Here is a 72,089-nt window from a genome sequence, read left to right on the forward strand (position 1 = left end):
AATCGGCGAGTATATATGAGAAGATGCAAAAGAGGCTAAGATTGTTTGAAAAAACAGTGGTATGGCATCCTATTCTCTATGTCTACCCTTACGAAAAAGTGGCGTGAGAATTGTTACTTGATTATTTTTTATATAAATAATCATAAATAATATTATATATACATATATCGTAGTCGTACAGGAGAAAGTGACCAACTGACAAAACGTAAAATGTTCAGGAGGGCCATTTAAACGTTTTTACACTTTTGTTATCAATTAAAAACAAACAAATAATGTATTCACGATTGTGATTATTTTTGTGTGAAAAGAAATGTTTACCAATATTGAAATGAGTAAAAAATATTTTTGAAAAATTACATCCTAAAGTTTTTAAAATTACTTAAAACAGTTGGTCACTTTTTCCTGGCAAAAATTTAGGAATAAATGCAGATAGTCACATTTGATTCTTAGAATGAGAACGGAAACGTTAGTTACAGATACAAAAGTTTAATTCAAAGCATTTTATTTTATTAATTTAAATTAAGAAAGAAACTTTTTTTTGGAAAATAAACTAGCTGGTAACATAACATATTTTTTTAAATAACATAACTTTTTTTTAATAAATATACAAAAAGTAAAGAAGTATTAATCTGACTCAGATTCAGAATCTAAGTTTGGTTCTGGTGCTCTGTCCTCCAGCCCGGGTTCGATTCCCAGGGGGGGTTGAAAATAAATATTAGTGATTTTACACTATAATATTTATTTCATATTACCCTGGACTGGTCCCTGAAGCGCAGGAGTGATCATCCTGCCTTCATATAGGTAACGATCAAGATAACACTGCATCAATACGATGCAGTGCCCTATGCACCTTTAGTTGCGGATAAGGGTTAGAAGAAGATTTGAGATCTAACATATTTATCAAATCTTAATTCATGTACATTATATGGATCACTCTTTCTTGATTTTTACATATTTTCATCAATAATTTACCTCTACTGGCCATTTGACTTTGAATTTAGTCACTTTGTTTCTCTAGAAACATTTAAATGTCAAATGTTTCATACAGAACTATACATAACTTCATGGCGTTGAAAATTGTTACAACAGGCAATATTGTCCAACTGTCACTTGGTCACTTTTGCTTGTAAAGAAAATGAACATCAATGCAGTTAGTCATTTTTAACAAGTCAAAATATTATACTTCCAAGTTAAAAATCGCTCTGAGATTTTTTTCAGGGCAGTATTAAGCTAGTAAGATGTCAAATAGTTAATAATCACGTTTTTGTAAAAACTGCAGTTGGTCACTTTCTCCTGTATGACTACGATATCATCCGTATGGTGTATAATCAAATACCTGATAAAATGAATAACGTTAATAAAAAAATTGTTTATAAAATCAACATTAATCTGTTTTTTTTTCTAGCATTGTCGTTTTCTTTCTTATGTCTGGCTTATGATATGTTTAATTTATAAGTTTTAATATGATTTCAATAGTATGATTTATAATTTTTAGACCTGAAAAATTAATTAGGATTTTCTGGCTGATAATAACAATATTTTATGTATAACTACATGAAGGTTTACTCCGTACGAGTGGCACAAACCAAATCCTTGTAACCCCTCTGATCCTGATCGTCTGGAGAACATCTTCTCTATGGTGAACTGTCTGTGGTTTGCCATTGGATCCCTAATGCAGCAGAGTTGTGACTTCCTCCCAAAGTAAGGAATAATGTTCAATCCATCAATATGCAAAATCGCTCAAAAACGGATTTTTTCAATTCATGGTAATGAAATATATTTACAACGGTTATTTAAACCGTTATTTTTAACAGTCATTTTTAACAGTTAATTTTTAAAACTATAAGCTGTGAACAGTTATTTTTAAAGATCATCAGACTGAACCACGCGTTGCTGGGGATGGTCAAATGTCTGGTTAAATGGAATAGAAAGAAAAGTAGAAGTACAAATTTCTAAAATGTTAAAAATTCACCATATGAATATATAATACTTTATAACCTGGAAAAAAGATGCTGTCTGCCTTGAACAAAGTTTAACATTGCTTGTGTCACTCTTACTTTTAACAGATGGTGCTGCCATTTTAGTAAAGAAATATTTTTTAAAATCTTTCACGGGTAAAAAACGCCTGTAACAGGTGTATAAGAACACGAGTGTATTTGAATGTAACGATGTGTTAAAATTTCAAGGCAATCTGTGAATACCTTTTTTTGAATAATTGAGTTTGAAAAAAGTAGTTTAAATAGCCAAATAAAATTAAAAGATTTTAATAGAATAAACAACTACACAAAGTGTTTTCTATGTAGATAGCACTATTAAACAACAACAAAATTGAGAAAATCCTTTTTTGAACAATTTTCGCTCCAAGAAGGTCTGACAACGTAAAAGCGGGTAAGATTATATTTTTAAAAAAATGTCTTATAATTTTGTTTGTCACATTTATTTTTATATTTTATTTCCACCTGCCATCTTACTTCTCTCACGTTCTCTGTTGGACCTTCCCAGGTTCAGCCCCTACGAATGGGACAACCCCCACCCCTGCCTAGACGAGCCCCAAGTATTGGAAAATCAGTTTTCGCTACTGAACTCACTTTGGTTTACCATCGGCTCCCTAATGCAGCAAGGTTCAGACATAGCTCCGAAGTAAGTGCTCAGCAACCAGGATTGAATTAAAAATATCATAATATTTATTAATAAAACGCACACACTTTACAGACAACCAATTCATACAATTGTTTCCGGGGCTACATTATTTAAACGTTTCGAATCATTCAATTATTTGAGAATAAAATACATGACGATGACCACTTTTAAGATATTAATATAAACACGACTTATTTTGAGAACTATGAATATTCTCTAAACTAGTCGTGTTAACATTAATACATTCAAAAATGGTATATTTAACCATTTCATATAATTATTTCCGGGGCTGTATAATTCAAATATTTCAAATCATTAAATTATCATTAAAAATACTTTATTATGACCACATATGAATGATAATATTAATGTAAACATAACTTATTTTGAGAATTATGAATGTTCTCAAAATTAGTCGTGTTAACAATAAAAATGTGAACAATGGTCTAGTTAACCATTGCACATAATTATTTCCGGGGCTACATAATTAAAGCATTGCAAATCCAGTAATCATATCAAATAAAACAGTTGTTTAAGATCACTTTTGAGTTTATTAATATAAATATAACTCGTTTTGAGAACATCTTAAGTAGCAAGACTAGTCAAGTTTACATTACTGTCCTCAAAATGGGTATTATTTAAGTGATTTATTTGTTATTATTGAATAAAAATAATAAGCTTGAATAAGACCAATTTTGATAGTATTTGATTTTAAATGAGACAAGTTTTGAGAACCATGGATGTTCTCGAAACATCGTGTTTACGTTAATTAATTCACAAGTGATATTTAACAACTGTTTTGTTAATAATAATTTAATTATCATGTTATTCACAAAGTTGTACCAAATCAACAAATAATTCTAAGTCATGATGTCTAAATTTTGCTGCATTTCTTAATTTTTTCCCTTTATTTTATTTTTTTCACACAAAATTTCATTTTGATTTTGATAAAATAAAAATAAATATTTACCCGCTTTTCTTTGTAGTCCCGGAATAATTATAAATAAAATATTCTAGTTTTATTTACATTATTTACAACACAAATATATATAGATGTCAATATATTTAATAAAATCGCTACTTTTTAAATTTATTTGACAGTTTTGCTATAAATACTTAATGTAAAACTGTTACACTTTATCCGAAGACTCGTTGCTGTGGCTTAGTCTACTCAAATGAATAATAAATTAAATAGAAAACACACATTTCCAATATGTTTAATTTAACAATTCATGAAACAATGAAAATGTTGTAAACAATGAAAATATTAATAATGTTTGAAACAGCAACGCAATCGAAAACTTTGAATATGCTAAGTGACAACATTTGTCAAGAAGCACACTGTCATTGCCATTAGCAATATTACGTTTTAATTATTTTGCTGTTAAGTTCGATAGATGTCACTACCATAGCAGTGAAAAAAAATGTTAATGACTACCTAATAAATACAATCATCTGAGTTTTTGTATGAAAAATTTAATACTAAAAAAAAATTGTGTCTTACTAGTTTGTTCGCACATTTCAGGGCTGTATCGACCAGAATGGTAGCAGGAATGTGGTGGTTCTTCACCTTGATCATGATATCTTCCTACACTGCCAATCTCGCTGCTTTTTTGACCGTGGAACGGATGGACTCTCCCATTGAAAGCGCTGAAGACTTAGCCAAGCAGACGAAGATCAAGTATGGCGCTCTGAGGGGCGGTTCAACTGCAGCTTTCTTCAGGGTAAATTTTATATTCTTGAATGTTTTTTGCAGATACTTTGTGGCACATTTTATTAACTTTATGAAATGAAACAACTTTGTTTCAACCACTTTTTTATTATTAGTACACTTTAACCTATCAGTTTCGACAAGAACATTGTAATTATCAGGGTTTATTAAATTCTTAACATTAAAATACTCATAGTTAATTACATTCCCTTACCAAAAACTTCCACACACTCCGTATACCAAATGAAAATATTAGTAAAAAATATGATTTAAAAACTCCTTAATGTTATTTTTAGTGTGCATAAATTTTCAATCCTAGAAAAAATAAACATAAACTAAAATATGTCATATTTAAAAGCATTATTTACTTTTTGGTATGGTAAAAAAGCACTCTTTTTATCATTCATCGTTCACATTGTATATAAAACTAGTTAAAAATTCTACCTCATGACTACTGGTTTGAGAATATGTATATAAAAAATATAAATTCTTTCATACTCATAAAAACAAGTATATTAAAACAACAACAATGTCGCTTATTCCATTTTAATTCCATATGAAATCATCATTATCAGATTGATGAAGTTGGTAACGACAAAACCTAGTCACTAGTTGAAAAAAATGGAAAAGATAAATGGTTTTTACTTTATTATACATATTATTGCAATTCCAATAACAATTGTCAGTACATAATTTAAATCTTATAAATAAAAGTGATTTTTCAGTCTTATATTTCCAATATTTAATTTAATTCTAAATTGGTTCCAATTTATGATTTTAATTTATCGTTTTGCTTTCATAATAATTAACGTTCATCTTTACAATGCATCAAATGAATGCTTTGCCCTTTGCACCATTGAGTACAGATAAGGGTCAACAGTAGTAGTAAAAGTCAGCAAATCGAGGGTCTATTAAAGTTATTATTCAGGTATACCATACATCGGGGACTGTATCCATTTTAATGCGGCTGATTTGTTGAGATTTACATTTTATTTGTTGATTTTTCCTTCGTTGTTTTTCTAGGATTCAAACTTTTCGACTTATCAACGAATGTGGAGTTTTATGGAGTCGGCCAGGCCGTCCGTGTTCACTTCGAGCAACGTGGAGGGGGTGGAAAGGGTCGTGAAGGGAAAGGGTAGCTACGCCTTCTTGATGGAGTCTACCTCTATAGAATACGTCATAGAACGCAACTGCGAGCTAACACAGGTGGGAGGGATGCTGGACTCAAAAGGATATGGAATCGCAATGCCACCTAGTAAGTATTTTGTGCGAATTGTTAACTATTACAATACGAATGATAAACTTTTCTTTTACGGGCCACAAAATGTGGTAATAATTAGTTTGTTTCTTTCGTAGTCAGTCTTTAGCCGTTGGGGCGCTTGTGCACTGCACGGAATTTTACCGTCCGGCAGTCCGGTTTTTTTTCAAATAAAAGCGACTATACTAGTTCAGCGTGATCGATTTCACGCGCACCGTGATCGCCCACCGATCGAGCGCACCGATCCGGAGTAAGATAGACAAATGCACAAGCCAATCATCAATTTTTTCATGCTAACAGAAATAATGCTAATAGTAAAATTCCGTATGGTGCACAAGCGCTCTATCTATCCTTTGTACGTCTCTTAAATTTAACGTACCGGCTACAATACGGTTTTTTGGTGGAAGTTTCATTTATTATTTACCATGTTCACACTTTATTTACTTAAGAGCTTTTTAAGGACTTTCTGTACTAATGTAGGTACTATCAAAAAATGTACATTTTAACAAAACATTAATTATTTCTGTACCAATCGTTTGATTATTATGAATTTTTCAACGAATACACACGAATACAACGAATATACTATTATAAGAGTTTCTGCTTACTAAAAAGCTTCTTTACATCTCACCAATAGATGTCTCTAGTGAAGTTCTAGTGATTCATGAACAAGGTTTCTAAATTGGTTCATATATATAGAACTTCCAAGAATTTGAGTAGTGTGGTTGTCAATAATGGGTAGAATTGGTGAATGTTACACGTGTGTAAAGTGATCACTTAAACCAGCCTATGACGGTCGTTAGCCCCGTAAATGCCCAGACTTCCATATTCTTCTTCATCTTTGATGAGATATCAAAAAATAATATGAATACACACGACGTTAAATAACTTTTAGTCGTAAAATATTATTTATAATTTAACAAGTGGCAGTTGAGATTATGAGCAAGAAGTGTCGTATTGTGAAGCATTTTAGAAGCATTTCGTATTTATTAAAAATATTCTCTTCAAAATTTTACATTATCACTAATAATAAAACTTATTTATTTGATTTTATTTTTAGTTTGTAGAAACTATCATTTTTAAATGGAAAGTTCAACTTTGAAATCGATATAGTGATTTGCGTGATTGTGTGAATTATTTCCAGTACGTAAGCAGAAAAACCGACTAATCGGTTTTTGGTCGTTTACGTTTGGCAGCAAAAAGCCGGTCGGCTAAAATTATTAATATTTTTTTTATAAAACCCTTATCCGCACCCCAATGGTGCATAGGGCACTGCGTCATTTAAACGCAGTGTTATCTTGATCGTTTACACATGAAGAAAAGGTGATCAGCCCTCCGCTTCAGGTACCAGTCCAGGGTAATATTGAAAAAATATGACTTTTTTGACATCTCATCAAAGATGAAGAATTTCTTCATCTTTGATGAGATGTCAAAAAATAATATGAAAATAACTCCTGTAATTGGAGATAATCCAGATTTTGTGAACAAGTATTTGGACACACTCAAAATGTTGTGAAAAAATCTCTTATATTTATTTTACCCCTCTTGGGAATCGAACCCGGGACCTCTAGAACGGTAGCCAAGCGTGCTGACCATTACACTACGGAGGCGGACCATTATTATTTAGTAATTGCTTATTAACACATCAACTACCAAAAGTCGACTTGTCGGCTTTTGGTAGTTAGTACATGGTTATAAAACATTTTATGGTTTTTTGTTTCTTCTTACTTTAAATTTTTTTTATTTGAATCTGTGTTGGGAAAAGGAGGAATTTGTAGTGTGGGCCAATCAGGAATTTCTTTGCATTTGCTTATTGCTATGAAAAAAAACACATAAAACTCCTCAGGAGAAGGCGGACTGTTGACTATCCTCAGTTAAACTTCCATTCTACTAGAAGACGGTTAAGTATTTTGTGTCCTGCCTTGGTTAATGGTACCAATGTTCTTGCATTTCGGAGTTAATTTGGTCCATGTAGTGTAAGCGGGTCGTCCTCTGTAGTTTGTGCCCTCGAAGTGCTCTCCGCAATAGTAAGAAGCAGGCTAGGATGAATAAATAATACAAATATACGTATTTTAACACAAAAAAAAACCTCTTAGCTTGTGAAAAATATAATCCTTTATTTTTACAGATTCTCCATACAGAACCGCAATCAGTGGAGCAGTACTAAAGTTGCAGGAAGAAGGGAAACTGCATATTCTTAAAACGCGCTGGTGGAAAGAAAAAAGAGGCGGAGGATCTTGTAGAGTAAGTTCTTAGCTAGTATTTTATATCGAAATTAAACTTTAACCGTATTTTTATAACCCAAAAGCTCGTGAGGCTTTTTATTGCGATTTAACGTGCTTTTGAGTGGTCGAAACATTCACAAAAACATACCATGGATTCATAAAACACTGAAAATGATGTAGTTAAACAAACAAAAATGCATAAAATAGTTATTTTATCAATCACTTAAACAGATCGTAACAGATCTATGCTGAGTTATCACAAAATAATATAGAAAAAGATGTATTATTTTAATCTGTGTTGGGAACAAGAGGGATAATCTAGTGTGGGCGAATCTGGAACATCTCAGCATTTGCTTATTGCTGGGAGAAAACCACGTTAATCTCCTCACGAGAAGCCGGACTGTTGACTGTCGTCAGCAGACCTTACGTTCCACTAGAAGAGGGTTCGGCATTTTGTGTCTTAGCTTGGTTTACTGTACCAATATCCTTCACTATTTTTGGCATTTATAATACTATCTTTCATGAGTGGAATGATGAATGTCGGACGTGTATAAAGTGATCACATGAACCAGCATATTACGGGTAGTAAACCCTGTAAAAATACACAAACTCCCATATTATTTTTCATCTTTGTTTAGATTTCAAAATGTGAAAGAATAGATGATTTTTTTACTGTCAACAGACCTTCCGTTCCGCTATGTAGATGAGCTTTCGGCATTTTGTAGCTTAGCTTGGTTTATGCTACCAAAATCATTCAATATTTTTATCATGTGGTATCATACATGACAGTGACATACCTCTTGTGACAGTTCCTTATGAGTAGTGTGGTCGTAATCATGCGTAGAATGATGAATATGGCATGTTTATAATGTGGTAACTTGAACAAGCCTATGACGTGTCATGAACCTTGCAAAAAATGACATACTTTCATATTATTCATCATCTTTGAGGTGTCCAAATGTGAAAGCGTAATCGACTTGTTTTTTTTTTCAGGACGAGACTTCCAAGTCCTCTTCAGCCGCCAATGAGCTAGGGCTGGCCAACGTGGGCGGCGTGTTCGTGGTCCTGATGGGCGGGATGGGCGTCGCGTGCGTCATAGCCGTCTGCGAGTTTGTGTGGAAGTCGCGGAAGGTGGCCGTGGAAGAGCGGGTAGGAACCACTGTTCTAATGGATACCTAGCCCGAAATCACGGTTCTGGCCGACCATGAAGATATCCTCTACCATCTCTGATTTACCAGAACTTCTTCGAGTGAAGACTAGTGTACATAACAAAATAAAAGCATTTTATTATAATAGTAAATAAAAAAATGATGAAAAGATTGCTGAAGATAAAAGAAGGGTAGTGAACGCTCAGTACAGAGTAAATCTTATTATTCTTCTTGGCTCCATCGAAACTTATCGTCTTTGTAGACTGTTGGGATAAGCTCTCCTCATCTTCAGGTCAGGTTCTTCTATCATAGACAACGTCATTGTAGAAGATTCATGAGAAAGCTAAGTTGGCAGTGTACAATGCAGACCTGGTTCCAACCTGGTTCAGAGTTGGCAGAAGAAGGATAAAAAGAGACTGAACGCAGTCGAAATGTAATCATTCAGACGAATGCGTGGCAAAATGATGTGTGATCGAGTTTCGAATGGTGAAATAAAGAAAGAATGCAAGGCTGAGACAAACATTATCGATACAACTTAGAAAGGTGCGTTTAAATAGTCTATATATGTGAACGGAATGAGTGAGGAAAACAAATTTATGAGGCGAATGTAGTTGTAAATAGAAGCAGAAAATAATCAAGAAAAACTTGACATGAAGAAGTCTTTGACATACAAGTCAGAAGTTGGAATAACTGGCGGGTGTGTATGAGGAGATGCTTGAATGTGGAGAAGGCGAAACGGCCGAAGGGTAAATTATTTTACCAAAGATCTAACTGAAGATTTGTTGTGAATATATTATAAAAATTTAAAAGTTCGATTATATTGGTGTACATATTGAAATAAACGTTTAAAAATATGATCAGAAACGTTTGTTGATGTAAGAGATATCTAAAATTATGAATGTTGATGAATGGTAACTATTATATTGTGTTAAGAGTCAAATGTTTCTGACGATTTTGGCCATCTGAAAAGCTCACCTTAAAAAGTTTATGACAAATAATCAAGCAGTTTGCAATAAAAACATTAAAGATGAATGAAGTTTTGTCACTACAAAAAAATTATCTGCTGAGATGAGCTTATTTTTAAAGTATATGCAGAAGAAAAATGCATGAAATGCATATATTAATGCGTTGAGGTTGTAAAAAATTATCAAAAATAGGAAAAAATAAATATTGTAATTAATATTAGGTTCAAATTGAAGATAATTTTATGATTGAATGACTTAATAATAGAAGAAGGAAAATATTATAACATAAAACTCAATCTTATATTTTTTGTACTTTTATCAAACCAGCTTTCACAAGCACCGTGGCATGTTTGGGGATATATATGTATTGCGAATGACAAGGTGCTTGTTGAAACCGATTGAAAAAAGTATTAAAAATAAAACAGTTTTAAAACAAAGTTTGAGTTCTATTTTATAAAGTTTGTTAAATGTTTATTCACAAAGAATCAGAAAAAAACATTCAAGAAAAGGTTTTTTTCTAATTTTTGTCGATCTATCATGAAATTTCATAAATTCAAAATATTTTTGTTATTATTAATCATAATGATTTAAAGAAAAAGGTCAAACAAAAACAATATTGCTAAATAATGCATTGATTTAAAAAAAAAATTCACTTCAGGTAATTTAAAAATATCAATTTAAATAGATTTTTTTGCGGTGTGAATATCAAAAATAGTTTTTAACTTTAAGTGAAATTATTTTTTTTTTATTCACTCTATCATGATATGAATGATATTATTTCACGAATGATATATCTTCATATATACCCTCAGCTCGAATTCAAAATAAGTAAATTAAGAAGTAAAGAATCAAGTAACAGTCCATATATACATCGTCCAAAAATTAATATAATATGGATGTTCAATAATGGATAGAATAGTGGACGTTACACAAGTGTGTAAGGTGATTACTTAAGCCAGCCAAATGCCAGGTCGTAATTCCTTAGACTTCCATCTTACTTCGTAAAAAAATCGATAGATGTCTCACCTCAAGTTCTGTTCTTCCTGTGATCTTCTTTCTCGAACGATAAATGAACGACACCTATAAAATTAAAATTTTAATGATAGACTGATTGCTGTATTTATAAAATTACATTTTTTAATGATGATCACTATTTCTTGTCTTGATACATTTTATTTTTAGTTTTAAATGTTGTTCGTTTTATTATTTCACTTATTTTTTATATCTTCTTCTTCTTATTCTTCTTGGTGTAGGCCTTGTAGCCTGTTTTTAAAAGGGATTAGCGTCCTGTGATGTCGATTCCCAGATATCGATCCATCTCTTTGATGGTCTGCCCAGGAGTCGTCTACAATGGGGTTAGCCATACAGGGCGATGTGGGGGAGTCTGGGTGGTTCCATTCTCCTCACATAATTTATATGTTGTATTTTTATATGTTGTATTTCGTTTATTTTATTTATTATTTTAATTTTTTTCAGAATAAATGAAAACACTTCAACAAAATCGTTCAATTACTTCTTATTTTGGTAATTATTTGATTATTTTATTATTATTTCAATTTCATTTTTGTTTATTACATCATTCATTTTAATTCCATGACTTAAATAATGTACTTTAATTACAAAATTACAATCTTAGTTGTCTGGGTATCTTTTCTTGCTTTCCATCCGGGTTTTTGTGGGCCATTTCTTAGGAGGTAAGTGATAACATTTTATAACATTAATTGATTCGGCAGTCACATTATGGTAAAAGCGATCCATTTTTCATTTAAGTTTTACCCGGCAAATATCACTATTTCGCTATCCGTTTAAAATATAATGATCTCGAATATAACTAAAACATGGTAGAAATCCTTAAAAAAAATTATTATGAAAAGTAATATCAGTAAAAGATTAGTAATGCATTAATTCGGTAGTGTAAAAGCAAAGGGGTATATCTGTCTCAGACAAAATTTTACAGGAGAGCAAAAACAAACTTGTGAAAATCAATAACTCATTTGTTTTATGTATTTTTTATGTACATATCATTAATAAAAACTAAATTAGTATTGCAACTACAGCTATATCCTTTCGCCAGATTATGGAATACAGTATTTTAGACATTTTGTGGAACAAACTTAGAAAATGAAAAATTTGACATTACACTACCGAACTGCAAAGATTTTAAACAATAGAAATTCATAAATATATAAATAATAATAAACCCATAAATAACAACATGACAAAGAATTTAAACCTACCTCCTATTATCTATCTTCCCTCCTAGTAAAAAAAAAGAAAAAGCTCTTACCCCTTCTTCAAAGTCTCAAGGATACAACTCTCAAATTTAGACTTTAGGGATCAAATTCTGCCATTATCTTGATAGTTACTTCAGAAATAATTGCACGTACGTGACAAGAAATCGACTACAGACTAGACGTCTGTAGAGCGATGAACCGTGCATACATAAAAATATACTAAGATGCAATTTTAATTATCTCTTTTAGCACATTTAAGATCAAAACCATAGTTTTGATAGTTTAACCTGTAATAGTTTTTTTTTAAACAGTTATTTAAAATGTGTGAATTTTTGTTTGGATGACTCTGTATTTATTTTATTAAAATATAACACTTGAATATACCACTTTAATGAGTTTTATTTATTTTTACGACTAGTTTCGAAAACGACAAATGTTTTCATCTTCTGGTACAAATTAAATCTATTAATCAATTAGTTTTAATTTCTACTAGAAGATGAAAACATCTGTCGTTTTCGAAACTAGTCGTAAATATAAATAAAACTCATTAAAGTGGTATATTCAAGTGTTTAATTTTAATAAAATAATCATGCCATTCCACAAAGTTAATGCCGAATCAATAAATAATACTGTTTATTTAAATATAAATAACAAAGTCTTACAAATTAAACGCACGTGAATGCAATACATAAAACAAATGAAACCGACTACAGACTACATCTGCAGAGCGATGTAGTCTGTAAAAAAAATATACTAAGATACAATTTTGACACATTTAAAAACCAAAGAGTAACCTTTAAAAGTTTTTTTTTTAAAACAGTATTTTAAAATGTTGGCATTATTTTTCGATGACCCTGTATTTAAATGTAAATAACAAAGTCTTACAAATTAAACGCCAAATAACTAATAACAGCTTTCCAACTAATTGATATGATTACGATATTTTTCAGGCTTCTCTTTGCTCCGAGATGGCCTCCGAACTGCGGCAGGCCCTGCGCTGCCAAGGCGGCGGCAGCGGCCAGGGCAGCCTGAAGGGCGGCGCCCGCAAGAGGGCGCCCGCCCAGGGCCAGACGGACATCTCGGGCCAGCCCGCCGGGCTCGGCTCGCCCTACATGCACTACGGCTTCGGCGGCAAGGACTCGCTCAATTGACAGCAGTGATCTGTCACCTTCTCCGCCGACTTTGAGGGCGGAGGAGGGTGAGAGAGTAGCCCGAATCATAAGATATACTTAACTAACAAACTGAACGTCTTAATCGCGTAATAATTTTTAATTTGTGAAATCTAAACTGACAGTACACAACGAAGTCCAACCTTGTTCCAACCCATACATTATATACATTAGTATAAAAGTATGAAAGTCAAAAGGGTGAAAGACTAGGTCGAATCTTAAGATATACTTAACAAAATAAACTGAACATTATGACGTCACGATCGCGTAATGATTACTAAGAAAATACCCGTAAATGGTGCATTGAAACAAATTTAATCTAAATTGATAGTACACAACGTCCAACCTTGTTTCAATCCTAATGTATGAATGTCAAACCAGAAGAAGGTGAATATACTCATTAAACAAACTAAACATCATGATGTCACGATTATTTAATAATTAATTAGAAAATACTCGTTTTAAATGGATATAAGTGCACTGAAATCAATTATAGAAAATGAAAACCTATCAGTGACAGTACACAATGCAATTTTACTCGGTTTCAACATATTTGTATGAAAGCAAAAGCAAAAGAAGGTGAAAGAGAAGATCTAACTTTCAAATATACATAACTAACAAACTCCACCTAATCACGTCCCGATCGCGTAATAACTGTTAGGAAAATACCCGTTTATAATGTATAGAAGTGCACTGAATTCACTTATAGGAAATAAAAAACCTATCAGAGAAAACAATATTAAAAGTACACAATTAAGTCGAACCTTGTTTCAACCCTAATGCATAAAAAACAAAGCGGAAGAGGCGAAATAAATATTGTACCTTAAAATATACTAAACTAATAAACTGAACGACATGATTGCGTAGTAATTGTTAAGATAATACACGTTTATTATGTATGGGAGTGCACTGAAATTGAAGTCTAAATTGAAAGTACACAACGAAGTCCAACCTTGACCCAACCGTATAGTATGAAAGTCAAAGTCGAAAGAGGGTAGAAGAAAAAATCGAACCTTAAATATACTGATCTAACAAACTTAACATTATGACGTCACGATCGAATAGAAGTGCACTGAAATCTATTAAAGCAATTTAAAACCGACAGTTCACATCGAAGTACAATCTTATTCCGACCCTTATATATGAAAGTAAAACGTGGGGTTGGTAAAAAAAGGGTGAAAGTAGATTGAATGCAGTCGAAATGCTAACTGTCAATACGGTAAAAAGATAAATGATGGATTTTCAAATTGTCAAATAGGAAGCAATGCAAAGTTTGTTAAGACGGTTTGGGCAAGTATTCACAATCGAATGAATGAAAAAATCACATTAAAATAAATTTATGATGCGAATTTGCTTGGTAATAAGAAGCTGAGGAAAACCAATGAAAACTTGGTATGATCAAGCATTTTAAATACATGAAAATAGTAAAGTCAGGAATCTGAATAATCGGCGAGTATGGATGAGGAGATACATGAACATGGAAGAGGCGAAGATTGTTTGCTAAACAGATCGGTATGGCGTTCTTTTCTCTCTGAAAACCCCTGAAAACTGGAAAGAGGCGTGATGGTTAGTTAGTTAGTTTTAAAATACTCGTTTTACAAATCCCAGATAAATTTACCCCACAGACATTGATCAATTAAAAAATACATGTAAATACGAAAAATAACAATCAAAACATTTATAAAAATAATTACTAATGTATGATTAATAATTCAGTGACCTAATAATTTCTAGAAGTCTCGAATCGTGACCAACGGAGTACTTTTAGTGTAAATATAGATAATATAGAAGTGAATCACATTTTTTTTCAACACTCATTTAGATTTTTTAAAACATTACTATTGAAATAATTAAAACGGTGATTTAGGAGCAAAAGACATAAAATGAGAAGATAATTGTAAAGATATTGTGGTGAAAAGAGGTTTTGAGGTTAAATACAATAATGCATGCTTATTGGTTATTCGTACTTTGATAGATGTTAAAATGGATCGGATAAACTATGATTAATATTTTTTTCAATAGCTTTTTATATTTTAAGACAAAATATACAAAAAAAAATGTTTAGGTGTAATCATTGATGCAATCATCTTTCTTATATTTACTATAAATAAAACATTTTTTGTTAAACTAATTTTATGTTAAAGTGTGTCATTAATTGAATGACACGTCTTAACATGGCTTTGGTAAAAAAAATATTTTGAATATTTTATTACACAAAATAATTCTTTTTATTTTTTCAGCGATTTTTTTTACTTTAATATATATCTCTTATATTCAATAAAAAAATGTGTGTCATTCTAGTTGATATCACACCTTAACATCACACGGCTAATACTTTTTCATTCTTTTAATTTAATAATTAGTAATTTTAAGCCGAAAACATGAAGACATCTTTGTAATTTTTTTGTCTCAATCTGTTGTATGTTTTTCTTACATTCAATGTAAAAAAATGTGTTTAAAATTATTTAATGTTGATGTATGTCACCCAATTAAATAATAAACCATAACATGATAATGGATAATAAAACAAAAACAACAATATAATAAAATAAAACGAAGGTTTTGGTTATTTCAATTCTTCAATGAAAAAGCAAAAACATTGTATTTTTCAGTCACAAACTTTACTGAAATACATTTCATTTGTAATTTAAGTTATACTTAGTAAATAAATCTTTGTCTTAAAACCTTTTGTGACACGTGTTTCGATGAATTCCGCATCGTTTTCAAACACCGTACGGTAATGCATCAAAACAGGAATGACAAAAGATTATAAGAAATAGTGGTATTTACCGAGCAAAACTTAAATTAATAAAAATTGAAACATATTAACGCGAAGTGACTTGAGATTACATCAATAAATATAATCTCTCATATTCATCAAAAATATATATATATATATATATATATATATATATATATATTATTATACTATAATATTTTGTTTAGGTGTGTCGATCAGTTGAATTTTTGAATCGCTGACGTTAAGATTGTGAAGCTCAATACAAAGAAATACAAATACAAAATATTTGATAACGAGAATAGTTTTAAAAACGTGTATAAAGTTATGAAATAGTACAGTAAATGTTCTTAATTTTTTTTCGTTTAATCTAGTTATAGGATTTGAAGTTTAAACAAATATAGAATAGCATTTTTTGTATAAAAATAAAGATCATCCTAATAATTGTGTGATCTGATATTTTTAAAATAATTAAAATCGTAAAATAAATATTCTCCACATTATTTTCCCTACAGCGATTTTTATTGTAATTTTTCTAATGATCACATTTGTATAAAAAATTCAATGAAATTATTCGGATTAATGTAACAAAGAAATAATGATTCTGTTTTTTAAACAATTTCATTGTATTTTACTTAAAATAATTTTCCAGAAAAAAACTGATTAAGCATGACAAAATATCCTATCGACACAAAAGCAGGTAGAAGATATTTTTTTTGTAAATGTACATAAAATTTAATATTAAAAACATAATAATAGTATAAGAACCTTCATAGGGTAATGGAATAATGTATAACAAAAGAATATAATAAAAGTTTTTTTCTATTTCATCTGTATCATATAAAATACTATGTGTATGTGTTGGTATGCCAAATAAAATTTAACGACATATTTCTTTGTTCATACTTGGAGAAGAATTATATTTTGTTTTTAAAATTGTAGATTTTTTTTTAACAATAATTTTATCAGCGAATGATTTAATATGAATAATAATGATAACAATATTTCATTGTTGATTTTTATGTCGATGATTATTTGTGTTTATTCCTATTATGCGAACACTTCAAATAAATATAAATGTTTCGTAAAAAAATGCGTTTTTTTAATCAAGTATCCGATAATGGGAGCTGATTTATATTAGGGGTTGACCGTTACAATGAGACTACACTCTACTTTTTTAGAAGATTAGAATTTTTCAATTTTATTGACGTTTGCAGCTAAATGTTTTTATTGTCTTATTAATAATAAATAATAATAAAACCCTTATCCGCACCCCAATGGTGCATAGGGCACTGCGTCATATAAACGCAGTGTTATCTTGATCGTTTACGCATAAAGGAAAGGTGATCAGCCCTCCGCTTCAGGTATTAGTCCAGGGTAATATTAAATAAATATAACAGTGAAAAAATCACTTATATATATTTTACCCCCCTTGGGAATCGAACCCGGGACCTACAGAACGGTAGCAGAGCGTGCTGACCATTACACTACGGAGGCGGACGAACTTATTAATAAAAAAACATAAATAACTTTTCATCAACATGTATAAAAATACAAATTTACTTGATTTATATCTCCACATAGATGAAGAATAAAATAGATGTCTGGGTATTTACAGGGATTGTCATAGTCTGGTTAAGTGGTCACTTTACATACGCGCAATATCCTAACAATGACAGGATCTGTCATTACCCCTGTAAAATACCCAGACTCTTATACAGATCCAGATCTTCAGTGTATATTGCGATGTCAACATTTAAAAATGACTCCTGAGTGGAGAAATATGCACATTGGTAAACAAGGTGATAGGTACACCAAACTAATGTAAAAAAATGCATTTAACTATCGATTCCTTTTGTCGATATATCAATATCGCTCACTCCTTTCAATGTCATATATCAAAAACTAGATTTTTCTGGAGATCATTTTTAAAGTTTTAAAATAAAATGAAATGTATTAAAAATAAATATCAAGCCACTCATTTTTTCTGTGCAAAACATCTTTTTAGGTTAAAACCTAAATGTTTTTTCTCCATTTGAAAAATATTAAGTATATTTATAAAAAATATTGAGTATTTTTTTTTTCAAAATGTAAAAACAATACTTTCTACCCTGCGGCGGGAAAATATTAAGTTAAAAATATGCTGCTTTTGCTGGGACATAGTACATTTTCTGGGCATTCCGAAAACACGCACAACTGAAAATTGACTGAATTTGATATATGACGTTGTTGAAAGGAGTGATCGATATCCTTTCGTGTCCTTTTTTATCAGCCTCGTGAACCTTCTCCTTCTAATTCGGACACTTCACTCCACACTGGAGGTAAGTATTTACCATGCTAATTTATGCTTTGAAATTATTTAAAAAAACACCCAGACGTACTTTTTTTTCGTTTGTTTTTTTTTGTGTTTTTTTTTCTTTCGATTTTCGGGATGTTTATAATTTTTTGGATATCTAATAAGTCATTGCACAGTTTTATACAAGACATGTGTTGAATATTATAACATTTGTGCGTTATGTTACAAATCGTTTGAATGAATTTCTGGAATGGTGTGTTTTGGGTACAATCACTTTTACTGTGAAAGGTGACTCAAAGAAAAATAATTTGGCAAAGAGTTGGGAATACTTTATATGTATACATTTATAAAAATATATATAAATATATATATATATATATATATATATATATATATATATATATATATATATATTTGTACATATATATATATATATATATATATATTTATATATATATATATATATATATATATATATATATATAAATATATAAATATATATATATATATAAATATATATATATATATATATATATATATATATATATATATATATATATATATATATATATATATATATATATATATATATATATATATATATAAATATATATATATATATATATATATATATATAAATATATATATATATATATATATATATATATATATAAATATATATATATATATATATATATATATATATATATATATATATATATATATATATATATATATATATATATATATGTACATATATATATATATATATTTATATATATATATATATATATATATATATATATATATATATATATATATATATATATATATATATATATATATATATATATATATATATAAATATATAAATATATATATATATAAATATATATATATATATATATATATATATATATATATATATATATATATATATATATATATATATATATATATATATATATATATATAAATATATATATATATATATATATATATATATATATATATATATATATATATATATATATATATGTATATATATATATATATATATATATATATATATATATATATATATATATATATATATATATATATATATATATGTGTAAATATATGTAAACATATATATAAATACACTTGTTTTATTTATTTATGTTTAACATTATTTTTATAACATGATACCACGTTAAATTCATCGCAATAAATCTCATTCCTTTTAGTATTTTTTTTAAGAAATGTGTGAGTATAGGAGTAGAGGAAGACCGAAGAAATTTCATGAACTTCAAATACTCAAAAGTTATTAGGTCAGGAGTTGGAATAACCAGCAAGTATATACGAGGATATTATGAATGTGAAAGAGGCTAATAATGTTTGCAAATACAGGCGTTTTATTCACTCAATCTACCCCTGCGGGGAAACGGCATGATAGCAAATTTATAAAAATCATTTTATGTACTTTTTATTTTATTTATTTAAGCTTGTTTAATTTCGTGCGTTATTTAATATATTGTATTTGTATATAAATAACGATATGTGATAATATTAGCGGACGCACCCATGTGTCAGTGGCGTGTCGCGGTAAGTCTAAAATTAGACAAATTCGTCTCATGCCAAGTATAGGATGAACGCAAAATATCGCATCAAAGATGAAGAAGAATATGGAAGTCTGGGCATTTACGGGGCTTACAACGTTTGTGATGACTATTTATGTGTGTGATTTTAATCCAGAATTGGACCTTACCTACTAATAAAAGAGTTTCTGCTCTATAAAACGCTTCTTTTCGTCTCACCAAAAGATTTTTCTAGTGAAGTTCTAGTGATTCAAGAATAATGTTTCATAATTGGTTCATATATATGTAGAACTTCCTAGAATTTAAGTGGTGTGGTTGTCAATAATGGGTAGAATTGGTAAATGTTACACGTGTGTAAAGCGATCACTTAAACCAGCCTATGACGGTCGTCAGCCCCGTAAATGCCCAGACTTCCATATTCTTTTTCACCTTTCATGAGATGTCAAAAAATAATATGAAAATAACTCCTGTAATTGGAGATAATCCAGATTTTGTGGACAAGTATTTGAACACCCTCAAAAAGTTGTAAGTAAAATATCTTACATGAATGCGTATCTATCTTACTACCATCGTCAGTTTATTGATATAAACACCACTAGTTTTGAGAACAACAAATGTACTAAAAGTTAAAAATATCAACTTTTGAGAACATTTGCAGTTCTCGAAACTAGTCGGGTTTACTTTATTATTAATCGAATGTGGTCTTGCAAACATAACATTTTTTGATCATTCACGTTCATATCACACTGTGGCAAATTCTTTGGTTCTAATATTCGGTCTAATTTCCCTCAACCCAGAAGAAAACTAATAAGATTTTCCGCTTTAAAATTATTTTAAGGCGAAAAATACATTAAAATAAAAAGTAAACATAATTTTTTAATATTAATTCTCTTTCATGTTTATTTTTATCTTTTTATTTTTATTTTTGTCTTATTGCCATATTGTTATCTTGATGATAGCTTCTAGCTGCCTATCATTTACATGATAGGCGGCTAGACGCTCGACTGTTAAACTGGCGTTGCTGGCTCGATTCCCTCCAATTGCAAAATAAATTAATGAGAGATTTATTTTTATTGGACTGGATATTTTAGATGTATTGTTTTTTTTTCACATTTACCTTCTCCATCTATACTATCCTACCTACAAACAAGCTTTTTGAGAGAATGTAAAGGCTTTGCGGATTTTTCGTTAACAATACATGAAGGCAAGGTTCAGTTCTGTACAGACATCAGTCCAGGCTTATATTAAATAAATAAATAGATCACCTTTATTTATTTTGACCCTCTGGGTATGAGTATGGAACTTGGCATCTTCAGTACGGTCAACAAACACCTCACCCATTACACTACTCGAATCTAAGAACATACCCAAATCGTGTTCAAATATGAGAACAAAATGTATAATAATAATAATAATAAAACCCTTATCCGCACCCCAATGGTGCATAGGGCACTGTGTCATATAAACGCAGTGTTATCATGATCGTTTAACTTATGAAGGAAAGGTGATCAGCCCTCCGCTTCAGGTACCAGTCCATGGTAATATTGAATAAATATTATAGTGAAAAAATCACTTATATTTATTTTTACCCCCCTTGGGAATCGAACCCGGGACCTCCAAAACGGTAGCCGAGCGTGCTGACCGGTAGCTGAGCGTGAAATGTATACCTAAAATATATAAATTCATGGTCACTTTGTGGCAATATATCCTTCCTTTCTTTAATTTTAATTTTACCTTAAATATAACACTTCTTCTTAAAATATTTTGTGACTTTAAATACTTTGATGCATTCCATATTGCAGAATGCATTGAAATCCGCGTTTCTGTGTCACGATAGATTTCAAGAAATAATAGAGTTTACCAAGAAAAAATTGAAATTATACAATTTTGTTTACTAAAAATTTCGGAAATTCAGTCAGATAATTATATATTCATTTAAACATATTTCAAACATAAGTCACAAATAAAATATTCTAGAAGAGTTATTTCCACTACTCATTTTGGGATATGGGATAAAGACTGGAAAACAAAAAACTAATAAAAAGCTTTGAAAATAGGCATATAAAAAAACATAAGGTATGAAGCATGTTTTAAGCATGCATTCATATACGTTATATTGCGTATAGGTTTTTCTTAATACTAAGAAAATCAAGATTTTCTTCTTTGTTGAATGAATGTCCCTTGGTGTAATATAAAAATATCCGGAGTTTTCTACTGCGTGCCATCAGCTATAATTATCATTTAGCTCCGGTACTAGCCGGAAGACCCTACCACTGCTTACGAAAGCTCGGTAAGTTTGTAAATAAGGCCATTCAGTTAACGAGCGACTTTGCAAACAAACGGAGCTTCCGAGAAGTCGCAAACACTTTGATATTATTTTAAACAACCGGCCGTAACATCCACATGCTGTTTTGCAAACATGAAACAAATTCATTGTAAACTCGACCTGTGCCAATTTTTGAAACTTTGAAACAATTAATATTGCTACTAAATATTTTCACATGGATTTGTGCAATTTTGTATTTTAAAGTGGGTGTTTTGACATTTTTATATTGAAACTTTATATTTTACAAAGTTAGTGCTGAAATTCAAATATCCAAGTGTTATTTTAATAATTGAAAAAGTTATTTTGAAATATGAAGTGACAAAACAATTTCTAGTTTGAGGTTGTCAAGCTTTACACCGATGTGTGGCATCAAAATGAAGGGAAAATTATTTTTCATTTGTGAATCCATCTTTGTTATAGTTTTATTGATTTTAATGAAGAATGCATCTGCTGCTAGACACATTAAAATAGGTAAGTAATTCTTTTGATATTTTAATGGAAAATTCATGAAGAATTTTGATTTTTCGGTTTGTTTATTTTTTTTTGGTAATTTTCCCTTAAATTATCAACGTCCCTCCCAACACGAGATTAGTAAAATTTATTTATAATTTTGTTTCAAAATATCAATTTAATTTATATTTCTTTGATTTTCGAACGTCATATTTAAGATTCTCATAAGGTTGCATTGCGGTAACTTTAAAGAAATATGCGTTAGAAATAAAACATTTCTAAGGTTCTAGAAAAGATGGATTTAATATGCATTGCTCTCTTTGTATCTCTTGACGATTACCTATTTTTATTATTTCAGGATAATAAAATGATTATATGGAAATCGATTCAAATAATTATTTATTTTATTTATCAATTCCATAATTTCAAATTCATAGAAAGAAATAAATGGTTCATGATACAAAAAAAATACTTAAAATTTTCTATTAAGTAATAAAATAATTGTGATACGTCGATGGTTGTGACTAATATAGCTGTTGACTGAACTTTGTCAGTGTTCAATATTAACTTTAGTTTTTTATCCATAAATCTTATTAATGATTGAGCTTTGTCTGAGTTGAAGTCGTTGTTAAAATCACCGCTGAAAATCATCGGTATTTTATGCAGTTCTCTTCCCAACAATTCTGCATCTTCGATAATGTAGGCCAATTAGACTTCATGAATGAGTTTGATGATCATCAACTTCTGTTTTATTTGATATTTGATATTATATATAAATATGCCAACTATGGAATGAACATTTTTTATTCCTATCTAAAGGTGGCCTTTTCGACTCTGAGGATGAAACTCAAGAACTTGCGTTTAAATATGTAGTAGAAGCAATCAACGAAGAAAGAGAACTACTACCGAGACATATTCTCAATGCAAAAACTGAGAAAGTACCCCTCCATGACAGCTTTGCCGTATCACAGGCAGTTTGTAACATGCTTAAGGTAACAAATACATAAGTTCATACTGAAATCCAGGTAAGTACTCCCATTTGCACTTTAATTTTATTAGGAAATTTTACAGTTACAAAAATACATTAACTTTAATGAGTAACATAAAATAGGTATTTGAAATATTCCAGTAAAAAAAAAATTAAATTTAATTTTAATATTTATACCTGGAAGAGGGACGGGAGGGAGGGGAAAAGGGAAAGATCGAAACTCAAGTCCAAGATAAATTATGTGAAATTTGGGACACACACGATATGAATATCGACTTACATATTATACGTGAATGTCCGGCTGACTCTCGTTTAATAAATACACTTTATGATAATGAACTCAGGAATACAAGATCCATTACATAGAAACCCATCCCACAATTTAACACATTCCTCTTTTGGTCAAAACAACTTTTATTATAATACAAAAAATGCACATTCTGCTTCTATTATCTATAAAGTCATTAAAAATATAAACTCAGTAAAAAATACTATTTATAAGTGGTAAATGGAAGTGAGCAGATATATATCGCAGTATGCAGCCACGTTGTTTTTTATTGCAAAAACAATTTTCTGACATTATAATTTTATTATTAACATTTGTAAAATGTGCCCTCGGCACAGGAAAACACAGAGAGGGCACATTATTGCATTTTTTTATTAATTGTAATAATATAAATTATGAAATAAACAACTTTTTATTACCTCAAAGCGACTGCCAAATCAGTAAATGCAATGAAATAATTATTTTTAAAAAATAGAAAGAGTATTGGGATTTTCCTTATTATCAACACTAGTTCATATATACTCGGATGTAGCACAATGGCGTCACTTGTTTTAAATAGCCAATCACTAAAATCGACAAATGTTTACTTAAAAAGATCAATTAGTTAACGGATACAAAGGACTTTTTCAGGATGGTGCAATTGGAATATTCGGTCCCACATCCGGAACAACATCCAAGCACGTGCAATCCATATGTGATACTAAGGAAGTTCCTCACGTGGAAACCTACATGGACCCTAATCAAGGAAGGGGTAGCTGTCTGATCAATCTTTACCCTCATCCGCCAGCACTTTCAAAGGTACATAGATGAGGAGTTTTTGAAAAAATATTATTTACTGAATTTTTAATTTATTTGATAAAAATATATGTGTAAAAAGTTTTCCGACAAAAAATATTTCCGACATTGCACAAAAAAATCATTTAAATGCAAATCTGTTTTGTTTACTGTATTCTACTGAAATCTTTATTAAAGCTGCGACAAAACATAATCAATTCTGTGTTAAACCAATGTGAAATCATTAAATCGAACCAAAACGTAACAATTTTACAATATAGAATTTCTGATTACTAAAAATCCTTTAAAATGGAAATGTAACGTTTTGGTTAGGACTTCCACATAGGTATGTATGTTTTAAATATATTCTCACCTCAAAAGACAGTCGATGTTGACTTGAGTTTTATTTTATCTACGACAATACACTTTTGCTGTTTGATAATAATTTTTGAATGACATTTTATTTAATTACTTTTTTAGGTTTTTGTGGATCTGGTGAAAGCATGGGACTGGAAGAAATTCACCATTTTATATGAAAACAGCGATAGTTTTCCAAGGCTAAGTGAATTATTCAAGATGTATGATCATAAGGGACATGTTGTGACATTCAAACAACTTTACTATGGAACAAACAATTTCAGGTAAATATACCCACACACATGTGTATGTGTGTGTGTGTGTGTGTGTGTGTGTGTACTCATATAACACTCATATAATAGAAGTCACACCTATTATATGAGTGTTTTTTCTAAATTTAACACTCTCTTTATCATTCATAGTTTACCTTGTTTAATAACATTTTAATAAAAGGAGAACGATGAATGATAAGGAGAGTGTTATTACCATACTACAAAGTCAATGCTTTTAATACACAAAATATATTTCTACATTTGTTTAACTTATCTTACACTAGTTACGCTGTGCCTCTCCAAAAAAGAGACTAACTTCTAAATCTCTTGTGCTAAGAGAAGGACTTGCTTTCAATGTTTATTGCTTATACTTAATTAATCATATAATAGTCTTTTTTATTTGTATTATTTGTGTTTATTCATTCCTCTTTCCCCTTTCCCTCCCTCCTGTCACTCTTCCGGCTGTTTTTTCTAATGTAGAAACCAACATAAAGTTTTTTTTTTTAATTAAACACTTAAAAATACCATTTTAATGAGTTTTATTTATACATACGACTAGTTTAGAAAACGTACAGATGCTGTAATTTTCTGGTACAAATTAAAACGAACGAACAAAAAAAATATTAAGGGGTATGTAAAGGTTAATGAATATAGGAAAAGAAGGGGAGGGGGGGTTAAGGAACAAGATTTTTTGTAAAAGGAAACATTGATAATAATGCTGACGTATATTGAAACAGTATATTTTTAATTAACGTTTTACCTGAATTTAATTCTATATGTATTTCTAAATTTTCTTAATTATTCAAAACTTGACTTTTATTTGTAACAGAGTGTAATAATGAACTTTTGTTCGTTAGTTTTAATTTGTACCAGAAGATGAAAACATCTGTATGTTTTCGAAACTACTCATATATATAAATATATATATATATATATATATATATATATATATATATATATATATATATATATATATATATATATATATAAATAAAAGTCATTAAAGTGGTATATTCAAGTGTTTAATTAAAAAAAATTAACATGTCATTCCATAAAGTTAATGCCGAATCAATAAATAAAGTAACATAAAGTTTTAATAGAAATACGTACTTGTATATGAGTTTAACTCACTGTTACCGATCTGTTAAACTCCCAAACAAAATAATCATCAATTAAATTTTTTTATGTATTTTTTCTAGGCCGATTTTGGATAAAATTAAAAAATCGGGAGAGACCAACTTTATCCTGGACTGTTCCGTCGACAAACTCTCAGATATTCTTATACAAGCGCAACAGGTTGGAATCATGTCTGATCAACACAGTTACATTATCACCACTCCAGATATGCACACCATCGATATGGAACCTTTCCAGTATGGTGGTGCAAATATAACAGGTATGTTGTAGTTCTTCTAGTACACCAACCCCGATACACGATTTACCCACAAAGAAGGTTTGATAGTCCCAAGAATTAACAATAAATATGGGTATAGAACACTTTAATTTGTCGTTCCAAATATTTTTAATTTGTTAGGAGGTAAGAGGTCAAAATAAAATATAGAACCAAGGCAAAATAAAGGAATTGGTAAATCATCAAGAGTTAATTATTTAAAAATTGTAAAATTGTTTTTATTTTATTATCTCTAATTTTTTGCGTATAGTTTAGGTTTTACTAGATAAAAACAATAAAGAAAAAAATGTACATAAAAAGAGCTCCACCAACAAGACACAAAGGTGGCTTAGTGGGTCTCTGCAAAAAAATGTAAATTATATTATGTGTATAATTTTTTAATGAATGTATACAGTATATGTCCTTATATGTATGTATATAGTTGACAAATAAATGTTTAAAAAAATATCAATCTAATGTATGGAAGTGAAGCATGGTGTTGGCAAAAGCAGGACTACTTCCAGACTGAATGCAGCCGAAATGTAATCTCTCAGACGATGTGCGGAAAAACGATGTGTGATAGATGTTCGAATGGTGAAATAAGGAAGGAACGCAAAGCTGAGATAAGCATTATCGATAAAATTTAGAAGGGTGTTTTGAATAGTTTAGATATGTGAAACTAATAAGTGGAGAAAGAACGCTAAAACAAATTTATGAGGTGATTATAGTATTATGGGAAAAAGATCAGAAGAAGACCGAGAAAAACTTGGCATGATCAGTCAGGTCAAGAGGGAAAGTGGTCAGGTCAGAAGTCGAATTAATCGACGGGAAATATGAGAAGATGCATGAATGTGGAAAAGGCGAAGAAAGTTTTTATAAACAGAGTTGTGTAACATTCTATTCTCTCTGTACCCCCCTATGAGGAAGCGGGATCATGGTTAGTTAGTTGGTTGGTTCTAATATTGCAAAGTAAAAAACTTAAAAGTAAAATGCTTAAAAAATAATCAACTTTGTATCATATTATGATTTTCATTATTATGATATGATTCAATGTATTGTTTCTTTTGTAACCATTTTTTTTAACATGCGAATAACAGTTATCATTTTAACCAGCCTATGACCAGATTTTAATTTTTCCAATTAAAATTGACTTCTACAACTATATTGACATTAAAAAACTTGATTATTTCGTTTTACCATCTTTATACCAGGAATACGGTTGATCGACCCAGAGGATCAAGATGTTATAGACGCTGTGGAACTGATAAACACCAAGGCCAAAGAAGAAAGTAAAGCCATCGAACCATTGGAAGCTGAAAAACTCCGCACGGAGGTGGCTCTGATGATTGATGCTGTCCTGGTATTTGTATCAGGATTGAAGGAAATCAACACCACGAAATTCAACCAGAAGACATTTGACTGCGAACAGAGTGACAGTTGGGAACATGGGTTCACGATGATCAACTATATGAAAACAGTAAGACATTTTTTTTTCATTAATAATGAGTTATTTTTTATTAAAACTATTCAACAGTGTTTTGTCCACCTCCGTAGTGTAATGGACAGCACGCTCGGCTACTGTTCTGGAGGTCCTGGGTGCAATTCCCAAGGGGGGTAAAATAAATAAAAGTGATTTTTTCACTGTAATATTTATTCAATATTACCATGGACTATTACCTGAATTGGAGGGCTGATTACCTTTCCTTTATGTGTAAACGATCAAGATAACACTGCGTTTATATGACATAGTGCCCTTAAATGCCATTAAAACGAAACTAAAGAAGGTTATATCTAAATATTAAGCTAAAAGTTTTCTTTTTCCTGACTCCATCCCAACTTATTGTCTTTATAGACTATTGGAGTCAGATTTCCTCGTTTTCATGTTAAAGGAGCTTCTATATCACATATAACGTCACCTAGGGTCATGTTCTACCTTTGAGTTATGTTATCTTTTTGTAGTATCCATGAATTTTTGGTCTTCCTCTATATGTGTTTCAAAGAATATCCATGGCGATTGCCTGGTAAACAATATGTTCAGGTGCTCTACGTCCTTATGTGCCCATACTATCTTAAACACCTTTCTTCTACCTCCCAATAGATGTCAGTATGCCCAAGCTTCCACGAACGCGCGAACTCTTTATTTTGTTTATAAGGGACTCTCCAGATGACCATCTAAGCATTCGCATTTCAGCATTTAAGCAGTTAACTTATCCAAGGCATTGCAGCCTTATACGAGAATAGCACTGCATGCATTAGGGTATTAGTTCATTTTCAACTTAGTTTGCCATCTCTAAAGGTGTTAAACAGGGATGTGTAATGTCAACGTGGCTGTTGATTCCAAAATGTTAAGATGATTTGAGCATGTGAATCGTATGAGTGAAGAAACATGTAATGTAATTGGAAATATAAACCGAAGAAAATCGAAAAAGACTTGATAAAGTATGATCAAGTATTTCAAATACTTGAAAGTGGTCAGGTTCAGGAGTCGGAATAATTAGCGGGAATGTATGAGGAGATGCATGAAAGTGAAAGGCGAAAATTGAATGCAAAGATAGATTGGTGTGGCGTTCTATTCTTTCTGTCTGACCCTAAGGGGAAGCGGCGTGATAGTTAAATAGTTTAACATATAACACTCTCCTTTTCACTTATTGCTCACTTTGTGTAATACCACTTAATAAGTTAAATAAATACAATACTTAAACAATAAAACAGGTAGAAACATGTGATTGTAATTGTTGTTTACCTATTTATTTACAGAACCACGTTAAAGGACTTACTAGAGGAATAAAGTTTGATCATTCTGGATTCAGAACTGACTTCGTATTGGATATAGTAGAACTGACCGGTCTTGGCTTGCTAAAGGTAAACACTTCTGAGTAATTTGCTTCCATCAATTAAACTTGTTTATTATTTGAATCTATAAGTGATGGCCAGATTTCATCGCAGAATACCCATAAAACAGAACTAATATGTTTACTTAAAAGTTTAATCACCAAAATAAACTGAGTAACTTAAATTCTCGTCATAAAATATAATTTTAGTATATAAGAATTAATGGGAGATTTTTTAATACGCCATTTGCCTACACTGCTACTACGTATATGCTAGATAAAAGATCAGTTTACATACTGTGTAATATTCATTGTTCTAACAATCATTAAAAATACATTTTACTTAATTTTTGGAAATCCATCAAATTATTTTGAATTTAAATTCTACTTGGTCAAAACCACTCTTTCTTAAAAGCTATTGTTACATGTTTCGATGCAATCCGAATAATTTTCGAATACGATATGAGATTTTAAATCTAAATTAAAGTCTAAATTTTAGTGTTGTGTCCTTGGGACTTTTAAGGATGAAGAAAGGGTAGGAGCTTTTATTATTGTTATCAGTTGGGACATGTAAAAAGGGGAGGACGTTTTAGTCATTGTCATATTGTTAATTATGGGTTTAATATTACTTTTATATTTTAATGAATTCCGAATGTTTAAAATTGTTGCATTTTATGATACTTCGTATAAATATTTTTTTGGATTTTTACGTTATTTTTGTTGCATTTGTGATTATTATGTATTTAATCGTAAGCGAACTCTGAAAAATTTCGTACAGACAAATTATGTTAGATTTTTAAAGTTGGTACTAATGTTTCTTGGTGAAACTGCATTTTATATAATATGATAATAACTGATCAAATTTTTCCTTATTTATTATATTGTGACCAGTTTGTCATTTTCAACATTACCAGTCCGATGATGTCGGTAACATCAAAACTACTAACTGATCAAATAAAATAAATATGGAAAAACCTTTATAAATTTAGTCAAAATATTTTTTTTTTAGATTGGAACATGGAATTCAACTGAAAGTTTAAACTTGACAAGAGCCAATCAGGTCTACCAGATACCTGCTGAAGATGGATCACTTCTCAATAGATCTTTTATCGTCCTGACAGCTTTGGTAAGTATCAATCTTTGAACAAATTTTTAATGACTTTACGTGATTTCAAAACCAAAGGATTTCCTCTAATATTTTTTTCTCCAGAGTCCACCGTATGGAATGCTGAAGGATTCCAGCATAAAATTAGAAGGAAATGAGAGATTTGAAGGTTTCGGCATAGAAGTTATCCAGGAGATAGCCAAGATGCTGGGTTTCAATTACACCTTTGTGATCCAAGCTGATGGTGTCTACGGATCACTTGATAAGTCTACAAATCAATGGAATGGAATGGTTCGGGAATTATTGGACTGGGTAAGTGTTTCTTCCAAAATTGTGTATGTTTTATAAGAATTTTTGTATGTTTTATAAGAATTTGTGTATGTTTTATAAGAATTTGTGTATTTTTATAAGAATGTTTGTATGTTTTATAAGAATTTGTGGATGTTTTACAAGAATTTGTGTATTCAAATTGTATTCACTAATGTATGCGAGAAGAACAAAAACACGCAGTTCATCGACTTTATTTGTTTTTAATATTGTTTCCACTACATTTCACTCCTTTAAAATTGTATAAAAAGGGTGAAAGGCAAATATTTGTGTGCTCAGATAAGATAAAAATTCAAACTTATATACGTCGCGCTCGCTCTTTGTTTATTGGTGTCGCTTTGTTCTTCTCGCCCTTATAATTTTGTAATTTTCGATAAATAAATAAATATTTTCTATTTGCACGTCTTTCTCATCATCAGTGTTCCAGTACCATTAGTGATAACAGTAAAAAACACTTGTTTTTAAACTGCTGAAAAAAGCTACATACCATTAATTTGCAATTACAGTAAAACCTGGATTTAAGAGAGTTCGAGGGCCCGGGACATTTTTAATTTACATTAAGAGGTCTTTCTTTTATTCATGATTTATTTTATAGAGAGGTAGAATGACGAGATCGTTAACCAGCTCCTTTTTAAAGAGCTTCCTGTTTTGTCTCGATCTCTTATATTAAGGTTTGACTGTACCAACATTTCCGACTTTAAAATACGTATGTTTTAATTTTTACTCTAGTTAACTTAATGACGTTTTTTCTCATATTATCTGAGATTACAAAATATAAAAGAAAACCATCCCTAAAGTGATAAATCGTATCCATATCATTTCCTAAATGAATTTCATTTGACCATCATGAGCTAAAAAAAAGGTAAAGTAACCACTCGAACTAGCCTATGACGGGTCGTAAACCCTGTAAATCCCCACAATTTTTTATTTTTCTGCATCTCATTAGATGTTCAAATGTAATGATATGTTTTTTTTCAAATTATTTTAGAGAGCTGATCTTGCCATTACCGATTTGACTATAACGTCTGACAGAGAAAGTGCCGTGGATTTTACAATGCCGTTTATGAACTTGGGGATAAGTATCCTTTACAAAAAACCTACCAAGCAACCCCCAAGTCTTTTTTCATTCATGTCACCTTTTTCGAATGAAGTGAGTATTGGAACTTTTATGAACCCCTGCGGTACCCGCACGGCGCAGAAATTTGATAAAAATGAAATGATTTCAGGTCTGGTTGTTTTTGGGGACCGCGTACCTTGGAGTGTCAGTTCTCCTATTTGTGATGGCCAGGATAGCACCCAAGGAGTGGCAGAATCCTTACCCTTGTATCGAGGAGCCAGATCATCTTGAGAACCAATTCAGCATGCCAAATTCTCTGTGGTTCACTGTTGGAAGTGTGTTGCAACAGGGCTCAGAATTGGCACCAATGTAATTAAATTTTCATTTACAAAACATATATTTTTATTTCTTCTGTACGTATCATTTCAGATTTCCCTGACTTCGACTGTCACTTGAGAGTAATTTTTTTTGTCTTGGGCAGCTCTAAACACTGCTTTGATGGCCCTGATCCCCATTCAATCTCGCATATTCCAGAGCCAGGGTATCTGTCTTGTCCCCAAACCTCGTTGACCCTCTGTTTTACCTTTTATGATTAGATGCAATAGCCCGTACTTTTTTCCTTTTAGCACATGTCCTAAATATGACACTTTCTGGACTCAAGGTCCGGAAAGTGTCATATCAGTTAGTAACTATCTCCCTACTCTTTCTCTTTGGAGCACATTTGCTTTGCTGACCATATCGGTACATGAAAAAAATAAATTTATCTTGACATAAAAAGTTTAATTGCAACCAAACATCGATGATGAATGCATCAAAACGCGTATCATAATAGATTTGTTTTTAAGTTGTGGTGTATTCACCAAGTAAAATTTAATAAATAATAAATGCATTAGTAAAAAAGGACTACTTTTAAGCTTTGAAAGACCTTTTATATATAAAACTGCATATTCATGACTATTTTTTGTTTTTTTTTGTATTTTTAAAGAGCAATTTCAACTCGGATGATAGCTGGTGTGTGGTGGTTCTTCACTTTAATTATAGTATCATCATACACCGCTAACTTAGCTGCTTTTCTTACGATCGAGTCGATTACTCCACTTATTGACAGTGCTGATGACCTGCCTGACAATTCCCATGGCATCGTCTACGGCGCCAAGAGAAGTGGTTCCACCCTGAGTTTCTTCAAGGTCTGACTATTTTACCTTTAACATAGTGATTGAAATAAAGATTATTATTTAAATAAATTAAATAATGTCTGATTATTATTGAAAATGGCGATATTAGGAATGAATGCAAGGCTGAGATTAAGCATTACCAGTATAAATTTGAAAAATAATTAAACTAATTATTTTTATTTAATAATTTTTAGGATTCTGACTATCCTACATATCAAAAGATGTCGCAGTATATGACGGATCACCCTGAAGCTCTAACAGGATCAAATGACGAAGGAGTAAACAGGTAAAATACTTATCATATACTCAAACCATCTCAACATATTTTTCAACGCTACATCGGATATTAAATTTAATTATGTGTATTATATTTAAATCAATTTTAAATACAAGTATTAGAACCTACCCTAGTAGTACTACGTAACTACAAAAAAAAAACTATAAATTTTTAAGATTTGTCAAAAGCGAGCTTCAGACGAATACATTTATTAATGTGTGAATATTTCAATAATTGTCTTAAGCGTGTTTTTTCATTGAATGAAAAAAGTTTTTTTTTCTTATTTTTATTTTCAAGTTGAATTATGAATTACTATCATCATATATCATTTTTGTTAGATATTATTTCTTAAATCATTTTTAAGTAATATGTTTTGGAATTTTTGATTATAATTTATGCAACGAAATGTATTTTATTTATTGTTTCGGCATTAACTTTGTGGTAAGACATGTTGCAATGATTAAAGAAAACACTTCGTTTTTTACCACTTGAGTTTTATTATAGACTACATGTTTCAGAAGTTAAACTTCCATCATTCAGGTCTGTAAAGTTATTATATAGACCTGAATGATGGATGTTTAACTTCTGAAACATGTAATCTATAATAAAACAAAGTGGTAAAAAACGAAGTGTTTTCTTTAATCATTGCAACGCAATGTAATTTTAATCTTAGTGGATGCCCATTGAACTTCAAGGTTTGCATAAAAATTAATGAATATGTAATTTTTTTCATATTTTTTTCCACAAAATAGGGTAGACACTGCTTTTATGTGTAGATGAAACGTACGCCACTTGCATTCTGAAGTCAATTATTAAATATTTTATAACACAATTATTTGGTATTCTTACTATTATCGTTTATTTTTTCAGAGTAAAAAATGAAAATTACGCGTATCTAATGGAGTCCACGTCTATTGAATATATTATTGAAAGAGAGTGTGACATCACGCAGGTCGGTGGACTCTTAGATGACAAAGGATATGGTATTGCTATGAGAAAAAGTATGTGCCCCTCAGAAATCCTTTTTTTTTATTTTTCTAAGGCCTGTATTTGTACGGTGCTTAGGGTACTTTATAGAATTTTTGGGTGAAAATTTGATCAATAAACATTAGGTAAACATATCCGGATTTTAGATTATTTTTTTGGTTTCTAGATTATTAATGATGCATAGTACACTTAAATTCATCGATGAAGTTTTACCTTCATTATTTATAACTCGGACCCAAACTAATGCCAGGTTGTAAGCCCTGAGATGCCCATCGTCTTTCATAAAAAAGGCAAGATTAATACTTGTTTCAAGATGAAACATCATTAAAATAAGGGACAAGGTGATCAGTCTTCGCTCACTCCTTTCAACAACGTCATATATCAAAAATCGTGAATTTTTAGTTGTTTTTCAGAATGCCCAGAAAATGTACTATATCCCAGCAAAAGCGACATATTTCGTAACAAGTCGTAAAAATCGAAACTGTGTATGAAGTAATATATAAATAAATTATATCTATAAGTGTACGAGAGGAAATTCAATGCATTTCTACATATGTTGATATCAATATATTGCTATATATTAGAACAGCGTTTATTATCATATAAAGTTCTAAACACAAAAAAACCTCACAAAATTTTCGTATTACTTTTTGACTATTTAAAAAAGAATGTATTAAAAATAACTCAGTTAAATAATATGCGTTGAAATAGTCAAAATTACTGTGACTGCACATAAAAAGTTAGTTGAAATTTTGTATTCAATTTTAAGATTATAATACCATAAGATATCTTGTCAAAGTATACAATGTTCACCCACAGCATTTCACTGCTCCTGGTATTCGATCAAAACAAAAGGGGATGAAAGTGCGCATGACCAGCCGCCATTTTAAACCAACCCTCTCATTTATGGAGGGTGAGTTCGTTACGCGTCAATGCGCAATCGCCAAGTGTGGAATACCTCTCTCTTTCACTCGAGACGTTTCGTTTCTTCTGCTGAACAAGTGCGATTATTAGGGCGCTATACCTCCTCGCATTTCTGCTACCCGGGTACAATGTAGAGTAAGAAGACTCCCTACGCCGCTTTCTCCACTGCTAAAAGAAGGAGCTTTCTCTGCTAGTAGACGTCTGCTGTCTATGCCGAACATTTCTGGTATTCAGGGATATTCGTAGACAGGTTTAACAAGAGCGAGATAAGATATCCATCTGACCCGCTCTTCCAACAAAATTGCGAAGAAAATTCGCTCAAAAAATATAAAAAAATACCCAAAAATAATTCCTTTTTATCCTTTATTTAAAAATGATTTTTTTTTACTTAAAAATTCATTATAATTTGTGTTTTTTAATTCTCTGCCACCTTTCGTGTTTCGTGCTCTCCTGGTAGAAACCTTCCCTTTGTGATGGAAGTAAAGTGACTTCCGTTAAGCGCTACATCCGCCGTTTTCTCCTCCCCTTTTGAGCGGGAAATCTCTATGCAAGTAAATTGTAAACATATCACACCCCGTCGATTCTATGTTACCCTGGTAGCGCCGTAGCCTATTTCGTTTGCCTGCGACTACGCCCTTCTACGCCTACGATCCGATGGACGTCTAGAAACCTAACTGCGTATTATTAGGAAATCAAGGAAAACATACAAAATAATAATTTGAAATTTAAATAAAATATTATTTCAAAATAAATTTTGTAATGAATTAGTAATTATTGAAATATTATTGTTAATTTATTAAATATTTGTAATAAAATATCAAAAGTTTATACTATAAAAGCTAGAAAGAGACATTAAAAGAAAACCCCGAGGGTTAGATTTGACAATCCCACCGATCTTCTGTCTCTGCCATACAAACGGGTTTGAAAGAGATGAAGAATCAGCCCCCTACAAATACAGTGATACCGTAATTCAAGCCTCTGCTCATGCGCATTATAAATATTCGCGCCAGAATTGTGTGGAAACAGTCTGAGGAATGCGTCTAATCCCTACAAAGTCCTGTGCTCCTGGTAGAGTGAGATGATTTTCTCCTCTGACGTTTCTCCACTGGCCTACTGCTGGAGTTCTCAGTACGGTTTTCCGCAAACATACTGCATTAGAAAACCGTCTGTTTATTTTCCGGGAAAACACCAGACTGATAGTGAAAATATTTTCAACATCCCTTTTGCACCCGTCATAGTCTTTCTTAAGGATTTTTTCGTGTGTGAAAGAGAAGGAATACTCGACGTCTTTCTACGAAACGTAACTAGGGATTTTAAGGTGCAGCAAAGCTCTCGACAGCTTCATGTTACCCTGGTACCAAGCTTAGTCTGATTTTTCACACGGGGCTCTTAGATAATTCTAGCTTGACTATTCCAGGAGAGTAAACTTTTCATTGAGTTATATTTTATTTTAAAAAAATAATGATAAGAAAATAAAACAAAATCAACAGTATTAAAGTATAAAAATTTGAGGAAATAGTTAAATCTTATTACTTAAAATGTTTTCATTTCTTAATAATAGTATAATTAACCATATTTATTTAAATTTTTGATCTTTTAAATTATTTTTTTATGTTTGTTTTTTGTTGTTTTTTTAAACTACAAACCGTTTTACATGTCTAAAAAAATATTTTAATTATAATGTTCTGCTCGTTTATATCTATTAAATCATATGTTTTTTTTCATTGAGATGTATTTCATGAAAATAATATATATGTTTCAAATGAAAGAAAATAAAGCATAACCGCTTATTCAGCACTTATAATTTTCATGTATCAAGGTTTTCTCAATCTTTTCTCTTAGTTTCTCATTTTATTATTTTTAATTCTTAAATTCTACTTTGTTATTTTTTTGTTTATTTATGTTTTATCAATCTTTGTTTTAGATTCTCCATACAGAAACACGTTAAGTACCGCTGTTTTAAAATTGCAAGAACAAGGAAAATTACAAGCCATGAAAATAAAATGGTGGAAGGAAAAAAGAGGAGGAGGTGCTTGTTCGGTCAGTATAATAAATAAAAATATTATTGTAAAATCTGAGAATTAATTTCTAAGAAAATTATGGTTGGTAAATAAATTTTTAAAGCTGATTTCACTAGAAAAATCTCAAAAGGACTTTTTGTTAAAAACAGCTTAGATGAAGAGAAAAAATCAAACAGTAATTTTTGACAGTAAATAAGAATCCTAATCAACAATCATTATCATTATTTTCAATTTTTAGTTGAATTAATCAATTTTTGTAACAGCTATTTCGCATTGTCAAAATAACTGTAACAAAATGCAACTTCGTAATATTGTAAATACAATGAAAATAAAGCCGTCTCAAAAAATAAAATAAGTAGAATCATAATTCGTGTTTTTATCGAAATACTAATTTAACCAAAAAAATCATTTATAAGTATTAATTTTGAATTACTTAAAAAAAAATTTTTTTGGAAAAAAGATTTCATCATTTTTTTTGAACAATTAAAAATAATTTTATAATTTAATGAGGTTAGAATCAAATGCAGAAGTGTCCAATCAAAATCTTTTTTCTTTTTGATTACCATTCACTTACAGTTGCGTCTGCATTTGTTTCTGTGCGCCTTGTACAATCGATTTCAATACAACTAATGTATATTTTTTCTATCCTTTGAAAAAACATTACATCGGAATGGTACAACAAATCGGTAAACCCAATCTCAACACCACGTTCGTATGTTTTAAAATTTTATTATTTTCACCCCTTGTGTTTGACCCCGTTCAACAAAATTATGAACCAAATATACTCCCTATCAATCGATATTTATTTCTGATCCCCTGATACCACATGTGTGTAATTCCCTCAGGGAGTTGAACCTGACTCTGGAGCCTTGGCTTTGACCATAGCCAATGTCGGAGGTGTTTTTGTTGTCATCATTATAGGATCAATTCTTGCCATCATAGTTACTGTCATCCAATGGATGTGTGACATTTGGCTTTTTTCGAGATCAGAAAAGGTTAACATATCGTCATCACGCAACCCTATAAATCATTGTTTTGCGATAAAATCTTTATTAGTTTTTTTTCGTAGTTGCTATGCGAACCCCCCGTTTTCACTAGTTAGACATTTTTAGAACTGTATTTTGTATATTCGATTTATATCCCTACCAATTTTATCAGGAATGGCAAATATTATAACTTATGATATTTATTATATTAATTTTTATATGGGGTGACTTGAAACATCTTTATTTGCAAAGGGAAAAAGAAACTTTGGGTATTTTTACAGACTTATGTAATTACCTGGCTTAATTGATCACCTTATACACTGCATAACAATCACCATTCTGCTCATTTATTGAATATTATTTTTATTTCATAAAGTTCATTTATTGATTCGGCAGTCACTTATAGTAATATCTATCCACATGTTATAATAATCATACTTGGAAGATCCTATTATAACGTAGGGTTTAAATTCTGTGTTTAAAAGAATAAATAAATTGCCATAATGGCTTTGTTTGAATGGTAAATTTTGTAACTCTTATATTTGAATGTGATGTAGTTTTGCCGTCTACCTAAAATGAATTATATATAACATTCATTTATATAATTTTGCCATCTCTTTGAAATGTCCGATATATTTATTAAATTGAACAATCATTACTGTATGCTTTTTTTGTTCAATTTTTTGCATGAAACTTTTGATGCACGATCCACCCTGTGTTGAACTTCCATGGATTTTACGAACACCGAAATTAATTACATCAAAAAATATGCTGGCCTACACCATCGATCAAAATGAAAACCGGACCCTCCAAATTTTTCCAAAAAAATACGATATTTTCGACGCAAAATGACGATTCGAAAACTCTGGCCAATTTCGATGATACACGAACATATACGGATGATATGGAAATTTGGTTTTCTACAATTGGAATGACGGGAATGCAGGACGAAGGAGGAGATGATAAACCTGCAGACTTGGGTCTGCCGAACGTTGGTGGTGTTTTCGTCCTTTTAGTGGGTGGATGTATTGTGGCTAGTATAACAGCGTGCGGAGAAATGATCTTCGGAATTGTCAAGAACTCCTATAAGCACAAGGTAGTATATTAAATTATGTATTTTAATATTGTTTCATTAACTGGCCTCGTTAAAATCAGATCTAGCTAACTAAGTGAACAAACTAACTACTTATCCCTTTCACTGTCTACACTGAGGCACTTCCAAAAACTTGGTGGCTGTTTAAAAATCTTGTATTTATTTAGACCGGCAGTGATAGAGACATTTAAAGCTATGAAATGTAAATTTACAGTTAGATCGGAAAACAATTTTAGTTAACATTTTCTCATAATATTTGCAAACTTAGTTCATAAAAATGCTTTGCTAAAGAGATCTATCAAGAAGCCTAGAAACTTCTGTTTTAGATCCAAGAATGCGGTTGGGACAGCTGTCAATATATTATTTTCAGTTTCATATATTTTTACTATTTTCTCATTTCATCATTAAACTTGCTTTTATTTCCTTTTATTTTTATACTTGCGATATAAAATGCTAGACTCTTTAAGTATCTACATCTCTCGGTAAAAGTCAAAAGCTTTTTACCTACTTTCCGAAAACATCTGAAATATCTTACGCTTTCATTGATTCGTAGGTACTTTATTTACAATCTCCTTTGTTTTAACTTCTATACGTCTGATCTCCTGATACCTTTTCCTGAATTATTTTCTTCTTTTTATTTTCAAATGAAATTTCATATAACAAATAATTTATTAACAAAACTTGTTACCAACCCCTGTGTTATTCATCATTTTCAAATTAAATTTCTTAACATATTTTCTACTTGCCATTACGTACCGTAATTTGGAACAACCTTGTTAGTGAGGCACTTTGATTTAAAATGTATTGTATATTGGATATTGGGTTGTCCGCCTGGTAATGGTCAGCACTATCTGCTACCGTTCTGTAGGTCCCGGGCTTGATTCCCAAGGGGGGTAAAATAAATATAAGTGATTTTTTCACTGTTATATTTATTCAATATTACCCTGGACTGGTACCTGAAGCGGAGGGCTGATCACCTTTTCTTCATGCGTAAACGATCAAGATAATACTGCGTTTATATGACGCAGTGCCCTATGCACCATTAGGGTGCGGATAATGGTTTTATTATTATTAACCATCACGCCGCTTTTCCGCAGGGGTAGGCAGAGAGAATAAAACGTCACACCACTCTGTCTTTGCACACAATCTTCTCATACATATATTCCGACTCCTGACCTGACCACTTTCGAGTATTTGATATACTTGATCTTGCCAAGTTTTATCGATCTTCTTCTGCTTTTGTTACCAACCAAATTCGTCTCATATATATTTTTTTAACTATCCTTTCTTCACTCATTCGAGTCCCAACCAGCCCAACCCATCTCAGCTAAACCTTCTTTATTTTATCGATAATGCTTATAAGCATTAAAAGCATTGGATATATCCACCATTCGAACACCTATCATACATAGTGCTCACTCCATTCAACAACGTCATAAATCAAAAAACATGATTTTTCAGGAGAGCGTTTTTAATGTTTGAAAATATAATGCAATTTTAAAAAATAAATATCAAGCCACTTATTAAACTTTTTACTGTGCAACAGATCCTATGAGGTAAAACCTGAAGGTTTATTCTCCATTTGAAAAATATTTAGTTTATTTCAAAAAAATAATTAAACAATACATTTTCTTCAAAATGCAAAAACAACACTTTCTGCCCTGTAGCGGGTAAATATTAAGTTAAAAATATGCTACTTTTGCTGGGATATAGTACCTTTTTTGGGCATTCCGAAAACATAAACAACTGAAAATTTTCGATTTTTTATTTATGACATTCTTGAAAGGAGTGAGCGATATGTGCAACATTTTGCCGCACATTCGTATTTGAGCACGTATTTCAACTGCATTCTGGGTTTGACCACATTCAAGTACTTGATCATGCTTTTTCTTGGTCTTTTTCTGCTTCTACTACTAACCACATTCGCCTCAAAAATTATCTTTACTTTCATCACTCGTTCGATTTACACCACCAAACCATCTCAACACATCTTTCTTAATTTTATCTATAATGCTATAAATCTCATCCTTGCATTATTTCCTTATACCACCACTTGAACATCTATCATAACTTTTTGCCTCAAACTCTGACAGAACGAATTTCAACTACAATTTAGGTACTTTCATAAAAAAAATATTTTTTGAAAAAAATCATAATTTCTTTGGTCAAATGTTTGCGGAATTGAAAAATGCAATAAATAATGATTATATTATTTATCGATTCGGCATTAACTCTGTGAAATGACATGTTGATTATTTTTTTTAATTAAACACTTGAATATACCTACCACGTTATTGAGTTTTATTTATATATACGACTAGTTTCGAAAACTAACAGATGTTTTCATCTTCTGGTACAAATTAAAACTAACGAACAAAAAATATATTTAAATAAAACTCATTAAAGTGGTACCTATATTCAAGTGTTTAGTTAAAAAAATAATAAAATAATTAATAAGTTCAAAAAATACATGAATAACAAAAGTTTGTTTAAAATTTTAAAATATTTTGCATAATTTTCAGGTACCATTCCGTCAGGAGTTGATAGAGGAATGGCGTTTTGTGGCCAAGTGCAGTGGAGATACCAAACCGGTTAGACACAGAAGATCTAGTTCCCATTCGTCTAGATCTGGATCCAAATCTATGCATTCAGGATCTTCAAAATCGAAAGAAGATTTGAACGATATTGGGTTCAGAGTACCTGAAAACGGAACCTTAAAAGTATCTTAATAGTTAAAATATTGATATCTCAACATAGATGCAAAAGAAGAATATGGAAGTTTTAGTATTTACAGAGCTTACGATCTGTTAAAGGCTGGTTTAGTTGATAATATTATGCACGTGTATCATTCACCATTTTATCTATAATTTACAACCAAACTTTTCCAGTTTCGGATGTTATATTAATGTTTAAATGACATCTTCTTTTACACGTTAGTTTTCGGCACCCCCTATGGTTGAGTTGAGCAAGTTATTTTTTTATTTTTTATTTTATTTTAAGACATTTACTTTTTTTTTCTTCATAAAACCAACCTATAAAAGACCGTTAGATCAATAAATAGTTAAAATATAATCAGCAAAAAAAATGTTTTCAGGGGTCTCTCAGTGTGTAAAATCTGGATATATACTGGGTCACTCATGTGTGCAGCGTCATGAGATTAATGATAAATGTAGAAATCCAAAAATTTTAGTAGTGTGGTTCGACAACCAGGACCGACGTCCTGTAGAAGGTTAATGTTACTCGCGTATAAAGTGATCACTTAAACAGATTGTAAGACCTGAAAATACCCAGACTTAGTCTTATTCATGTATGTTGAGATGTTAATTTTAATTACTCCTAAGCAAAGAAACCTAGATTTGTGAATAATGATATGGACCAACTCAAATTATTAAAAAAAGAATAAGTTTTTTTTACCTTGATCTGGACTCTGTCTGGACCCAGTGCTAATCGAAGTAATCATTTATAGCTTTAAAGCAGGGTGATCAGTACTCTGCCAAACAAAACGCAAGCCATAGATTAGCCTATATGTAAACTATGCAAAGCTAGCAGTATTATCTAAATAATGTGTGGTCATTAATCATATCGAAATGAGGTCACTCTTGCATATATCGCCTTCATAAACATATCAGATAATTATTCTCCTATAAGTGCATATGTGAAAGAAGGCCTCTCTCACCAATATGATTTATGACCTGGCACAATAGTTAAATTAAGCTGCAATAAAGCCATAAAATAATTATTTTAGATAAATTATTTCAAACAAATAAAATATTACTTATAAGAATAAAACTGCTTCTATTATTTAGTGATCAGCGCGTTCGGCTACCATGTTGGAGATCTCAGTTCAATTCCCAGGCGGGTTTAAATAAATATAAATAAAATTAACTCTTAAGTTTTTTTTTATATTACATGAAGCTCAAGGCTGACATGAATTTGACGGTCAAGATAACACTGCATCAAAACGATGCAGTGCCCTATGCACCATTGGGTCCGAATAAGGGTTGGAAGAAAAATAAGGGCTTATTTAGTATAAAAACGTTAGTATAGCGAGGCATTATATGTACCAAGACTATAAACGAGTATATTAGACTACAAAAATGGAATCAGATTATCATAAAACACTCTCCTTACCATTTATCGTTAACTTTGTGTAATACCACTTAAAATACCATTTCATGACTACTGGTTTCGTAATAACCATTCAATCATCAGATCAAATATGGACTTGGTCAACATTTGACCTGATAATGGAATGGTCATTCTGAAACCGGTAGTCATGAAGTAGCGTTTTTAAGTGGTATTACACAAAGTGTACGATGAATGATATGGAGTGTGTTTTATCACTAAACCACAAAGTTAACAATGCTTTTTATATACAAACTAGATTAAAATAATTTACGACTTTACTAGCATTGTTTATTCTTTCACTAAGTAGTGAAAATGTTACTAAATGAAAATGTATGAAAATTGTATGTAAAAATATTTCTTAAAAATAAATATGTGTAAGTATATATTTATAAATGTAAATTAATAATTATGCCGTTAAAAATAAACAATTTCAGAAAAAAAAAATATTTCCCCATTTAAAACATCATTCCTAAAAAATATTATTATGCAAATTTTAAATTTTATTTGAAATATTATAATGCATATTTCAAATAATATAAATTTCGTAATTATAACGATATACTAAGAAAATATTATTTACAGAAAGTTATTTTAAAATTTTACTAATAGAAGTCTCTACTAAAGAAGTTCATAAAGATTGTTAGAAAATCCGCAAGATGCCTCCGCTTAATATTTATACCAGTTCAGCACCATCTGTTTGAATTTCCTGAAAGTAGAAATGAATCTTTTTCATAACCTGAAAAATTCATTTCGAGTGAAAACTTTTGACTCTATTCTCTGAAAAAACTTGTAAAAGTGTGACTTTTCAAATTTTTTAATCTAGAATTATAGAATATTAATTTCCATGTATTGACTAGGCAGTCAGTTTGTGGGTAGAGATACCTTTATGAAATGTTTGTATGATGCTTACCGAATAATTTTACATTATGGAAGACGTTTAAAACCATAACTTTTTTATTTATCCACTTTGTCTTCGATTATATTGGTTATTGGTTAATTGTCTTTGATTATATTGGCTTGACCCTGGCCAATATCTGTACCCGACGGATTCTCCAGTTCTTTGGACACGTTGCGCGTGGCAACGAGGATAGAATGGAACGACTAGTTGTGATCGGTAGCCTGGAGGGAAAGAGAGGGAGAGGAAGATCCCCACACGATGGACCGATCAAGTTAAGGCAGCAGCAGGCACCTAAGTGGTTGGAGCGCTACGTGCAGCGCAGTCAAGGGATAACTGGAGAAGAGTCATTGCTTCTGCAAGGGTCACAGCCCTCAGCAATGAGGATTAAGACGGAGAAGAAGAAGAATATTGGTTATTCGGGTTACTTTAATTTATAGTCTGCCTCCGTAGTGTAATGGTCAGCACGCTCGGCTACCGTACTGGAGGTCCCGGGTTCGATTCCCAGGGGGGTTCAAATAAATATTTGTAATTTTTTTGCGCTAATATTTATTTAATAATTCACTGGACTGGTACCTGAAACGGAGGACTGATTCAATAAAAAAATCACCTTTTCTTTATGTGTTAACAATCAAGGTAACACTGTGTTTGTATAATGCTGTGCCCTATGCACCATCGGGTGTGGATGAGGATTTGAAAAAAATCAAAATATCAAGATCTTAAAAACTTGAAGTATGTATATTTAAAGGATTCACAATTTTGTTACAGGGCTTAAAACAGGCAACAGTCAAAATATTATGCATAAAAGTTTTTTTTTTCAAAATGTGAGTGGTTAATTTATTTTTATTTTTATTAACATAAATTGAACACATTTACATATTTAAAGAACAATTGAAAATGTTTTATTTTGCCGCCAAGTCACCTTATGTGTCTTGTCGGTGGAGTTATTTTTACAAACATTGTTTATTGTTTTTAACCATTTTAACCTAATATACATACAAAAAATAGTGAAAAAATTAAGAACATAAACTTTTTTACAATATTCATAAAATAAACTCTTGATCATTTACCAATTCCTTTATTATGCCTTTGTTCCATATTTTATTTCAACCTCTAACATCCGTCGGTAACAAATTAAAAATGTTCGAAACGATATATTGCAGTGTTCGACTCCTTTGTGGAAACACGTTTTTTGTTGAAAAACGTCTTTGAAAATGGAGTTTTTTTAATACAATTCTGACTCTTTTTAAAGCTCTAAGTGCCGGAGATACTTACACACTTCATATAAAAGCAATAAATTAAGGCAAAGTAATCTTTGTCACATCAGAAAGAAACTTCCCCTTTTAGTCACTCGAAAGTGGTACTTAACTCTGAATTTTAGAAACTTAAATGTCGTATCCTTATTTAGTTGCCTAAATCTCTCTTCGACTATTCTTTTCATGTAAAGTAAATAAATTCCACGTTTTTTTAAAAATAATTACTGTTAAAAAAAATCCAAGATCATGGTTTATAGAAGAGATGAATGAAGATCAGAGTGTGAAATTTTGGTAAATGGGGAGATTCTAGGACAGGTAGATGATTTCGTAAATATATGAAAATATCTGTAAAAAACAGCATATTTACATATATTTACGTATGATAAATTAAATAAATGTTATATTTAAAAACTCTCCTTAAATTAAACCAAAAGTTACATACAAAAAATGGTATTTTCTTCCATATAGACGGAAAATGGTGTAAATGCAAACGTAGTACAGCAGTTCATATACGATTATTGGTTCTTCTGTCTGATGGTAAACATAGTTTGGGCTATTTCGTTTATTGTGTGCCATTATAAAACTACTAAATCCATTGGCGTATATCAAAACTTTTTCCAAATAATCGTAAATAATTGCTGAGCCACTTTTTGTATCTTACAAACAAATAAACAATAAAAATGTTGAAAGTCCACGAATAATGAAAAATAAACCTTTATCAGCTTTATGAAAAATTATAAAAATCATTTATTTTCTTTAAACCTACCTAGTCCTCATCATCATAACCCTTGTCCGCACCCAATGGTGCATAGGACACAACAGCGGAATAACGCATTGTTATTTCGATCGTTGATTACATGAAGGCAAGGCGATCACTCCTGCGCTTCAGGGTCCAGTCCATGGTAATATTGAAAAAATATTGATGTGAAAAAATCACTTTTATTTATTAGACCCCCTCTGGAAATTGAACCCGGGACCTCCACAGTACGGTACAGTACGGTAGCCGAGCGTGCTGACCATTTCACTACGGAGGGGGCCTAGGCCTAGAGTAGGAATATGTTATCCCCATTAATCGACGTTTCACTCAAGTAATGCAAAACCATTTAAGAAATAAACCTTTTTTTATAATATTTACATATATAAATACTAAGAATACTGTGGTAGTTTTTTAAACACTCAAAAGTTGTCACACACAGTTGTTAAATTTGAAATACAAACTCTCAGAAGAATATGCTGCAAAACGATGTATGATATTAAAGATATTCATATTCGTAAGGAAAGAATACACGACTGAATTTCGCATTATCGATAAAATTAAAAGAGGTGTGATGAGATGGTTTGGGCATGTGAATAAAATGAGTAGAAATAAAAAAAAATATACATTTAAGAGGCGAATGAACCTGGTAATAAAAGCAGAGGAAAACCGAAGACAACTTGGCAGGAAGATTATTTTATAAATTAAACACTTGTATTTTCCCATTAGTTTTATTTCATTACACACGACTAGTTTCGAAAACTACAGATGTGCTAATTTTTTTAAATCATTTACATCAAATCGTTAATCAATATATCAAACAAATTATTAGTTTTCTATCATTCATTAACAGTATGTTGTATAGCAATATTTTAAACACAAGATTAGTTTTGATTCAAAACACTTTATCTAAAATCAACATATCGAACACATGAAAAGATTCGCATCATTTATTGACACCGTGTCGTAAATCAAAATACATTTTATCATTCTCATATGAGGAAACAATTTTATCTGCGTCATTTTTGTCCTTCATGGCATTATCGATTCTTTCCAACGTAGATTCTTTATTCTCAGTAATAGGTATTTGGACATCTTTCACAGGAATAAACTCTTTCACAATTCCTGTAACGGTGCGACCCAATTGTGCTACAGGACCTTCAGGCCCTACAGCATAACCTGCCATCTTTACCAATCCCATAATTTCGTCCTGCCAACTGGCTTTAACGTTTAGCGAACAAATACACAAATATATCAAAATCACTGATTTTACTTTGGACTTTATCATTTTTAGAAGATGAATGGTAAATGTAATATATTTTTGTTTGTTTTAGAAGAATGTTAAATGTCCTAATTGGATTCCTTGAAACCAATGAACTCAGTGTTTACATTGCCTTGAATATTATAATTATTATCTCATTTTTATGTTTCGAGCTTTGATGAATCGTCGATCTTGAAACTAACTGTCTTAAAGTCAACTGTACTCGTACAAATTTTACAATTTACCCATTCTATTTTTTTATGTAGTTATCAGAAGATTGAACTGAAACGCAAACAAAAAAGTTTTACAACATTTCGAGTGTGTCCAAATACTTGTTCACAAATCTGGATTATCTCCAATTATAGGTGTTATTTTTCATATTGGAAGTCTGGGCATTTGCGGGCTTAACCAGCCTATGACGATCGCAAACCCCGTAAATGCTCAAACATACATACATATTCTTCTTCATCTTTGATGAGATGTCAAAAAATAATATGAAAAATATATATTTTACTGATATTTTAGCATGTATGAAGAAAAATATTCAAGTCTAGATAGTTACAAGGCTTACGACGTTTCATAAACTGGTTTTAGTGATCACTTGATATACGTGTAACATTCACTATTCCACTCATGATTGAAAGTACATTATAAATTTTGTTTTTATTTATTCATCATTTTATTAATTCTTCGGCACCATCTATATAGTTGAGTTTAAAAAGTATATTTTTAATTAGCAGAGACCTTCATGAAATATATGAATTATGCATCCCGAATTATTTTACATACTAGGAGACGCCTGAACACCATATTATTTTTTTTAGTTAACTTATTTTAACCGATTATTTTTTCGTCATATTTTCAATGTGTCCAAGTCTTAGTTTCATCCGCAAAGACTTTAGACTTTACGTTACCCCAATGAAAAAAGTCTAGAGTTATATAAACATATATAGTTATGTCACTATACATAAGTTTTTCCGTTTGCAACTGACAAATGAAATGGCTGTTAATGATAATGGTAAATGACTTTTCCTCTGTGACCATGGGTGAGAATTTTTTTACGTTCTTCACTAAAATTTCTCGAAATTGCGAGTAACGACAGTTGGTTAGTAGAGCGACGATATGTTATCTTTCTTACACTACGTTCATAGCTACACACCATTTAAAAAATAAGTAATACATTGCAACTCTTTTTTCTGCACCTATAGTTAAAAAAATCTACGATTGTACACAAAATTATAATTTATTGTTTTTATACATATTTTGCCATGTGTTAGTATTAGTTTTGGTTATTTATAAAAAAAAAATGTTACTTTATTATTTGTGTTCCAGTCTTGTTAGCCTTAATCCCATGTCCCTAAATGAGAAATAGGAATTACTCATCGGGAATATTATATGTATATATGACTTATGAATGTAATATGTTATGAATTAAATTCAAAAATAAAATCTCCCTTCAAAATATAATTAATAAAAAAATACACGGTTTCAAAATAATGAAGCAACAGGATCATCATTTCTTTTATCACCAAAATGTGTTTTTTTTTACTCTAAAACATCTGCGTCCATGTAAAGACAAAGACAACCTAAAAGGTTTTCAATAATCACTCCACGCCACTGGTTTTCGCAAGTTCCATTTCTAAACCGACATGGTCTTTATGACAACTCGAAACGCAATAATGGGGATAGAGGAAGAGAGACAGCGCCTCCCGTCTCGCTCTGGTGTACTTGTCCTTATATTGTATGACTATACCGATGCGGAATGCGAGATATAATTGCAGTGCACTTCGGACCGTTGACTCCGAAACTCCAATAACTTGCTATGGAAATGGAAAGCTAGGTGCTTAAGTCGAAGAAAGTTTCAGATTTGAGGTAGTTCAGAGGAAAACGATATTGTTAGTCTCGACAATTTTGAGTGTGACTAAATACTTGTTCACAAATCTGGGTTTCTTACTTAGGAAATATTTTTATATTGTTGGCATCTCAACAATGATGAAGAATAATAATACATCAATCGAACAATATATTTTGTTTATTCGTTTAAAAAAGTATGGTAACATGTATACCTATACACTTAAGCAATGAGGTGCAGAATATATATCCCTACTGGATCAAAATTAAACAAAATAAAATTTTAAAAATTTATAATACGGAAAATGTATTTTGAAAAGAAAATCATATTTGTTTGAACACTGTATTCAATTTGATGAACTTATGACCTTAGAAGATAAGAAATTGGGTAATACCAATATAAAAACACTGAAAACATCTTCACTTGCTCAAGATATGCATATATATATATATATATATATATATATATATATATATATATATATATATATATATATATATATATATACATATATTTATGTGTGTGTGTAAATATCAATAATCTAAATATGATGCCGCTTTCTTTCAAGTGTAGGCAGAGATAAGAGAACGTCTTTGAAAAAAATCCTCTTCCATAGTCATACATCTCCTCATGACATGAATACTTTAAAATATTTGAAATACTTGGTAATGTCAAGTTTTTCCCTGCCTTCGTCTGCTGCTATTTTAAGCTAAATACGCCTCAATTTCATTTCAACTATTCTTTCGATTCACTTGTCCAAACCCTCACATAGCATATTTCCTAGTTTTATCGATAATGCTTATCTCAGCATTGAATTATTTTCTTTATCATCAATACATAACTTTGCCGCACATTCGTCTGTGAGATAATTTTCGTTAATTATTTCACTGGTTGAATCTGATTTACCCTACTTTAAAAATGCAAAGGCGATTCGAGGTGCTTTCCAGCGGTGGGTAACCATAAATTATTGATAAAAACTCGGACCAAAATGCGGAGGAAATGTACCAAAAATACCCCTGAACTGTTATTATTATTATGCACTTGAATTGCATTCACTTTCATAGCAAATGTGAATAATGTAATGCTCTTTGTGTTGAGCGAAAGTTCTCGACAAAAATTATTCATTTTCTTCAAGCTTTCCTTTTCATAACTTACAAACATGTATGCATAATTTCATACTTGCAAAAATGTCAATGGTTTGCTTCAGAAACGACACTAACTAACTAACTAATCATCACGCCGCTTCCCCGCAGGGGTAGACAGAGATAATAGAATGCCTTACTACCCTGTATTTGCAAACGTGTTTCGCCTCTCTCAAATTCATGCATTTCCTCATGCATACCCGACGATTATTTCCACTCCTGATCCGACCGCTTTCAAGCATTTGACATACCTAATTGTGCCACGTTTTCCTCGGTATCCTCTGCTCCTTTTTCTTTACTACATTTGCCTAATCAATTTTTATAAATATATATATATATATATATATATATATATATATATATATATATATATATATATATATATATATACATATATATATATATGTATATATATATATATATATATATATATATATATATATATATATATATATATATATATACATATATATATATATATATATATATATATAATATATATATATATATATATATATATATATATATATATATATATATATATATATATATATATATATATATATATATATATATATATATATATATATATATATATATATATATATGTATATATATATATATATATATATATATATATACATATATATATATGTATATATATATATATATATATATATATATATATTTATATACATATGTGTGTGTGTGTGTTCTTTCGCTTGAAAATGCCATAACTAGGTGAAACAATTGTAATTTGAACAATTGAAATTTGATATTTTTTTTACAATATAATACAACTTTGTAGACTCAAAAATTATTTACAACATTTTGAGTGTGTCCAAATACTTGTTCACAAAACTGGATTATCTCCAGGAGTTACTTTCCATATTATTTTTTGACATCTCATCAAAGATGACCTATGACGGTCGTAAGCCCCGTAAATGCCCAGACTTCCATATTCTTCTTCATCTTTAATGAGATGTCAAAAAATTATTTCAAAAATTATTGTTTGATTTGACATTTAATACATGAATGCCCTTTGTAAACCTTATCAGAAAAACTGATGATACATTTTGGCAAACCAGATTTCATTTTGTTTATTTATACCATGGATAATTCTAGCAACGGAAGTTGAATCATCGAAAGGAAAAAAAAAACATTGTCCACGCGGGAATACCGAAATACGTTACATCGACAGTTTATCACTATTGATATTACAATAAATAATACATAATTTATTGACTTGTACAAAACGATTACCGTATGAAATACCACAATACATTTCCATTATTTTATATAATAACGTAAAAGGACACTTAGAGGAATTTATTTTATTTTGCGAGATTCATAAAATGTCTCCGATTTTACGCGCCATGAAGAAATTTCACATGTAACAGTTTGTCATTATTATCGGTGAAATTTAACGACAGTATTTAAAGAAATTGTTTTCCCATAATCCATTGTTTAAGCTGGTCTATTGATACACTTGTCGCACTAAAAAAAATATGTTTCAGTTAAAAACACCTTATTATTTTATACGCTCATGTGGGTCGTATGAAATTCGTTTAAAACATTTTTATTTCCAAATTTTTATATTAAATCTAATGATTTATTTTTGTCTTCAAGAAAATGGTATCAACACTTAATCTTACCTTATCTAACATTGCATTATTTATCCTTATTTAACAACCTAACATTACCTTAACCTAAAACTTTTTGGTAACTTAATTTGTAATCTTATCACTTAACGTTCATGTTGTGTTCAACTAAGTTATTACCTTACCTAAACTTATCTTACCTAACCAAACCAAACCTATCACTTTAAAAATTTGATTGATGATTATGATCATGTTATAAACGACTTGTTATAATCTAACCTAACCTAACCTAACCTAACCTTACCTTATCTTTTTTGTAGATTTTTTATCTACATATATTGCATATATTTATCAAAAAGAACAATTATAAACATATTTAAAATATATTTTACAGCGACCCACCAAGCCATCTTGTGTGTCTTGTTGGTGGAGTTCTTTTATTTATGTTTTATTATTGTTTTTGTCTATTTTAGCCTAATTCACACAAAAAAGGGGAAAAAAATTAAAATCTCACCTAATTAAACTCAACCTTAAACTTTTTAGTAACTATTGATAATTCGAGTGGAATATAAAACCTATGCACTTTGAATAGAAACATGTTATTTTCATTTTTATCTTTTTTGCATTAAAACGTTTATTTTTTGGTAAAAACAATGTCTTTTTTAATGCAGCTAAAAATTTTAATGTTACTAATTTCAAATACATAACTAATCACTATCATAAATATTTTGAATTAAAAAAAATTCACCATACTTTAACTTACAAGCAGATTAAGTCGGATATCAGTTGGATATTATGATTTTTATTTTAACCAATTAGTATTTTTATTGAGGAACAGAAGTAAAAAGTGCACGTACGTGACAATATGTCAAAATGTTTAAATGCAAAAAGATAGAATTTTAAAAAATAAACTTAATTTTATATTTTTTTTTATTCATACTATGAATAAAATTAAAGGAATATTTCTATGTATTATAAATTAAAATCAATTGAGTAATATTTTGTGATTTTTTTGTTTGTCAATATATTTATTACTTACAAAGTTATACACCTCTTTGTGCAACGTGGCAATTTAAAGAAATACCCTTTGCATTATTCGGTGGAAAAATTTTGCACAATACCTGATTAAGGGTAGAATTTTGTATTTAAGGGTGACGTCAAATATCAGCTTTAATATCGTGAAAGGGAATTTACAAAGCGTGACATGTAGAATTACTGTCAACATGAAATACAAGTTTATTTCAGGTTTATTTTGAAATTATTCAAAACTGCTCTTTTGCGGTTCTCGTCTTGAAGTTTAATATTATTTTGCACCTTAGAAACCACGGTGAATATATTCATGTCTAGTTTTATTGGAATGAAAAATGTGAATTTTCGCTGTCTGCAAAAAATTCATTGAAATGTTTAAAATATCTGAAGATAATGTTTGTGTTTATGTTATTTTATATTTTCTCATTTGTTATTTCTATTTTTTTTTTATTTCCTCATTTCTTTATAATAATAATAATAATTTAGATAATTTGTTTAGTGCCATTTTCGTGAAATAATACCTCAAGGGCGCTTATAAAGACATGGATAGTAATAATAATAATAGGATGATGATGATATTGATATACAATAATTAATGGATTCAAACGTCGTCAATCGGTCTCGGGCCGTCGAGTCTGGAGCGGGGAAAAGATGAGCCGAAGAATTGAAACGCCTTCCTCTTGATCCCATGGGCTGGAAAATGGCCAAGGTGTTGGGCAGGACGCCTTCGAGCCTTTGAGCGATGGTCGTCACGCTGGAGGGCAACTTGTTAAGCTCCTCGTCATTGTGGATGGCCAACTTCCAACTTCCAGACTAGCACGGTTCAAACGGAACTTCACATTTATCCTCTTTTGCCGCCCATCCGTTATCCGACATGATTGTTTTGTCTCTGAGGTTTTCCGCTTTCGCTTTTATACGAATGGGAGCTGGCGTAATTGAGGTTCGATTTCATAAAATTTAACCGTTTAAGCACATGCTCTAGGATCGTTATTGTCTTTGCTTTTATTGACTTTCTTTATTTTTAATATGCTTCTTACTTTATGTTTTTCTCATTTATATATTTTATATGCCGTTTTTATATTTTGCCATGCATAAGTTGTGGTTATTTAAAAAAACCTTTTTTGTTACTTCATTATTTGTGTCCCAGTCTTGTTAACCTTGATCCCATGTCCCAAAATGAGAAATAGAAATAACTCAAAGGGAAAATTATATGTTTGTATGACTACTCAATACAACGAGTATAAGTCTATTAAATAAACAATGTCCGTTTTGATAGTGTGTTGGTTAGCACGTTTGGGTAGCGTGCTAGATTCTAAGTCCCGGGTTCGATTCCCAGGGAGCCAAACAAAACTATAAGTTGATAACTCAGCATAGATGAAAAAAACGGAAGATTGGGCTTTGGCAGAGCTTAGTATTTCAGTTGTTTTTTCTTTAAAAATTTGTAAGATAGAGGCTTTATTAAAAATATATAATATATCTTGTGATTAGATCGAGCTTTCATTTTGGAGTTCAGTAATATGATTTCAGTAATATCTTTTATTTAGCAGAGACTTTTTATTTTAAATGTATGCAATATTATTCTCGAATCAGTTCAGATACAAAAACATGCCTAAAAACATGCTTTTCAAATTTAATTATCCTTATTTGACCAGTTATTTTATTTGCAACATTAATTCTTGTGAAGTCATATTACAAATGCATCTGTTAAGATTACCCATCAATCAAGGATTGTTTTTTTACGTTATAGCTATTGATTAAATGCTGTTAACAAAAACTTCATAATCACATTTCATTACAAGACAAAATATCTTGAAATCGCTAGACGCAATATTCGATTAAAACTATACTTTCCCATAAAATGTCGAGTCAAGCAAATCGAGGCGAACGAATAAAGTAACAGAAACTTTAAAAATAAAACAGGGGCATGCTTTTGTCTAACGAAACTTTACCCTTTTCCAAAATTTCACATATTATGTTATATCCACTTTGTCTTTATTATTTGCGACCGAAGTTTCTTTCCGAAGTGCCTTAATCCGTGGATTTTTATTTATTTAGCTTTTACAGACTTGTGCGATAATTTTCGTTGGTAGAGCAGACATGGGAGCTAAGTAATATTTAAAAAAAATATATAAAATTATTATAATCCTTATATGTAAGTGGGGAGCATTTTTCTTAAATAATAGCTACAGTCATAATAGCTACACAATCACACAAACGCAAAAAAACATTTAAAATAACACATTGTATGAAAGTCACAAGATAAACACAGACACATTTCATACATCATTTGCTTAAAGGAACTTTAGTGAGATGAAAAAGTTTTTATGACCTGAAATTTTTTAAACAAATTGTGTAAACTTAATTAAATATTATTTTTAAAATGCGTTTGATAAGAATGCACCCTTAGAAACAAAAATAATAAAATGGCAAGTTCCTTGCAAAGCTGGGAAATTTTCCCCAAAGTGTCTGGACCACAACTTGATGTTTTGAAGCTAAGGGTTGCTCGAGATTAAGTTAATTTATTACTTTAAGGAGATTACAGATACTTAGTTACTTTATTTTCGAGTTAAGATTTACTTCGCCAGCAATAATTTCTTCCCCGGACTAACAATTGCAAAACAAAACAGAAAGATTTATTATTCAAAAATTACTAATTATTTTTCTATGTTAGAGCAAAGGAACAAATGATAAATATTGTGTTAATAAAATAAAGCTCAAACTTTATTTTAATCTCTTTTACTTTTTGTAATTTTTTAACCGGTTTCGTGAAGCATTTTTTCATATTCGGGGATGGACATGTTTATACATATTCATCCCTAAAGATGACAAGGTGCTTGTCGATACCGGATGGTAAAAAATATCAAAGATAAAAGTTATTAAAAAAAGATATTTTGAATTTTATTTTATAAGATTTATGAAAATTTGCAACAAAGTAATATCGAAAAAGCATTTATCAAATGATAAATTGTTTTGATTTTAGTGAAATTAAAAAAAAAAAAAAATACCACTTGAGTTTATTTTATGACGACTGATTTCGGAATCTAAGCTTCCATCTACATGTCTAAATGTTAACTGATTAAATTGATTTTAGTGTGTCAAAATTTTGTAATAAATTTTTTGATTTCCTTCTGAAGTTATTCAAATTCAGATTTTTTATTGATGTTTTAATAAAGATGATGAAATTTTAGACTAAGCTTTACAAACGGTATTTGATGACGGTTGTAAATGCATCGAAACACGTGTCTCAAAAGATTTACAGATTTAGTCCTATTTACGAAATAAAATTTGATTAAAAGAAGGAAGAAGAAGTCTTTGAAGATGGAAAGGTGGATGCCTATCTATTTAAGGGGTTAAAAACCTGTCTGATGTGCTGGTTTAGGTTAGGTTAGGTTAGATGATCAAGAAATATATGTATATATACAATATACATATATATATATATATATATATATATATATATATATATATATATATATATATATATATATATATATATATATATATATATATATATATATATATATATATATATATATATATATATATATATATATATATATATATATATATATAACTTTGTATTATTCACCATTATAACCATGATTGACAATCACTTTATTTTCGTAAACAAAGAGAACTTTAATTTTTTAATATCGAGCAAAATAGTAAAAATTTGATGCCAAATAAAATAAAAATGAAAAAGTGTATCCTTATTGTTTTATTTTATATTTTTTTTACTGTTCCTTTATTATTTTAAAGATCGAGCCTCTATCAAACGTGCGTATTTTTTTTACATTACATATTTTTTTTTAAAAATGCATGTATATATATTTTTTTAAGTATTAGTAATTTTAAGTAATTTTTAGATTCTTGAAAGAATTCTCTTCCCATTAACATTTGATTAAAAAAAATGTTATATTATACCTTGTATTGAACGGTCTGGAAAAACAAATTTAATAAAGGATATTTAAAAGCACCTCAATTCTTTACCAAGTTGATCCGTGACAGCTGGAAATTGAGTTCCAGAGAACAATATAAAATTTACATTTCTGCTGACGACTTCAATCACGAAAACTCCATATTGAAAAGTTACTATGAATGGTAAAGTACATATATTCATTCTCTTGTCTCCTGTGACTTATCATATTTTGCAAACAATACAATATTTGAAACACACACACGTGTGGTATTTATACAAGTGTTTTAAAGTATATGTTTACACAAATAATACGTACAATATATGAATCTATCCACATATATTCTTCTTGAGCAGATACCTTTTCATTGTCCAATGAGAATCAATAGACATAGTCATACCTTTTATAATCCAGCACCATCAAAGAACTATTTAAAAAAAATCCTTTATTCATCAAAATTGTGGGAAATTTAATGAATGTTGTACCCACCTTGATATGTTCTACTGCAATCTATCAAACTTTAAAGCTAAATTGTTCGAAATCTTATAAACCTAATAAGGTAATTCTATTCCCTGTCCTTTCCTTTTCTTCATCCATATGTATCCCATCCTTGAATCATGTTCTTCCTTTATATAGACCTCTATTATGCATAGTTGTGAAGAACTATAATAGGAACTCATGATTTTATTTTTTGTTTTCTGTATATATCATATATTGTACCGTTGTTCTTCCTTCCAATAAAATAGAATAAATATATATATATATATATATATATATATATATATATATATATATATATATATATATATATATATATATATATATATATATATATATATATATATATATATATATAATAATAATAATAAAACCCTTATCCGCACCCCAATGGTGCATAGGGCACTGTGTCATATAAACGCAGTGTTATCTTGATCGTTTACATATGAAGGAAAGGTGATCAGCCCCCCGCTTCAGGTACCAGTCCATGGTAATATTGAATAAATATTACAGTGAAAAAATCACTTATATTTATTTTACCCCCCTCGGGAATCGAACCCGGGACCTCCAGAACGGCAGCCGAGCGTGCTGACTATTACACTACGGAGGCGGACTATATATATATATATATATATATATATATATATATATATATATATATATATATATATATATATACATATATATATATATATATATATATATATACGCATTTTTTTGTAAATTATCTCACTTAAATATACAAATCGGATTCCTCCGTCGTAGAAACCACACTTAATTTTTAATTATTACTCAAAATACTTGTATTGCTCTGTAAAGCGAAGAAAAGACAGTGAAGTTCATAATTTTTTTCTCAATATTGGATTTCTTCTATGGTAAAATCAATAATGATTAAAGAAAACACTTGGTTTTTACCACTTGAGTTTTATTTAAGACTACATGTTTCAGAACTAAAACTTCCATCATTCAGGTCTGTATAATAACTAATAATTTTTTTAAAAAATTAAAAAATTGAAATAAAAATATATTGATAAAACTCAAGTGGTAAAAAACAAGTGTTTTCTTTAATCATTGTAACATGTCTTACCACAAAGTTAATGCCGAAACAATAAATAAAAAAAGTAAAATCAATATGTTAGTAAAATAATAAGTAAGCTTATGGACACTTTAGATATCGCATTTTGAACATTATAATACAATATTAGACAAACAAAATAAGCGTTTCGTATTATAGTCAAAGCAGTATATTAACTGCTTAAATGGGTCTCCTATTCAAGCATTGTCTCAGCACTTTCATTACTAATCTTTAAATTTATGGATTTATTTCAAACAAATTAACAATCGTATTAAGTATTGCTATTTATTTATTATATAGTTTATAGCTAATCCGTCCGCCTCCGTAGTGTAATGGTCAGCACGCTCGGCTACCGTTCTGGAGGTCCCGGGTTTGATTCCCAAGTGGGGTAAAATAAATATAAGTGATTTTTTCACTGTCATATTTATTCAATATTACTCTGGACTGGTACCTGAAGCGGAGGGCTGATCACCTTTCCTTCATGTGTAAGCGATCAAGATAACACTACGTTTATATGACGCAGTGCCCTATGCACCATTGGGGTGCGGATAAGGGTTTTATTTTATTATTATTTTGTATATAGCTATACAAGTGTATAAAGTATGATTTAAGCCAGATTAAAAGTCGTACGTTGCTCATATTAAATAAAATTATAAGTTATTATGAAATAAATAAAATAGTAAAAATAAAAACTTTAGATTTTTCGTCGCAAGATGAGACGTTTATTAAAAATATATTAAATATTAACATATGGTAGTGGAGCATGAAGTTGGCAAAATAATGAAAAAAGTAGTGTAAACGAAGTCGAAATGCGATTTCTCATATAAATGTGCGGCAAAACGATGAATGATAGATGTTCGAATGCCAAAATAACTAAATCATACAGGGCTAAGATAAGCATTTTCGATAAAATTAAGAAAGGTGAGATGGTTTGTACAAGTAAAAGGAATGAATGAGGAAAAAACGGTAAAACAAATTTATGAGCATTCGAAGACCGAGAAAAACGTGTCGTGATTAAGTATTTCAAATATTTGAAAGCGATCAAGTCAGAAATTGGAATCAGCAGATATATATGAGGAGATACATGCATGAATGTGAAAGAGGCAGAGATTGTTTGCAAAGAGTAGTGTGGCATTCTATTTTTGGAATTTTTTGCCTACTCCTAGGGGCACGTGATGAAAATGAACCTCGGGTAATATTAACACAACATAACCACTTCTTAAGCATTCCTTTATCTTCACCCTTAAAACAATTTTCGAAGAAAAGAAAACAATAATTTAAAATAATAAAATATTTACAATATTTCAGGCTAATGCAGATTCTTTCATTTTAGTATGTTCATCCTTGATTTTTTTTAAAGAAATATTTGTGTTTTTATTAATTTTGGGATAAGACATGTTACAATGATTAAAGAAAACACTTCGTTTTTTACCACTTGAGTTTTATTATAGACTACATGTTTCAGAAGTTAAACTTCCATCATTCAGGTCCGTATACTAACGATACATCTGTTACTCTACAGACCTGAATGATGGAAGTTTAACTTCTGAAACATGTAGTATATAATAAAACTAAAGTGGTAAAAAACGAAGTGTTTTCTTTAATCATTCTAGAAATAGATATCAAATTGTGGTAGAATGGATTCGAACCGAGAAACTCCGACTCAAGAGTCCGCGACACTAACCACGGGACTAAGACCCGACACCCGAGTTAGTCTTGATTATTTTGAAACATTTAATTAAATTAATAATAGAACATTATTTCATAGTCTTACCAGGACAAGTCGTAGGACTCGCAGAAGGATTGTTAATGAATATTTCTCCACAAGTAGCCATAGGTACAAGTGTCCTTATTGGTCACGTGACAAACGAGCAGCGTGCTTTGCATAACGGAGATGGGGTTAGGATAGTCAGGAGTAATATGCATGGATAATTCATGGCTATTCGGCGGAGGTCCCAAAAAGGTCTGTATACGTGTACAAGGGTCTTTAAAAGGCACCCCGGTGCGGCCAAGGAGTCTTAAAAAGGACCACATGCCGAATATGGGTTAATTAGGATTCTATACAGCTATTCTTTTGAATTTTAACCCATTTTAATTACTATGCGTTGCGACTTTGGGACGTTGAAGGAAGAAGATGGGTAGGAGCTGTTTCCTATTTTTATTAATTTATTTACTTATTATTTATAATTTTTGTGTTTTTAATAAAATTTTAAGTGTATATTAATTCTTTTATTTTAATTGTTTGTTATTTACTATTTTATATTTATAACTTATTTTATACATTTTATATTTTACATAATTTTTATTTATAATTAATAATCTATTATATATTATTTTTCACTAATTACTTATTATTTGTTTATTATTCTTTAATTTATTAAATAATATTTTATTAAATAATTCTTATCATCAGTCTAATGATGTTGGTTAAAATGAAACCATTTTCTGATCAATTAAAATAAAAAATAAAAAACTATATAATTGTTGTTGTTTTATATATTGTATAAAATATAACTCCGCAAAAAATGTCCGCGCAAAACTTAAATCCAATAAAAATATGTATATTTTGTGATTCAAAAGCAATTATTATTTATTTAAATAACACTCTTTTTATCATTCACTTTGAGTATTCCTACATAAAGGTCTTTTTTTAAATAGTTTTACATAGAGTAACTGATGAATGATAAAAAAAAGTTTTGTTTTTTCATTCAAATCTGAATCAAGAAGCAAAGAAGCCTCGTTTATACAAATTTATATGTAAATTTAATAATTAATTAAATTACTTATATAATTTTATGAGCATTCAAAGGGTGTATATAAAATAAGAGGGTTGTTTATACACGAATGAAACATATTTCAAGACAAGGGTGGTCAGGAATTTCAGACGAGACCCTCCAAAGGATTAACCATCAAACGGTATAGCTTTCGTAATCACCATATTAGGATTATACCCATATCAATTGGAAATGCTGCCTAATAAATTCCTCTGGAATATCCTTTGTATTATAAATATAATAATAATAGACGCAAACGACCTTCTTTCAATCTGACTTAAACTCAATCTAACATACAACAACGGAGTTCTGGTCACAAGCCTAATGTATGGAAGTAAAGCATGACGAATTTGATTAAAAATTATATGTAAAAGATATTCTAATGGTGATACGAGGGAAAAATGCAAGGCAAGATGACTCTGTGAATATCTGTGATTGTCTGCGGGAGTACTTTTTATAAGTTGTACTTTTTCCTGCCTGAACTGACTTTAATGATTATTTACTGTTCTTTAGTAGAATCCATATTCAGACATGGAATTAGGTCTTGGGGACATTCGACGAAAACAAATTTAAAAATGGTTCAAAATCTGCTGTATTCCACAATCAAAAAAATTGTACTAAGTCCTATTATGTATATAATCAAAGGGACAATCCAATCTTGATACATAATGTAAGCATATAAAGTTACTTTCGGTACGTGGAATATTGTGGATGAGTATCATCGTTGAACAACAAACTAGACGAAAATGTCAAAATCTTCTAGTACACAACCATGATACACGATTTACACAAAACAAAGGTTTGATAGTCCCAAGAATTGACAATAAATATGGGAGTCGAACACTGCAATATATCGTTCTGAACATTTTTAATTTATTGCTGACGAATGTTGTAACAAAGGCAAAATAAAGAAATAGGTAAATGATAAAGAGTTAATTTTATGAAAATTGTAAAATGTTTATATTCTTAATTTTTCTCTCTTTTTTGTATTTATTAGGTTAAAATGGTTAAAAACAATAAAAAAATGTATAAAAAAAAAACTCCACCGACAAGACACACAAGGTGACACATTGGTGGGTCTCTGCAAAAAAAAAAAAATATTTTTTTTTTTAAAGAAAAGAATTTTCGATAAAATTTAGAGGTGTGTTGAGATTAAGTGTGTTTAAACTTTGACCAGGATGGTTGGTTAGAAGATATCGCTTCTAAGCAATGCACCCGCCAATGTAAGTAAATTCTTTACTTCTTCTTCTGTGCGTGTCATGCCAGATCCCCCTGACGTCGACTATCACTTGAGAGTAAAATTGTCCTTGTCTTTGGCAGCTGTAAACAGCGCCTCGTCAGTCCTGATCCCCGTCTTATCTCGTATATTCCGAAGCCAGGAGATCTGCCTTCTGCCTACACCTCGTCTACCTTCCATTTGCCTTTTATCTTAAGGTGCAATAGATCGTATTTGTCTCTTCATAGCACATGCCCCAGATAAAACATCTTCCGGGCCTTGATATAAGTTAGCGATTTTCTATTTTGCCTTTATATTTATATTCATTAGAAAAAGTTAAAGAATCTAAATATGCCTTATGGAAATCTGAATTCATATTTTTCGCTTATTTTTTTCTTCTATGATATATTTAGAGTTATTTTAGGTCAAATCTAATCGAAAAACAACGTCACGAACTGTAAAAATAATTTGACTAATGGAATTACACTTAGGATCGCGAAACTTCATAATTATTTATTATGATGCCTCCCTCCCATCGACAGCTATTAATAAAAAATGTGCTTTCCTCAAACCGCCGCCAAAAGGTTTTTTTTTTTAAATACCAATGTAGAATATATATATGTAGACACACACACATACTTGTTTTAAAATTATGAAAAAGCATATGGTTTTAGAAAATACACTGCCTTGTTGTAGTTCTTACATTTAAACATTTTGAAAAATGCATCGAAACTCGTGTCAATATAGATTTTTAAAAATAGTGATTTTTACATGGTAAAAGTTAAATAAAATATTTAAAAAAAACTTTGGTACAAGGTGGCGCAATATTGATCACATATCTAAAAATGCAATATATTTTGCAAGAGACGTTGTACGTCGATCTTATTTTAATAATTTTGAACTAAACAGCTGCAGTATACAACCAAATTCAGGGTGGCGCAATATAAATCGTCCGATTCGGTTTTGAATAACTTTTTTACTAAATAAAAACAATGTTTATGGATGATGAAAATCTGTATTTGGATTTTTAAAATTTTTTAAGAAAAAATATGATATCCGTCATGTAGCTACCGCCAGTATTGATACATATTTGTATCCGTTTTATCAATCTGTTTATATACTGCAGCTGTCTTGTTCACAAATGTCAAATATGATTAATACACGACGCCATTTTCAAAAAACTGTAACATGCGACAGGGTCATAATTAATTTTTGTTCCACCCTGTACATACCTGCATAAAGCTATTATTGATGCCTTTAATTTTGATTAAAAAAACGTTAATTGAATTAAACCGTGATTTAAAAATATATAAAATGAATGAACAGTAAGTACATTATTAATTCTTTAATAAAAAATAAGTTTAAGGTAGGTACTTAAAAAAGTATATTTAAAAATAATCAACTCATTTATCAACCGTTTTTCCAGAATAATTTTATGCCGTCCTAAGCGTTTTTATTTTTAACAAATTTATTTCGAACTTTGCTTACATAAAATTAATTATCCGAAGGGTAGTTTTATGAGCTTAATTTTCCGTTAGTTGCTTGATAAACAAAACACGTCCACGCATTAATTACTAACAACTAAGATATTATCCTCCATTAGCGAAATAGAGCCTTAAAGAAACCGTTCCACTCACCCTATCGCATCGGCCTGATTCTTCGTACACCGTGTACTTTATTCAAATTAAGGAACTTGTCATATTTAGCATCTAAATTTTAGATTAAAATATGAATACTTACAAGAATCATGAATATGCATCCACACATCTATATACCTACCTCTGTAATAAATTCAGCACAACCCTCTACAGTAAAAATGTCAAATCATTCCATCTAAATGTATTTAACTCTACGTATAAATACTCCAGCGTTTTTGTAAAAAGCCATGCATTTATCTGAAGACTTTAATCGAATTTAGTCTAGTGAAGCTGCGGTGGGAGGGAGATAAAGTGTGTCCTAGGGATCGACGCTAGGGGATGAGAGAAAGAGATGGCGTAAGAGAAGGCTTTTACCATGTACTTTAGGATTTTCACGTAACTTTCTATAACAGTTGTGCGCAGACGATTGAGAAAAAATCTCTTGCATATATATTTTTTAAAGCCTAATTTTGTATAATTGAATGGAGAAGAGTCATTTTAACAATAAAAATTAAGTAAAAAGAGCTTTCGTAAAAATATTTTTGTGCTAGATTGATAAAATATTATCAAAATATACATATATCATCGATCTGAAGCAATTAAGATATAACGTAAGTTTGAATTATGTTAGTAAGTTTTTTTTTCTTCATATTTTTGGTTCATAGGAGACTGAAACGTTTTTTACAGTAGTGCTATATTGATGGTTATTCAATGAAGACAAAGCGATCAGTCCTCTCTTACAGATTTCAATCTAGGGCTTTACTGTATTTACAATGTAACTTACTAATTTAAATGTTTAAAAAAAAATATCTTATGATTCATGGATAAAGTTGGTGCTAATTATTATTTCATTTGTGAAAAGTTTTTTCGTATTAATTGTAATTATTCGGTAATAATGAATAATCACAAATAACACAATACTCACAAAATATATATAACCAATAAAATAAACATTTTTAAAGATGTTGAATTTTTGGAAAGTACTATATATTAAGTTATCTGTAAGCCCTTATTTAATTTTTCAATAAAATATTATTTCTTTAAATTTAAATAAAAAAACATGTTATATCTATTAGATTATTAAGACTCATTATTTAAAAACCAATGGTGCATAGGGCACTGCTTCATATAAACGCAGTGTTATCTCGATCGTTTACACATGAAGGAAAGGTGATCAGCCCTCCACTTCAAATACCAGTCCAGTGTAATATTGAAAAAATATTAGAGTGAAAAAATCACTTACTAAGTGATAATATTCTCTCCAACCCTGCTGTTATTAAAAAAACAGTTTGAAACGTTATTGTTAATAAAGATTTACTAACCAATATTGAAAGGTTCTGCGCAGGGGAAAGTTTGACAACCCTCTAATACCATAAAGCACGTGGGTAAAAGCCTTCAGTTCAGTTTGTCAGCGTTCGCGACTTGTTATGCAGCCTGTAGCAGGCATCCGAATCTACCTCTGAAAACTTCGTGAAAACTGAAAACTTTTGTGTTTACTAACTGAAATATATTTTATTTATTTTTAATTAACTGTTTTGGCTTTTTTGGATAACCAGTGTTCTTTCTATTATTTTTTTAATAATTTATTATTTTATAACTGATTTTCGTTATTTTTTTTAAAGTTTTGTTGTCAGTTTACAAGTTTATTTTACATGCAAAGATCAATATCCAGATACCCAGTAAAAGTAAGTAGCAAAATATATTTTAAAAAGTTTTATTAATAGTCGTTAAGTCAAACGGAGCGAAAAAAAATATATAATTAAAATGTAACATTGTTTTTAAATCACCATAAGTATTTAATTAAAACTTAATTATAATGTCAGCCGGTTTCGAAGCTAACCGCTTCTTTATCAAGATTAATACTAAAACACTATCAACTTATCAAAATGCAAAATATTATAATTATATTATTTATTGATTCGGCATTAACTTTGTGGAATGACGTGATTATTTTATTAAAGTTAAACACTTGAATAATCCACTTTATCGAGTTTTATTTTTATTTACGACTAGTTTCGAACAAGACAATTGTTTTCATCTTCTGGTACCAATTAAAACTGTACCAGAAGATGAAAACAATTGTCGTTTTCGAAACTAGTCGTAAATAAAAATAAAACTCGATAAAGTTCATTATTTAAGTGTTTAATTATAATAAAATATTATAATTAAGTTTAAATTAAATATTTAAAGTGATTTTAAAACCAAGTTGTATTTCAATTATAAAATGAAAAATCGAAAAATTGCTGCTTCAAATATAAAAGAATATAAATTTAATAAAAAAACTCTACGAAAACTTTATAATATTGAAAAAAGTTTAATATAGATTATCATAGTGACAAATGATAGTTGATAACATATTTTACGTTTAATTTTCGACTCCATTTCAATTTATAGATCAGATATTGAAATCAAACACTGATTTTTAGAGTCTACTAAATTGTATTTTATTAATAAAAACATATGAAAGTAAAATTTTTACATTTGTTTTGCCTTGCTACGAGTAATGCCATATCCAAATTTTCATAAACTTTAATTTTAAGTGTTTTCAATTACAAAATAAAATTAGTTAGACTCTAAAAATCAGTAGTTGATTTTAATACTCAATATATAAATACTATAATCAAAAAAATCTGCTTTAATTGTGTAATGATATATCTTTACAATAACAATTCAATTATTTATTAGTGCTGGTGACTTCCAGCGTGGCTGAAACGTCAGTAGGAATACATGTACTTTATATCAACATATAACATATATTTACCCATTTAAAACACGAAAAATTATAAAGTTACAGTTTTAAATGGTTCCAAGTATATTTTTTAATTAACTATGATTAATTCAATATGAAATCATACATTACATTTTAAAATATCACAAAAAGCAACACATTGTTATGTATATTTAAAATAGGGGTGCAATATGTATGATAAAAATCAAAATATTTTTTAAATACATTTATAAAATTAATAGAAATAAAATTATGGAAAAACTATTCAAAAAATATTGAAAATTTTTGTCATAGAGACAGTTAAAAGCATTTTTTTGCTACCGTTTAATATTTTGTTACCAAAGTTGCAACTATTGCTGCTGGTGCCTTTTTTAATGTGGCTGAAACGTCAGTAAAATATACTTTATATTAACATACAACATATATTATACTTTTTTTTAACAAAAATACTAAGTGAAACTGATCTAACTATATTTATTAATTAACAATAATTTATTCAGTATGAAATTAAACATTATATCTTATAATATCACAAAAATTAACAAACGTTTATGATTGAAACAAGGGGCAGCAATAGTTAATTTAAGTTTTTTTTCTTGTCCGCCTCCGTAGTGTAATGGTCAGCATGCTCGGCTACCGTTCTGGAGGTCCCGGGTTCGATTCCTAAGGGGGGTAAAATAAATATAAGTGATATTTTCATTGTAATATTTATTCAAAATTACCATGGACTGGTACCTGAAACGGATGGCTGATCACCTTTCCTTCATGTATCAACGATCAAGATAACACTGCGTTTATATGACACAGTGCCCTATGCATGATTGAGGTGCGGATAAGGGTTTCATTATTATTATTATTATTTCTTAATTATTTTTCTTTATCATGCAATCATGTATGACATGATCAAATTATGCGATCTTTTTATCATTTTTTTTGTTTATATTGTTGTATTTTCAGTTTTGCAAATTTCATATAATCTATATTATTTTTTGACATCTCATCAAAGATGAAGAAGAATATGGAAGTTTGGGCATTTACGGGGCTGACGACCGTCATAGGCTGATTTAAGTGATCACTTTACACACGTGTAACATTCACCAATTCTACCCATTATTGACAACCACACTACTCAAATTCTTGGAAGTTATAAATATATGAACCAATTTAGAAACCTTGTTCTTGAATCACTAGAACTTCACTACAGACATCTATTGGTGAGATGTAAAAAAGCTTTTTATTTAGCAGAAACTCTTATATTAGTATGTGAGGTCCGAATCCTGGATTATAATCACACACATGAGAAACGCCAGAAAAAACCATTTTCATTTTTATTATTTAAGCTTATAATTTGACCAGATAATTTATTTAAAACATTTTGAGTGTGTCCAAATACTTGTTCACAAAATCTGGATTATCTCCAATTACAGGAGTTATTTTTATATTATTAATTTCATATTAATAATTTGAAAATAACTCCTATAATTGGAGATAATCCAGATTTTGTGAACAAGTAAATACATTTTGAGTGTGTCCAAATGGACACACTCAAAATGTTGTTCATATAATCTATATAAATTCAGGTTAAATATCTCTATGTATCTTTTATCATAAAAAATCTTAATTCTAGATAATTTAATTACCAAATACTATTTCACGAAGACTTATGCTTAAGGAAACAGCTTAAGTATTTAGCTTTTCCGAACTAAATAGGGCAAATATACAATAAAACTAAAAATGGGAATTAAATGAAGTTAAGAGCTTTCATTTCTCCGTTTTTCTTGCTATAAATAGAACAAACGTGCTTTTTGAATCGTAGAGAAAAAATCAAAGAGGGTCTTTGAAGTTCAGATAAGATAATTTGGATGGTGTAGTCCATATTATTTTTTGACGTCTCAACTTAGAGATGAAGAATATGGAAGTCTGGGCATTGACGGTCGTAAGCCCCGTAAATACCCAGACTTCTATATTCTTCTTCATCTATGATGAAATCTAAAAAAATAACTCCTTTAATTAGAAATAATCCAGATATGTGAAAAAATATTTGGAAATAATCAAAGAACGTTGTAAATACTTTTTATTCATTTGGCATTAACTTTGTGGAGTGACGTGTTGATTATTAAAAATTAAACTTTTGTATTGCATAACTAATTGAGTTTAATTTCATTTCATACGAATAGTTTCCAAAACATCTGTAGTTTTTGAAACTATTCGTGTAAAATAAAACTCAATTTGTGGTCTAGTACAAGTGTACAATTTTCAACAAGTTTTGAACCCAATTATAATTCAAATAAAACCCCTATGCGTGGTGAAGTCCAGGGTCTATAAAAATATTTGAACACAATTGATATTAATATATTGTAAATAAAATAACTGGCATGTAATAAAACTGAAAACCATATTTTCAAGCTTTTTCTACAGTGTGAAGTAATTAATATGCGCAAAGTATTTTTTTCCTGTAATAAATCATCTGAAAATTTTCGACCAAAGATCGAATTCATTCCTGAATTTCATATTAAAAAATGTGGAATGGTTCTGTCACTCAAAACATTTTTAAAAGGTAGAGATGTAATTTAATTTGACTGGCGAAATTATTACCATGGTCGAAAATGTAATTAAATCACAATGAATATAAAGATCTTAAAATAATACATTTATTCCTTAACATAAATCTGGGTATTAACAGAACTTACAACCTATCATTGGCTGGTTTAAGTGAACATTTTACACACTTGTGACATTCCTTAATATAGTCGTGATCGACAACCAAATAACTCAAATTTAGTGATGTTGTATTCATGTTTTAGTTGAAAACATCTGATGTATATTACTTCATTGGCGACATCTATCATTGGAAGTATTATGTTTTTTTATAAGCAAAAAACTACATGAAATGTACAAAAGATTCTTTCCCGAATCATTCGATATACTAGGAGATGCCTGAAAATATATTTTAAAATTTTTTCAAACTTGTGTTTGAGACCAGTTATTTTTTAAATATTTACAATATTTTGAGTATGTCCAAAATATAAATTCACAAATTCTGTTTTTGCCACACCTATGAGTAATTTATTTTGTACAATTATACTTTGATACTTAAGTGCTCCAAAAAATATAAGATGTTATTTTAGGGGTTTCGACAGAAATGACATTACCGACATCATCAGTCTGATGAACGTCGGTAACGATGAAATTCGGCTACAGGACAAACAACAAAAAAAATGTTGTGTTATTGTATAAAAATCTGCTTCGTCTGTTGCGATGCCAAAAATATTTTGATATTAAATAATTATTTAAACCCTTGCAATGAAAAGTCGCAAAGCCAGTAAATAATAACACTTTTTTGTTGCCGATGCGAACACACCAAAAGCTCAATCAATCAAATACAATATATAAAAATCTGCTTCGTCTGTTGCGATACCAAAAATATTATGATAATAATTAATTATTTAAACCCATACAATGAAAAGTCGCAAAGCTTGTAAATAATAACACTTTTTTGTTGCCGATGCGAACACACCAAAAGCTTAATCAATCAAATACAATATATAAAAATCTGCTTCGTCTGTTGCGATACCAAAAATGTTATGAAATTAAATAATTATTTAAACCCATACAATGAATAGTCGCAAAGCCAGTAAATAATAACAGTTTTTGTTGCCAATTCAATACTAACCTCATTTTTTGTACAGAGCTTTTATTTAAAAAGTTTCGGAAATTGGAGAAACCAAAAGTTGTAGGGTTATTTTTTTGTGGACATTCATCCAATAATGTTCCAACATGTGTGACTATCTAAGCACGAGGAAAGTTTTACGCACTTGAGAAACGCTAGAACGATTAATTACAACACACCAAAAGCTCATTTGTAATACTCAAAATACCAGAATTTATATGATAAATAAGAAAATTCAACCGAATGGTATTTATTGCCAAGTCGTTAATAAATCTTCGTTGAATGAGTAGATAATTTACGTACGGAAGCAAAGTTTACAAATTTATATTATAGGTGTCTCAGTTCGAGATGAAATGTCTATAATTTATATTTGAATTTTTTTTTCTTTTGAGCTTCCCAGGGCTCACGACCAGTCATTTGGCTGACTTAAGTGATAATTTATACATTTGTATAACTATCACCATTCTGGCCATTATTGACATATATAGATAATTATTTTTAATGTTTTTTATATGCAATGCTGTTGGTTTCCTTTCACATTATAATGTATAGAAATACAGCATCCTTTTTTTAAATTTCATCCTTCAAAAAGAAAGGAAGTAGACTGAATCCATGTGAATGTATGGCAAAACGTTGTACGATAAATGTTCAAATGGTGATATAAGGAAAAAAATTAAAGGCTTAGATAAACATAATTAATAAATTTAAGATAGTTGTGTTGAGGCGGTTTAGGCATGTGAATCGAATGAGTGAAGAAAGAAGAGATTAACATATCTTTGAGATGAATGTGGTTGGTAATAGAACCAGAAGAATACCGAGGAAAACTTGGCAGGATCAAGTTTTTCAAATATTTCAAAGTGGTCAAGCCAGAAGTCGGAAAATCGCCGGGTATGTATGTATGAGGGGACGCATGAATTTGGAAGAGGCGAAGATTATTAGCAAAGACAGATTGGTGGGACGTTCTATACTCTCTGCCTGCCCTTGCGGAAATGACTTGATGGTTAGTAAGTTTGTTTATAGTTCCACAAGTATTGTGATATTAAATATGTTAGAAATGTTTGTATTTT

The 72,089-nt window shown here is 30.1% G+C and overlaps 2 protein-coding genes and 1 long non-coding RNA gene across 4 annotated transcripts in view; all 3 read left to right on the forward strand.

Moving 5' to 3' along the window:
• The window catches only part of KaiR1D (Kainate-type ionotropic glutamate receptor subunit 1D), a 226,646-nt gene extending 216,496 nt beyond the window's left edge, over nt 1–10,150 (forward strand). Inside the window, exons 13-17 of the mRNA XM_088275369.1 lie at nt 2,503–2,640; nt 4,166–4,364; nt 5,375–5,606; nt 7,738–7,853; nt 8,828–10,150. Of these exons, the coding sequence (XP_088131495.1) occupies nt 2,503–2,640; nt 4,166–4,364; nt 5,375–5,606; nt 7,738–7,853; nt 8,828–9,013 (871 nt within the window). The 3' untranslated portion in view covers nt 9,014–10,150. The remainder of the gene's footprint in view (nt 1–2,502; nt 2,641–4,165; nt 4,365–5,374; nt 5,607–7,737; nt 7,854–8,827) is intronic.
• On the forward strand, nt 8,892–15,025 carry LOC148300028 (uncharacterized). The gene is made up of 3 exons (XR_015839002.1): nt 8,892–8,983; nt 11,424–11,471; nt 13,132–15,025. It is a non-coding gene; the product is annotated as an uncharacterized LOC148300028 (long non-coding RNA).
• A 7,238-nt stretch (nt 15,026–22,263) lies between these two features.
• LOC148300029 (glutamate receptor ionotropic, kainate 2-like) lies at nt 22,264–42,674 on the forward strand. 2 transcript variants are annotated; one of them, XM_088275367.1, is made up of 17 exons: nt 22,264–22,760; nt 23,559–23,731; nt 24,644–24,811; nt 25,268–25,428; nt 26,616–26,812; nt 28,018–28,283; nt 29,564–29,668; nt 30,647–30,763; nt 30,848–31,054; nt 32,058–32,219; nt 32,296–32,495; nt 33,112–33,313; nt 33,496–33,587; nt 34,449–34,579; nt 37,414–37,529; nt 39,443–39,592; nt 42,112–42,674. In XM_088275367.1, the coding sequence occupies exons 1-17, from the start codon at nt 22,649–22,651 to the stop codon at nt 42,316–42,318; spliced, it is 2,766 nt and encodes a 921-aa protein (XP_088131493.1). In that variant the 5' UTR covers nt 22,264–22,648; the 3' UTR covers nt 42,319–42,674. The 2 variants fall into 2 exon arrangements, with proteins under 2 accessions (XP_088131493.1, XP_088131494.1); XM_088275368.1 differs by lacking the exon at nt 39,443–39,592 and adding an exon at nt 38,356–38,505 and having other exon boundaries at nt 42,112–42,345.
• The last annotated feature ends 29,415 nt before the right edge of the window (nt 42,675–72,089 follow it).

The sequence above is a fragment of the Brachycentrus maculatus genome, unplaced genomic scaffold (genome assembly GCF_059751285.1).
Source record: "Brachycentrus maculatus isolate JH-2025_06_01 unplaced genomic scaffold, ASM5975128v1 h1tg000849l, whole genome shotgun sequence".
In the NCBI taxonomy this organism is placed as follows: Eukaryota; Metazoa; Arthropoda; class Insecta; order Trichoptera; family Brachycentridae; genus Brachycentrus; species Brachycentrus maculatus.

Bases quoted from the DNA above. Each gene is read 5' to 3' on its own strand.
- LOC148300029 (XM_088275367.1), top strand. From the start codon at position 22,649: ATGTGTGGCATCAAAATGAAGGGAAAATTATTTTTCATTTGTGAATCC. The intron at 23,732-24,643 runs GTAACAAATACA...GGACTTTTTCAG, and splicing joins CAGTTTGTAACATGCTTAAG to GATGGTGCAATTGGAATATT. The intron at 26,813-28,017 runs GTATGTTGTAGT...TCTTTATACCAG, and splicing joins TGGTGGTGCAAATATAACAG to GAATACGGTTGATCGACCCA.